Source organism: Coptis chinensis, chromosome 3 (assembly GCF_015680905.1).
Source record: "Coptis chinensis isolate HL-2020 chromosome 3, ASM1568090v1, whole genome shotgun sequence".
Classification (NCBI taxonomy): domain Eukaryota; kingdom Viridiplantae; phylum Streptophyta; class Magnoliopsida; order Ranunculales; family Ranunculaceae; genus Coptis; species Coptis chinensis.
In genome coordinates, this window is record NC_141458.1 from 62,376,130 (window position 1) to 62,448,218 (window position 72,089).

The 72,089-nt window shown below is 37.6% G+C and overlaps 2 protein-coding genes across 2 annotated transcripts; both read left to right on the forward strand.

The window, feature by feature from the left end:
* The first annotated feature begins 25,384 nt into the window (after positions 1-25,384).
* LOC147510328 (uncharacterized) lies at positions 25,385-55,037 on the forward strand. The gene is made up of 7 exons (XM_086598091.1): positions 25,385-25,697; positions 50,196-50,777; positions 52,312-52,658; positions 53,871-54,278; positions 54,397-54,498; positions 54,592-54,819; positions 54,894-55,037. The coding sequence occupies exons 1-7, from the start codon at positions 25,385-25,387 to the stop codon at positions 55,035-55,037; spliced, it is 2,124 nt and encodes a 707-aa protein (XP_086454217.1).
* A 12,333-nt stretch (positions 55,038-67,370) lies between these two features.
* On the forward strand, positions 67,371-69,296 carry LOC147510329 (Ran BP2/NZF zinc finger-like superfamily protein). The gene is made up of 3 exons (XM_086602320.1): positions 67,371-67,683; positions 68,147-68,514; positions 68,894-69,296. The coding sequence occupies exons 2-3, from the start codon at positions 68,156-68,158 to the stop codon at positions 68,988-68,990; spliced, it is 456 nt and encodes a 151-aa protein (XP_086458446.1). The 5' UTR covers positions 67,371-67,683; positions 68,147-68,155; the 3' UTR covers positions 68,991-69,296.
* Positions 69,297-72,089: the final 2,793 nt, after the last annotated feature.

Consider the following 72,089-nt stretch of genomic DNA (forward strand, 5'->3'; position numbering starts at 1 on the left):
AAAATACATGGACATCGAACTATCGCGGCAGTTTATGAGCGTATTAGCGGTTGCCAAAAAGGGTCGCCCTAAAATGATAGGAACATAGTCGTTAGCGGCTTCTGTGTCGAGGATAACTAAGTCGGCTGGGTAGTAAAAATCTTGAACTTTAATAAGCATGTTTTCAACAACACCATTAGGATACTTAATAGAATGGTCAGCTAATTACAACATCATTTTAGTTGGTTGCATCTCTTGTAGACCTATTTGTTTATATAGATAATAAGGGAGTATGTTAACACTCGCCCCCAGGTTTAATAGAGCAGTTGTCGTGTGAGTATCCCCTAAGGTGCATTGTACAGTAGGACGACTAGGGTCCTTGTACTTAAAGATTCCATTATGTTCAGATAGAGTGGGAAACTATTTAGTTAAAAAGGCATCTTTTGGAATGTTAGTTTTCCGCCTAGTGGTGTACAACCCTTTTGGAAACTTAGTATATTGTGGTAATTTTTTAATAGCTTCAAGAAAAGGTAGGTTTATTGTTAGATTTTTAAAAACTTCCTTAATCTCATTAAAATTTGGGTCCTTATTTAACATGGCTAGTATCTGGGGAAACCAGTGGTTTCTCTCTATCTTTACCATATGGGTCAATAGGAATTTTAACCTTGGCCTCTTTTTTCTTGGGTTGTAGTTTAACTGGTACCTCTACAGGGTTAGGATCTTCAGTTTCTATATCAGTATCTAGTAAATTTTCATTTTCAATGACCATTGGTGGTGTATCAATGGGTATAGTGATGGCGTTATCAACCACTCTGCTAGAACAGAGAGTGGTGATGGCATTTAACTTACCTATGTTTAAATTTCCGTTACTAGTATTACCGATTACTACGAAGGCTATGTTTGGCATTTTAGGATTAGGTATAGCTTGACCTAGAAGCACACCTTTTGGTTGGGCCTTCTCTTGGGTTAAATGTTGTATGGATTGTAGAATTTGTTGTTGAGCTTGCATGTAGGCATCGAAACGATCCGGTTGTGAAGCTGTAGTGGCCACAAGTGGTGTGACGGGAATTATCTCATGTTGATTATTAACGGGCGGGTTGTGATAGTTGTTATTAACCGGGATGATACCTCTATTATTATTATTATTATTATTATAATTACCTGGTCTTTGTCCTTGTCCTTGTCGTGGTGGAGCTGGGTTATAGTTGTTTGCTGGCATAACATTTTGATTATTAAACCCCGGAGGTGTAACTGGTTGATTATTTCACCAACTGAAGTTAGGATGTTGTCTCCAACGTGTGTTAGGAATAGGAAGGCTATTTAACGAGCAAGCATTTTCCAGCTGTGCGGGTGGTTGTTCATAGATGAGAGGACAATAGGAGTCGGTATGCTAAAGACTAAAATAGAAATTACATGGAAGAGAATTGATGTTCATGACAGGAGTAGGCTTATTTTGATATGGCTTCTAACTTTTTTGTGAGAGATTCGATTAGAGTTCTATGCTTGGGATCAAATTTAACCGCAAACATACTAGCAGCCTAGGCTATGGAAGAAAAAGAAGTAGCGGAGCGGGGGATGTCGTTACCCCCCAGTTATTATTACGCTTGGATTGATCTTCTAAAAACCTATAAGCCTCTGAGGCTCCTTTACAAAGGAAACTACCCCAATTCATTATATCAAGAACCTCCTTATGATGATGGGAAAGCCTCCTGAAAAAGGCACGAACAAGCGTGTCTTTCGCAAGGTTATGATGTGGACATTCTATAAGAAGATCAATGTACCGGTTCTAAGCCTCTGAAAAGGATTCATGAGGGTTCTGGCAGAAGAAATGAATTTTTTGAATCATTTCATCTGTCTTCAGTGGTGGGTAAAACTGTTCTATGAACATTTGAACAAGTTTGGCCCATGAGTCCACGAAATTAGGCGTTTGGGCAGTTAACCAAGACGTCGTCTTATCGGCTTTGGTGAAAGGAAACACCATCAGTTTAATTTGTTCAGAACCTATGTTAGGATGATGAAATATAGTGAGAACTTGTTCTATCCTATGCATATGCTGGTAAGGCTTTTCATGGTCTAAACCATGAAAAACGGGTAACAAATTAAAAATATTCGAGGGAATTCAAAAATCCCCCACTGGGTCTGCTAGAACGATGCATGACTTAGGGCCATCGTTTAGGGCTTTGTAAAAATCAGAGAGAGGAGTCTCTGCTTCTTTAGCCATTGATGCAAGTGTAGTGTATGATATTTTAGATAGGCGTGTGCATTGACGTTTACGATAGATGACGCTAGATGGTTTTCTCTTACCAGACCTTAATCTCATGCAAGGCTAAGTCCAATATGAAAGAAGACTAACAACAGTCAAACAAAACCTGATATACTAGAATTAAAACTCCTCTGACAGAAGAAACGAGGAGTGAAAGGAGGAGAACCTAAGTGCCTCCTTACTACACTTATGAATAACGTCTTTAATACGAACCTATGTATCCTGTGGAAGCTTGGAATACTGAATAAACAATAATTTCCAATGAAAAGAGGTACTGGAACTGACCTGTGTATATCGGGCTTTCTTCAGAGGGGCGCAGGCACGCTCAATTATAAGGCAACAAGGGCGCGTGCACACTCTGTCAAATTTTTTTAGAAACAGGCTTGTGTGCGGTTTCTTAATGGGTCAGGCCTGAAAATTAGAAAGGAAACACAAAATTAGCTTACTAGAAGGAAAGGCGCGTGCGCGCTCAGAGTACAATTTCAAAAAATTTCCAGTAGACTTCCAAAAGCAAAAATCCTATTTTTCGAGAAACAGAGTACATACTCAAATTCAAACAATAGGGTGGGTGGGTGAATTGGGATATTTGTAGAATTGAAAAAACTAAATAAATTTAATTCTAAAGACAACTAAGATGGCAGTGACGCCATTTGATAATCTTAAAAACACAACTTTACTCCTACTTAACTAATTATGCTAGGAAGAAGTCAAGCTAATTTTCAGTTCTTTTATATCAAAGCTCTACTCTCAATTATCATGTAATAAAACTACAGTAAGAATTCATTCCACTCCTAGTCTCTTACAAAATAACTAATTCAATTTGTGATTAACACTTCTACAATACAAGAGTAATGGTTTTAAATAAACTAATATGGTGAAAACTATGATTTAATGTATTCTAAATTGAACTATGACAATTATATAATAGTATGTGAATATGAAAAAGGAATTAGGGAGATTTGAAATCCACCTTGATTAATCCCTAACATGCTAGTATAGATTTTGTTGCAACCCTAATCTTTATGTTTTCACACAAGATTAAACATAAAGGTTAGGTCTTTTTATCTCTAATTATTCATGGCATCTCTAACCAACTAAAAATTAGTATGAGAGGAAGTTGAAACTCATTCTCATGGTGAATGAACTACCCTCTAGAATTGAAACTCTTAAATACAACTATTTTATACTAACACATCAAGTCTTCATCAAAGCTTTAATCAAACCCCTCTAATGGAGGTTTAGCTATGGATCATTACATTATATATCATTAAATAAATAATAAGAAGAAAAAGACATAATGAAAGAACTACTTGATTAAAAATAACTTGAATTGTATTAATGGTGGCTAGGTTAATAAAAGATAAAACTAGAGTTAAACTAAAGAGAAAAACTAAGAGACAAGAGGTAGGAGAGTTTCTAATATTAAACCCTAATTAAACTAAACTAAGTGGGAGAGAGAGAGCTAAATTATTCTAACTAATGGGAAGAGAGAGACTTTAGAGTTTTGCCTTAGTCCTCTTTATATATGAGAAGGCTAGGTTTATAATTTCATGCATGAGCTTCGAAGCTATGTTTTGGGCCACTAAATCATGCTCAAAACCTAATTATTTAAGTCCAAAAAGGGTTTTTCTGTTGAAAATTACTACAACAGCATTTTCGTCCCTTTCTGTTACTCTGATTGGATCAAGGCCAAAACCATTAGAAAGCTCTTTCTGAGCTGGTTGTTTTAACATATAATAGTCCCAATTCCGAGGTCTGGGTCCAAAGCTACGGCTTGCATAAATTTTGTTAACTTTTATGCTCTATTTCAACCCGCGTTGACTTTGACTTTTCAGCTTTGACTGGGTTTTAAAAATGTTTTTTCTCCTTGAAACTTGGGCTTTAACCATAGAACTTCTTAGCAACCAACCTTTGCTTCTTACTATTGCAAAAGTGACATATTTCTTCACATAATTGACTCCAAGACCTGAAATATACAAAAGTACATAAACAGTACTAACTCTTATTTATTATAAACATAATTGGTCTATATTTAATATTATTAAGGGATTAAAACTACAGTCTTGGGTTCTTATCAGTAACTTTTTGAGAAACCAACCTCCGTTTAGTTCTACTATCATTTTGTAGCTCTCTCTCTCTTGTCTTGGGAATTTGACATTAAAAGACCCACCTTGACAATTTCTACTTTCTTACGTGCGTGACACATATGAGTGGTCCGACAAAAGCACATGTCTCATATGGTTTTTCTCTATCCTTACCCACAAATTCCAAATCTTTCAACCCACTCACATCCTGATCCACGAATACTTACATCTTGTCTGCAAGACACATTATTATAGCCATCCTCATTTCACTTCATCATTACCCATCTTCCATTCCTCACTTTCCATTAGCTTAAAATAGAACAATTGTGCCTGAGTAAGATTTTTTACAAAATTTTCATTAAAGCCTATTTTGACACTGAAATCGTTCGTAGAGTTTGGTTACCTCTATTATATCATTTGGAGGCTACATATTCACGAGAATTAGTTCTAATGTTCTACAACCATGGCTAGTTCGACAACTGAAAATTCTTATTCCGTACTAATGAACGCCAGTGCAAATTGACTTGGGAATTCTTATCCAAGATCACTCAAATTTTCATGAAGAACCTTGAGCTGCATTTTTAGGAAACACCATACAATACCGCCAAACAATTGATGTCTGCAATGGTTCTTCACTGTGAATACAACCACAAAAACCACGTTGTTCATCAACACTCCTTGCAGCAAAACCAACTAGTTATAATCCACTGGTTGGCTCACAATATGGTTGGAACATCAAAAATATCTTAAGTAACCAAAGCCCTTCTACACCTACTATAGGTGTTGTAGACTAAAATGAATGATTTTTGCATAATCTAATACCTTTAGAACTCAATTGTACACGCCAGGAGAAAGTCATCACACTTGCCTACCATTGCCATGCAAATTATGTTGCGATGGAATTTTCAAGCTCTCTTTCCTGGGATCCATCTTAAAACGTCAAGAAACATCACCATTAACTCGGACTGCACTGCTGGTTTTTTGACTCCTAATGTTGTGAATGATATGGACGATGACCAACCTCCCTCCCTTGTAGATTTCTTCGCTGAGGATGCCCTAGCAAACATAGTTGATCCTATAGAGGGTATTCAATTTCTGGAATTACAAGAACATTAGACAGTGCATGACTTCATTAATGGAAACTTACTAGAATTACAAGAACGTTAAACAGTGCATGACAAGGAGCAAGAACAGTCCTTGGAGAACCACTCCTAGTTCTTAGAAAATCATGCTCTCATATTGGATAACCAAACCGAAATTTTTGAGAACCAGGGTGAGCTTCAACAACAAGTCATTAAGCAGATTGATCAACTTTACAATCTTGTCAATGATTAATAGTCTGTCAGGCTTAATTGCTATAAGTTACGTCATTCAGCACTTTACATTCTACTCCTTCTTCTTCCTTTATCTCCTCCAACATAAACAATCTTCATTCCAAATTGCAAACTACGCAACCCACTCTTCATCTTCAACTAAATTTCTATTCAATCTTTGTTCTCCAACTCCTTCTCTTATCCTTAACCTTTCAACATATGGCAACTCCAAAAATCATTCCTGAACAATCTTCCAAGCTATGTTCGACTTTCCTTCTTACGGAATTCAGTTCCATGACTGTATCGTAGACAACGGTTGGTCTTTACTCGTTTTTTAACCTGAGCAAACTTATTGTCTAAGTTTGGTTGCATATTTGTATACTCACATGGAAGACACAACTACATTCAACAATGCACATGGATTTTTCCTTGACGGATTCACAATCCGAATAGGTGATACACAACATATCTTTCCTGAGCCGATGATTTCTATGGCTTTGGTCCTCCCTTATCATGAGCCTACAACCACTCTACCCTGTATCACCCACAACAATTACAATTCCCTCTCATGGCTTCATTTTCACTACACATATGGTGATGGACTCAAACGAAAGGAAAAAGAAGATGTACCTGGACAATGGACATACAGAAACATTCCCTTAGAGAGCATGACTGAGGAATGCAATGTTGTTTGTTATCTGAACATCATGGGAGATTAGCACTTTTCTACTGTCAATGATTATGCCTGGAAAGTTTTCCATGCACTCGCCCAACGACATACCCTCTTTAACATCACGCATTGTATAGTTGATAATCTGAAAAGTGCTCGCGATTTTAGGCACTGTTATTTACTTTTACCTGTAACCGCTTGCCGAATTATGAGGTTATACTTCCCACATTTCGGCTAGTTTTAATGACTGGGTTAAAATAGACACCATGTGCCCTGTCAACAAAATCATTCGTTCATTAAGGTTTCGAGTCTGGCATGGACGCTTTGCAAGGTACCTGAAGAACGCCCATTGCTACCTTGACTACAGTAAAATGATGGCATGTTTGGACGAATCTAGAGGTACACAATGGTGCCACATGTGGCAAGCCATTATCAACTGGCGTGATGCTAAAAAGTGGTATTTTATACGTGATGAACCTCGATTGGATGCGCCATAAAATCTTCATTTTGGTCTATGTATATATGTATATGTTTGTATTTGTTTGTTTTCTTTGATTAGTGTGCTATTTTTCTTTTTTCTTTTGCATTGTGTATTTTGTGTGATTATAATCCATTTTTTTAGCTTTATTGTTAGCATTACTATAGTTTTCTATTGCAGAGTTTCAGTCGAATTTTTGCTCAAGGGTTCTCAGGCAATGTCTTTCCTTATCTCTCTTTACACTTTGAGGATAAAACTTCCTTCTATTTGGAGGTGGTTAGAATATTTTTGCAATAATTAGGTTGTATATAGGGTTTTTTTTTCTCTTCTAAATAAGTGGTTTTAGTGACAAAGTCTTGTTTCTTTTTCTGTGATTAAATCATCTAGAATTCTCACGCTAGCATTAGAATTATATTTGTTCTTAGAAACTTAGGCTTTTCATGAACATTCATGCACTGAGTATCATTGACTGTACATAGCAGTGAGTTACTGAGACCCATGATTAGACTACTTAACTTCCAAACCCTGTGAGAATCTAACCAAAAAGCTTCAACATAAGTGATATATGAGTGATGACACAAAGAAGCAACTTTTTCGAGTAGAGAAGATCATGCGTCTACTTACTTGATCACCATCCGAATCCTAGGCGAGAATATAGGACTTCTTTGGATCAACACAACCATATATATATATATAGCTGTTACAAATTTTACTGCTAGTCTCCCCACTGAACCTTTCGTCAACCTTTTCATTATTCATCAACATTTCCTTACCATCTATTAACCCTAAATATAATAAACCTACCTATTTGATGAGTATAAGAAATAGGATGAAATGTAGAAAAGTGAAGAGAAAGACTTGGCTAAATTAAAACTAAAATCAATTACTTGCTTCAGAAAGAAAAAGAAAAAGTAAAGAAAGACTCCCAAAAGTCAAATCAAAATGAGTCAAAAAATCAGAAAGTGATAAGTATGGAAACACATTTTACAAGCGGGAAAGAACAAAATGATTTCTCTAGTGTCAATATCTTAAAGACCCTATTCTCTCATACTTATCCTTTTTTATTTTCCATTCCATTTTCTTCTATAACACTACCTATGCCCCGCAAAACTTAATAAAGACCTCTAGCTCAACTAGGAGTAGGATAGTGTGATAATAAGTACTAGATGTGATCGATTGACCTCGAGTTCTCTGTTTGTCATTGAGATGTGAGGAAACGTGCACCCACTACACACTAGAGTAAGCAAAATCTGAGAGGAAAAGCTATGAGAGAATTTGTGTTTCGACACATACCTGTAAGAACCTAATTATGGATGCTCTCCAAAAGATCCAGAAATGGCCCTGCTTGTACAATTCATTGTAAAGTTCAATATATTCATGTTCATATGTAGATGTTTTAATTATTGTATGTATATTAAATTGAGTTTCAAAGGAATTAATTCTCCCCCACTTGTGAGATGTATAAATATCTGAGATTTATTAAGGGAACAAGCCTTTGTTACTGATACGTTGTTAGTATAAATGAAGTTTATGAGTATCTTTTCTAGAAAACTCTCACAAGGCTATAACTCGTCTATTAGGGAATTCCTAACGGTTTAAGGCCTTGTTACATACGATCAATACAACCGCACTCTACTAAACGAGAATTAGTTTAGGACTACACATTTTTAGCCATTTATCTATTCTAATGTATTTTTTTTTTTTGAGGACAAGCAAAGTGTTGTTTGGGGGAGTGATAAGCACCCAAAACTATGATATAAACTAGGAGTGGCAGTTTTGTACACGACCTGCTAACCTGACATGAAATTAATGGGTTTAGGTTGGAAAAAAAAAGGTTTTTGGGTCATTTAAGGGTTGATCTACCCAACCCGTCATATCACTGGGTTAGGTTAGGGTCACATATGTTAGCAACTCGGGTCTAATTAGTCGGTTCATCAACCCATGACCTGTATAACTTGTTTTAAGATAAGTTTCCTTATTTTTTAAGATCTCATCATCCCAACTACCTAAAATAAATGACTACAATGAGAAGGATTAGCCGTCATATATATATATATATATATATTTTGCGTGCAGGTTATATGTGAATCTAATCCAAAACTGATTTGAAAATTGACCTAGTGGCTTAACGGGTCTAACGCCACCTGTTGGGTAACCCATTATATAGGCATGGGTTGGGTTTCGGTTTGACAAACTCGACACGATTAGTAATTGGGTCAGGTTTGGGTTTGCTCTCCTAACACGTGACCCGATTATGATACGACACGAACGCGACCCATTGCCACCCCTAATATAAACCATGTAGAGACATTTCATTTTAGTTAATTACGTGTTTTAATAATCGTGAAATAATTATTATATTTTCGTGCTTTCTCAGATTTCGGCAATCAATGTTAAAAATGGCGATAAAACTAGTATTTTAGCATGGAATATTGCTTGAACCTGAAGTCTTCCATCTCAACCCATTTGAAGCTCAAAAAGGCACAAATAAAATCTCATAGACTCAAAACAATCATTACCAGGTCAAAATGGAATAATCATGGAGAAGAGTCAATGAACTTCCGATGACTATATCTGCTGATTCTGGACTCCGAATTTGGAAAAATAACCTGGTAAAACGATCAGTGCAATGTACTATATATGAAGACAAGACTTTGTAAAACTCAACATTCGGCACTAGTCAAAGCTAATGGAGCCCACCATGCGGGCCCAGTTTCTGAAGCTTTAGATAGTGGTAGTAACTTCAAAAGAGTTTGTTTTTAGAAGTGAGGTTCATCCTAAATTATTTAGAGTTTGAGTGAGGGAGATGTGAAGAATAAAGGTAGACTCTTGTATGGATTAGAATGGTTCTATGCTAGTTAAAACTTGAAAGCTTTGATTGTTTGTATTGAAATGACTTAAAAACATTGAAAGGATGATTGAAACAAACTTGAAATAAAAAAAAAAAAGATGAAAGGAAGATTGAAATAAGAACAAGTAAATAACAAGTTGATTGAAAGGAAATAAAATAACAAGAAAGTAAAAACATGAATTGAAAAACTAGACAAGAAATTAAACAAACCAAATGGTTTGGATCATAAGACAATGGCTGGTTTCTCTCTCCCTTGCTTTTAGATTATATACCCCTACTTTTGCAGATTTGACCATCTCTATTACAAATTAGACACCTCACACTTCACTTTTGCTTTTACTTTTTGGTTTCTTCTTGACCAAGGTAGGTTTAGGGAGAAAGTCATCATATTTTGAGATAAGGGCCTCTATCTCTGGTCTTCTGATTTGAGGGCTTTAACCTTTGACCTTGACTGTTGACTTTGAGTTTTTTAGCACTTTTCCATAACAGCTTCTGGTCTTCATAATAAGCATGATTAAGGCTCCTTTTGGTGTTAAGACGCAACTTTTATGATAAGTTGTATGAAATACTCCTTAACTTGAAAAAGGTAGTAAAAGCTGTGAGTTGTCTTTTTGATAAGTGTAAGAAAGACTATAATGCAGCAATATACGAGTAATAAAATACACATTTGGGAGTTGATCACCACCCCCAAATAGCATCTTGTTTGTCCTCAAGCAAGGATGAGAGAAAAAACTAAGATCACAAATAAGTGATTTATTATAGGTTATATTAATCTCGTTTCGTAGAGTGCGATTGCATTGCCAAATGCAACAAGGCCTTAAACCACTTGGAATTCCCTAGTAGACGAGCTTTAAGCCTCGTGAGAGTTTTCCAGTGAAGGTACTCACAAACTTCTTCTATTTAGTACAAAGGGTTTTGTTTCCTTATTTATTCTCAAAAGTTCATACATCTCATTAGTTGTGAATAAGGACAAGCTCCTTTGAACTTAGAATAACATATGTACAGTAATTAAATCATCTAAAGTTAAATGTACAAAACATGCGCAATGAAATGCAAAAGCAGAGTTGTTTTCGAGGCTTTTGGAGAGCTTCCTTAAGGTGGGTTCTCATAGGGGTGTGTTGCAATCACAACTCTCTGATAGATTCACTCAAGGTTCGTTCTCTTAAGTGCAGTGGGCACTTATATTATTCGCATACTCAAATGACGTCCAAAGAAACCGGGGTCGATTGATCACGCTTGCCACTTACTATCACACCAGACTATTCCTAACCGAGCTAGAGGTTTTTTATTAGGAGTTATGGGGCAAGTGTGATGGTTTAGAAAGAAAAAGGAAAGGAAAAAAAAATCTGATAAGTTAAGAAACTGGGTCTTCAAGATACTTGTAACCAGAGAAGAACCTCGTTTTGTTCTTTTGCTTCCGAATTGATTTACATTCTTTTAGCCCTTTGGCTTTGTGACTCCATATGATTTTGAATTTTGGAAGTTCTAACCTTGCTTTTGTTTCCTTTTTGTTTCTGATATCGTCTCCTTTCAATTTTGAACTTTTGGGGGATTCGATTTTTTTTTTACTCCTTCGATTTTTCTTTGAAGTTTTGGTTTTTTATAAGTCTTTCTTTTCTTCTCTTTTCTTTTTGAAGAAAATGACTATTTTGTTTTTTGTACAAGGTCTTCTTTTTTCTTTTTTTGATATCCATCCAGTTCTCAACTCATCAACTGGGTAAGCTTTTTATTGTGTGTTGTAACGGTTTAGGAATTTTTGGTGAAGAATAAAAAGGCTTATAGAAAGGGTGAAGGCTCAAGAGGGATAATTTAAGGAAAACTATCTTTTTAGATTTTTAATGTTTATTTGGCTATATCAATCCAAAAAGGGCCTAAATTCTCTCTTAGGATATGGCGTGGTGATCAAGGAAGTGCACGTGTGGTCTTTTTATCCGGACATCCTTTGTGTCATCACTCAATAATCATTCAAATGAGGCTTTTGGCTAGATTCTCACAGGATATAAAACTTAATTGTTCTAACTTTGGCTTCGGAAACTCACTGCTATATACAAACAAATGCTTATGCATGCCATTCATGAAAAGATGCATAAACTATTGTACGTATATTAGTCTAAGTACGAAGAACAAGTCCTTACTCTATTTCTATAATGAGACTTCTAAACTTTTTATTCATCATAGAAAAAGAAAACAAGACTTTTTAATACTAAATGGAAAAATATTTTTGGTTTTTTTCGAAAAGTTTTTTAGAAAGGAAGAAATATACTATTATATATACTATATAAAAAATGCATAGTTTTTGCAAAATGTTACTATACCACATAGAATTATGCTTATCCTCAAAGTATGAAGAGATAAGAAAAGAGATTACAATAGAAACATAAGCAAAAATGGCAATACACCAGTATTCTGTTCTTCATGATGAAAATACGCCACCTCCAAATAAGTTTGGGGCGTGGGTTGTTTGATATAGAATGAGAAATACATGGTTTATTATACTAGGGATATTTATTCTACTATAAAATCTTTTTGGGTTTTTGTATTTTTGAAAACATATATGAAATTCATGAAAAAAAAATGGAAAATTTTGGCATGATGTATCTGTTTTACCTTCTACTCATATACCAAATTCCATAAAAATAAAATAAAATAAAACAAGCAATTAATATTAAGCATAAAGTTAAACTTATACTATGTTATACATGTGAAAAAAGAAACAGAAAAATAAATAAATCCAACTATACAGACACTAGGAATCCTAGTCAGAATCCGTGCATGACTCGTTTCAACGTCTTGAAGATCCTTCTCCTTTCTGACGTCGAGACCTGGCATGTCTATCACTACGCGGGAGCGCGTCATTGATGCTCTACAGTGTTCTAGTAACACTGTGCTGAAAACGTCGATGCTCCTACTAGAAGGATTGATGCTCCTCTCTGAGGGTATGTTATTCTTCTCTGATAGTCTGTTGTTCCGCTATGATGTTCCCTTGGGTTTCCCTGAGCTGGTGGAGATACGAATACAGAATCCTCTAGCCTCTAAGGAGGAAGTGAATTCCGTCCATGGGCTGAGTGAACTGTCTAGTGGCATCTTCAGCGAAGTAATCCAACTTCTTGGTCGGGCGTGCTTGCTCAGCAGCTCTGGCGATAGGTGGAAGCCATAACTTCTGGATGCAGTGGGCATAGATAGGACTTGTGGTAGCGTCATTGACCTCCACTAGGGCGTCTGTGGCTTGGAACCCCCAGTGCTGCATGATCTTTTTGACCAGCACTGGCAGAGGGCCGGTGACTTCTTCTGTTTACAGAGTTGCTCAAAGATAAAGGAGACGATGCAGAAGCTATTATTTTGCTCTTGAAGAATCCATAAAAGATGAAGCATCACCTTACCTATATCCGAAGGCTTGGCCGAGCCTAGCAGGTTGTAGGCTGTCTACTGAGATACTGCTAGCTAGTTCTTTCATAGCGAACTCTGAAAAGCGCAATGAGACTTGGGGTTTTTAACCCCCTCGAGAAGTGTCTCTACCATCATCACGTCATTGGTCTTTCTGTCTGGGGACTATTTCGTCTAAACATAAGCCTTCAGAGGAATCCCCAGAACTCCAGTCACCACCTTCTTGGTGAGCTCCAGTGAGCGACCATCCTTGACAACCGTGATGCGGTCATCCTCCCCTCTAAGCATGCAGTTATAAAATGAAAGAGTAAGAGAGAGAATAACCCACACCTTCCAACAAAACCAAGGGTTCCCATACTCTTCTTCTAATCTCACCCCTGAATTGCACTTCAAATATATTGGAATAGAAGAGGTCTTGAAAATTTTGCTCCGGCATGATTTTAAGAACTCGAGCCATTTAGAGTAGGAATTGATGAAATTAGGTTTCTTGTTAGAATGGGGGTTGAAAATGGGGTAGGCTGTAAAATTTTTGAGTGGTGGTGTGTTGTCGCGAGCTTGAAGGGAGCAATCGCGAGCTAGCTTGTGGTGGCTAGGGTTTTGAGATTTGTGAGGAAGAAGATGGGAGGTTGGGCGGTTGCATGGGCTAAATAGGGTTGATGGCACATGCCTCTTTAGTGAATTTGAAATTTTGGCCCAAGCCCAAATGAAATCAGGAAATTTCGGTCTTGTCCTCAGTACCTTGCCGACTTCAAGAGCCGATCCGCGCTTCGTTACTCTTCCGATCTTGACCCGTGAGATACCAAAACGATCAACATTGAAAATGAAATATAACGGTATAAGGTACACTCGCATAGGTGAAAAATAGATGATAGAAAGAACTGTAGGGAAATATATACATATAACATAAAGAAAATTTTAATTAATTTTTTTTTGGGGTGTTGAATAAGTTTGAATGAAATTTTAACAAGGTGGGTCGTTTTAAGTCAAATCCCCAAGCTTTGGAAGTTCTCTCATAGCTCGTCTCTTACGTGCATATGAACTCTTACCTAAACAAGGAATGATTTTCAGTATATGTGTCCATATCTTTAGCTGCAGTTCTCTAGGAAGTGCTTGCATACGATCATTGAAACTGATCCATATAGTCTAGCTAGGTGGAGGGTTTTTGTTTGCTATAGAAGACATTTTTGAAAAAGTTTATCAGAAACGAGAGAGATTTAGAAGGGGAAAAGATTTAAACGAGAGGGGAAAGATTTTTAAAAAAGGAAAATTTTGAAATTTTGAAATTTTTTGGAAAAAATGACCGTTTAGTACTATGAACTTTGGTGGTTTTATCAATTTGGGCCACAAACTTTTTTTTTGAGCAAATTGGGCCATGACCTTTCTTTTTTGTATCAGTTTGGGCCACCGTTATTATTCCGTTACTTCACATGCTTATGTGGCATGCCGGATGTATATGTGTCCGACCAAATGCTTACGTGTCACCGTTGAAGTGCACACCTAATCACCAGTGATGTGGCATCGAAATTTCAAAGTGTTTCGAACCCAAAATTTCACATAAGTTTCACCGAAATTTCAAATTCACATAAGCCCACATATTGATTTCGGCCCAAGCCCAACAAAACCAAAAAAAAAATCACTGTTCATTTTCCTCACCAACGCCTCCACCACCACCACCGGATTATGAGGATTCCACACCTTCCATTTACTTGATACCTTAATCATGGGATTAAAATTTTATGTGGACAACAATTCAGTAGTCAACACTCAACAACACTATCGTCATCAACGTAGGCAATGGGGAAAAAAGAAGCGAAGCGAGCAGCAGGAGCTACTGGTGCGCACCCTGACACTTCCGGGAAGAAGAATGGAGGTCCAGTTGTGAAAGCACTCAACTGATGAGGAGAGGGCGCTACGCCACTGGTCTCAAAGAAAAAAAAATGTCCCTGTGGTGTAAGCACTCATTGATTTGAGGGTCCAGTAATAGATGCTGGTGGTGGTATCATCCAAAAAGTTGCGTTTGAAGGGACCATGTTAACGTTAACATTACCCCCAGTTCCTAAAGCCCACATAGGAACAAGCCCTTGATCTTTGGTGATATCTTTGTTGTTGAAACTGCACTTGCTTGAATAGGTGCTAAACCAAAAGAAACGAAACCCCCATCGTTAATAGGATCAAAGAAATCACTTTCGTAATGGGGCGTTTTCTTTTCTTCTTATTCATATCTGTTGTTGGTGTTTCTTGACTTGGAGATGTAGTTGGTATCTTTAAAGTTCCACCTACGCACATAGCTATAGCGAGGAATGGTTCAGTTCGATTCTTTGCAAATAATAGCTGGTTCAAAGATGTTCAAGTAACCATCTAATAGTTTCACCATCTAATTTAGGACCAAGTTCTCTGGTTAACTGAAATATTCTTGCTGCACATGTTGCTGGCATACGTATCCTTCTTCCTCTTCCTTCTACTTTTGAGTGTCTATCTTTTGTTGATGCTCTTTTTGTTATTGTTGGTTTTGTTATCTGCATCTGCATAGGTCTATCCCTCCTTTTCATAGAAGGATGAAAGAAAGGAGGGATGCTAAGCATATGAAGACTCTCTTATGACATCATCATGCCACATCAGATGTTTCTAGGTCAATTTCAAAATTCAAAGCGTGATTTTACGATGACGACATTATGACATCATCATGCCACATCAGTTGTTTCTAGGTGTTAATTGCAGCAGAGCCACATAAGTTTCTGTTAAGCCACATTTGCATTCGTTAGTACATATCAGCATTTGAAGTAACGGAAACACACCGGTGGCCTAACGTGATAGATTTTGCAAAGGTCATGGCCCAATTTGCTCAAAAAAAAAGTTCGTGGCCCAAATTGATAAAACCACCAAAGTTCATTGTACTAAACGGTCATTTTTTCAAAATTTTTGAGTCTTTTAACGTTAGATTCTAGAGACAAAATAGAGAGGTGGAGGCAAAATGTATAATTAAATAGAGAATAGTATCACTTTGGGTTACTCTATTTGTTTAATTCTCGTTTGGAGACGCCTCGTCTCTTTTCTTTTTTTCTTTTTTTTTTCTGTTGGTTTTCTCATTCAAAATATATCTCTATCCATATACAGGTTTTGCCAAGAAGATAAAATTATACGTTAATTCTGTATCATTTTGGTTACTCCGGTTGTATAACTTTCATTTTTATATCCTTTGGTTTTGAAAACTATGGAGAGATGTTTTAAGAAGCTCATACTCAAAAGCAGTGATTCTAGATGTTACTACTCGAAAACAAATCATAACAGATAATCTTAGGCAACTTTCGTGTCAGCTCTGTGGCGAACCCAATCTAGACAGACAGAGTTTTAGCTACGCGAGTTGGGGGATTTACTACGTAAGACATGGAATGTCCTGACCCGGGCAAATAGCTCGGTCATATAGGTGACCCTTAGTAAGCAAATATTATCTTAAACCGCCCCTAGATTGTGTTGTTCTAGGGGTTGGTCTGTGTAAAATCCATTGCCCGTTTTGAAAAAGTACTTAATTATTGATGTATCTAGAATCTATCATTAACAGCACAAAGAAAACAAACATTTTTTTTTTGAAAAAGAAGTGTAAAATAAAGAAAAGAAAAATTGTATACTCGTTTCGCAAGTTCACACTTACTCCAACGATGAGTAAAAAGTGTTTTACAAAGAATATGTGAGATATACTATAAACTAAGGCTCCGACACTTATAACCACACCCTCCAAGTGGAGAGGTCCGGTTATCTTATTGATGTATCCCATTTAAAGGAAAAGATGGAAAAGGAAAGGAATACATTGGAAAATAGGAGTCAATCCTCGTAGATGGGATGATTAAGAAAGAGTTTTTAGCGTTCCATCTTCGTTCACGTCACTTGTTGCTTCAAAGGCTGTGTTTGTTGGTTTAGGATTAGGAATAACTTAACCTAAGAACACACTTTTCTAGGTTTTATCTTGGGCTAACAAGTTCAAAGATTGTTACATGGATGCTAGGATTTGGGTTTGTTGTTGCATGACAGATAGCAATATTTTGGTGGGCTTATCTGTTTGGACACTAATTGATGGTATAAGGGGAACTAGGTCTTTTTAGTTGTTGACAGTTGTGGTTTGGAAGTTTTGGTTGAATTGGGATGGAGCCAATGCTCTATTTTGATTGTTATAGGTACCTTGTCCTTGTCCTTGTCTGAATGTATTTGTTGGTTTGTTGAAGCTTGGTGGTGTTTGGTTTTTTGGAATGTTGGTCCATGTGAAGTTTGGATGTTGTCTCCATGGTGCATTTGGTACATTGAAAGCACATACTTCTTCTGGCTGAAGTGATGATAGGTTTGTGATCAAGGGACATGTGGCATCTATATGATTTAAGCTTAGACAGAAAATGCATGGTGAGGTATTTATGTTCATAACAGGATGAGGGGGTTTGGACTTTTTTTTTAGTTATTAGGGCATCTTTTTTTCTTGTGAGGGTTTCTATTAGGGTTTTGATTTATGGATCTGATTTCACCTCAAAAATACCACTAGCCTTAGATGTACTGGGTTGGGCTGTTCTGGAATTGTTTATGTCGCCCCAATAGGTACTCTTTTCAACTTGGTTTTCAAGAAAAGTTAAGGTTTCAGTTGCACCTCTATCCAAAAATTTACCATTACTCATGATGTCAAGGGTTACTTTGTGTTCTGGGAGAAGGCCTTTGAAGAAATATTAGACAAGAGTGGATTTTTCTTGTTTATGGTGAGGACATAAATGGAGTAGGTTAGAGAATCTATCCCATGATTAAAAAAATGTCTCACTCAGACTCTGTCTAAAGAACTGTATCTTGCTTCTTATCTCTTCTATTTTCTTCGGCAGAAAGTACTTCTTCATGAAGGAGAAGATAACATTTTCCCATGTATCGAAAGAGTCAGCCTTCTGTGAGAGAAGGCAAACGTGACTCTTACCAGCTAGAGTGAAAGGAAGCACTTGTAGCTTAACCTGATCATCAGTGGCACCCGGATAATGAAAAGTATTACATACTTCGTGTGTCTTGCGTAGATGCTCGTACGGTAACTCGTGTTCTAACCCGTGGAAGATGGGTAGAAGATTGAGTACGTTCAGTGGAATCCTAAAATCGCTCGTAAGTGGTGTGAGTTGTATACAAGATGGAGGCCCATCTTGCAACGGTGTGTAGAAGTTGGAGAGAGGCTCTTCAGCTTACACTACTTCGTCAACCATCTTATGAGATGGAGGACTAGAAACAGGAGATTGTCTAGGGTGACGAGCTCTCCTATGTGTGTAAATTTTATTCTTGCTAATACTAGAAGTACCTGAACGCAGTATCATACACTTTTAGCAAGACCCCAAAACATCCTAACATGCTCAAACAGTGCAATGTATGCTCAAGAATTTGAAATTTGATTTTGCAAGTATGGAGTTTTGAAAACTTTGCTTTTGGTCTATATTTTATTATTCCCTGTTCAGAACAACAAATGGGCGCGAGACTAGGATGGCTCTACTACACGCCTCAGAAGAGTAGGCAGTCACTTCACCGAATGGTCTGCTACCAAGAATCTCACTCACGATGAATCTGGGGGAAGGGAGTGAGGAAGGTAGTTGGTCCACCGAAATCTGGTAACTGATTACTCTAAATCCTCGTGGCTATATTTTTGTCATTTTCTGGAGGAGCGTGACTACTTTGGCACTACTAAAAAAAGGGATTGTTGTGTCGGTTTTGGTGTGTCGGGTATGTGGGAAACCGACATATCAACTTTTTGTGTCGGTTTGAGGTTTGTTTGTATTAGGATTAGGTTGGTTGTGTCACTTCATCAAAAACCGACACTACAAGTTTTTCAATTGTGTCAGTTCTACTAAAACTAACACTACAACGCAAGTTGTTGTGTCGCTTGGCTAAAAATCAAATTTCGTGCTTCAGTGAAAAATTTCAAGTATCCCAAACTAATTTCGCACTTCACAATTAAAGAAACCTCATCTTTATTCTAACAAAGTTCTCCCCGATGCTCATCTCTGTCAAGTCTTCAAGCCTCCATGAAAACCTCGTCTCCTCTATCAAATGCTCGTCGTCGAAGAAAGAATTGACCAAGTACGCTTTCTCTCTCACTTCCTCCTTCTACCCAAACCTTAGCTAGCGAATTTCCAAGTTTTTTGTTTTAATTGTGCTCCTTGAACTGTTCAAGTTAAGTTTATTTGGTTATCTTTACTAACAAATTTTTGGGAATTAAGTTTTGTGTGGGAACTGTAACTTTGGGATATTTCGTTGGTTTGGGGTTTGGTTGGCTAATAAAAAATAATAATAATAAAAATCGGTATTAATTAAATTAGTTTCAGTCCTAAACTTCAGTTTCCCTTTGTTTTGTTTTATCAATTTGTTTTAGTTGTTTATGGGTTATGCTCTTAGCTTTGATAAGTTCAGGTTCATTTCTTGTTGAATGTAATTGATGGGTTTTATTGGAAACCCATAGTTATGATGGGGAAAATTTATATTGTTAGATTAAAATTTAGTCAGATAGTTAATCAGGTGTTTTCTGTGTTCTGATTGAAAAAGGTGTATTTATTTGTTCGTAGTCATTTTATAGGTGCTCATATTAGTCATATACTATTGTCTTTGTTCATATTCACAATTTCTGAATATGTTGTGAGTGAATTATTGTGATTCTGTAGGTATTGTAAAAATGTTCAACTAAGAGTATCGAAGTTTTTTGGGGAGCTTGGCTCCCACGTGTGTCAACTTCTATATGGATTTGTTGCCCTTCTTCGAAAACTTATGTTTCCAGGTCGGGGATGGGGACCCACCTATGGCTAAACCTTATGTACAGCAGGCTTAGTTTGTAAGCATTCTCATTCACTTATATCTTTGAAAAGGTTAACCTTAATAAGTGAAAGGACCTTGGCCGAAGTTTGCCAATCTTGCAGCTTAGTTTTGACTTTGGTTATTACTGCTTCATATAGGTTTATCATTGTGGATATATGTTATTTGCTTCTTCTTCTGTGTCGTGCTGGCTCGGACTAGTATATGATCTTATAGCCCTAGTGATGTCAAACCAGGTACTAGCTTTCTCTTAGACATACTATATGTTTCAATGTTAGCATTTTAATGTAGCAAACCTCTTAGTGCATTAATGAAGGATCTATCTGGTTCTTTAGAGCAGATGTTGTCAAGGTACAGAACTGTAGTTGCTTTAAGCACACATCATTATTCTAAAGTAGGATTTCAGTTACCTTATTTCTTTTGAGTCCAACTTGCATCACCCATGGGCAATAATAAGAAAATGAGGTATATATATACTCTCTCTCTCTCTCTCTCTCTCCCTCTTCAATATCTATTTTTATGATTTTTAACAGATATTGGTATGTAATTGGCACACTTTGTCAGATATTTGGTGAAACAAAGGGAGAATTGAAGGCAGTTGTAGAGATGCACTACTGGAAAGCAAATGCCCTATTGGCTTAAGCTATCGGGTTAGGTAAAACTTACTACAACAAAAATCTGTCGTACTCCTTAATTTTTTTATTATGTTTTGTTGGATTAGGTAGGTTTGAAGTACTTGCAAGTTAGGTTATATTTATCTAGTTGGATGTTTGTGGGTTCAGTAGAAGCCATGAATCTATAGTTCAGTTATCCATAAGTTTCAGATTTGTATGATTGTGCATTAGCTATATCATGAATGAATAATTGTTGTTGCTGCCTATTATCATTAGACGCGTTAAGCGTGCTTAAGTACATGTTATGTAGTTGCATATTAGAGTTTAGAAAAATATGTGCTGAGTTTCAATGGCTTGGTGATGGCCATGGTATGTAGCGGCATGTCAATGTCCTGTATCAACTTGGCAGTGTCCTGTAGCGACCTGTAGTGTGTCCTGCAGTAGTCTAGAGTGGCTTGCAGTGTGGACTTTAGAAACATACACCTGAAGCCCTACCTTGTAAGTGATAGGGTTATATACTAAAAGCATTACTTTTGTTTTAACTCTAATTCTTTGTATTTTGAATGAGAATCATATGGGCAAATGTTATGCATATTATATATGTTATTAGTTATATACATGTGTCTAATACTTTATGTTGTAGATGATATGGTGTGAACACACAGAAGATCATATCATCAGTACCTTATAAAGTATAAGTAATCATTCACAACCTAGATGGATTTGGACAAACTATTAGTACGGTTGTAGTATAATCTGGTATTAGTCTATCTTGACTATAGGATTACACTCGTACAATTTGTGTGTATTGAACAGGACCAAGTGAGGTTGTTTCTCCTTATACTGACTATATAAGAGAACAAACGCCTCTGTTATTATGGATGTTTGTCCTCCTAATCCGGATATAATAACGGGCACTTACATGCATTGTACATTGCTTTAAATTATCAATGAGTGAGATTCATATGTGAATCAACAAACTCGATGGATTGGGTAATGACATTATACATAAGGTGTGATGTTGATTATAGAAGGAATTCGTGTCCCACAAGAAGTCGAGTTGATGATGTCCCCTTGAAGAGCTTAAAAAGATTGTCATGTAAACCCTACAGGTGGATTTATTCTGACATGACAATGAGGTTGAGTGGTACTACTCAAGGACATAAGAAGTTGATTAATGTAGTTGTTAGTAACTTGACTTAATCAACGGACATTCGATATCTTAAACACGGAGAGATCAACGAGCATATAATATGGAGCTCATAAACGCTGACACATAATTTGGGATTAGGGCGGTAGTGCAACAATGGCCTTTAGTGGAATAAGCCATTTGTTGACGGACTTGGGACGTGTGTTCGGGGCGAACATGGGAAGCCCAAACCCGTCAGGAGGCCCAACCCTAATTTCTCCTCATGGTCCCTGTTGTAGCCTATAAATAAAATACTCTTTCTCTCTGGCCAAAATTGATTATTCACTGGTTCTGAAAAAGAAGCAAGAAAAGTAGATCTGAATTCATTTCTAATCTTGAGAGAAAGAAGGGGATTGGTAGATCGTTGCCCACACAATGTCCAATCTATTCTAAAGGAATACAATAGAAGATCAAGAGGTTGATTGTTGATTCGGATTCATAAAGCTTGGATTCTCAGAGTTATCAAAACCGGATCTAAAAGGTATGTTCTCTATCCAAATCATGAGAACCCATTAATTCCGTTGCGCGTGGTTCTTGCGGTTTGTAGAAATATTTGCATTCTGAATAACGGTTCCTACAGTAAGGTAGTGACGCATGCCATAGTGATCAAAACATGAGTTCTTATCGAGTTATGCTGACTCAAGCTAGAAAAACTTATTAACTAATTAGGATAATGAACTTATGGGTATGACAGGGTTTACGTATTTGAAATGTTGGATATATATCTTGGAAGGGTTGATCTATAGAGATTGTATTATTTTGATTTTTAGGTTATGACATGGTTTAGGTATTTGAAATGTTGAAAATACAAAGGAGACTATCAAAATTTTTGTAAAACTAAATTATGCTAACGTAATGGCTCGAGATATGTCTTCATGTCTTTGAGATGTGTGTTGGATCTGGAGGCGTTACAGCATTCAACGAAGTCCATTGGCTTTGCTTCTTGTCTCGCAATGTGCACCTTTAAATGTTATCAATGCTTGAGGAATATACTATATTCTATTTGTTGTTGTCATTTGGTCTACTGTATGAACCCTCGTTCTTCTATCATCCTAAGTTATCAATTTCAATGTTCAAGAATTGCGTGTGTTTGAGACTTATTTGCATTTCCTGTGTTTTAATTGTAGTTTCAGTTTGCTAATTCATTATCATGAGTTGATTCTAGGTTTAATAATTCTACATTTATTGTTTTTTTTTCTGAGGGGTTTTTTATTTTTTTGATTCTTCCCAGGCATTGTATTCGGCATAGAAGTTTTCCTTAAAAATCGTGGGTAAGTATTTATTGTCTACATCATTTTTACAAGTTTCTAGTTCTTGAATTTAATTTTGTTACCTTAGCTTGAATATAGATATTAGCAACGTAATAGGCCTTATTCATTTAGTTCACGAACATTTTTTTATAAGTTCATCGACTCTAGTATTTTACGTCTAAGGATTTATCTACTAGTGCATCACGACATAGAATCTTTTTGTATCCTTATCTTTGTAGGTGCACGAAGGTAAGAGTTCTTATAGTCTAGTTCAACCTTGATAATATTCTCATGGATGAATTTTTATCATGAGGAGTCTTCTAATCCTTATTGGTTTGTCGTAAACTCAATTGCTAAGAATTGATATGTCTATTCTTGAGGAGTCTTCTAATCGTTATTGGTTTCGTAGTTTTACTGTTACCAATTAACTAGTTCTTCTTGATGTACTATACTATATTTTGTCACTTTACGATATATTAAATCTAACTAGTTCTTTTGTTTTCTTTTTTTCGTTTTTGTAGATTGAACTTAATAGAACGAGGCTATGATGGCTGGATGGATGCATGGATAAGCTAGACGTGAAGTCATTTTCTCGCATGGTGTTAGGCTAGGTTGATTAGATTTTATTTTGTTGGTTTTATATGTAAACATTTGAAGTTGTATTTCGGTCGTTGGTTGGTTGTAAACTGATGTTGGATGATAATGGAATTATATTTAGTAATGAAAATGAGTTTGTTTTCCAGACTGTGGTGTTATATAAATGTGGATGGCAATGCTTTTATACATGTCAATTGTTATTGTTGTTCATGTGACACAAGAGACATAGGTGATCTACTAAAAGTGACATAAGAGCGGATCATATTGTGTGGGTTTGCATAAGAACTAACACAACAGTCTATTTATTGTGTCAGTTTCTGCTTTCCCAAGACAAATTTGTAGAGGTGTACTACTAAAAACCGATACAAGTAGTATACATGTTGTGTCAGTTTATACTTACAAACTGACACAAGTGCTATATCTGTTGTGTCGGTTTTACAAAAACTTGTTGTGTCACCACTACTTGTGTCACTTTGTAAATCTGAAAAACCCGACACATCAAGCTTGTTGTGTCGGTTAAAAAATGACATAACAAGCCTTTTATTTAGTATTGTGGGCTCTAGTTGATTGATTTTAATTTCTTTTTTTTTTTTTTTTTTTGGTCTAAGGCTTCAAGAATCAAGCAACGTCCAATTTACCTACATTGGGTAATGACTTCCCAATGGTTGTTATGTGGCTCGGGTTCAGCCTTATGCGTGAATGTAAATTGCTGTGTGGAAAGTAAATTTCAAACAATCACGTAAGAATTCTTGAACACACAAGTATCCTCTTACTTGGGCTTCGAGGAGGTTTAGAATTTACCTCTCAAGCCGTGCTTACACACTACTTAAGGAGAAGGCGATGTCGGTTACCGCGTGATCTGAGAGTCAGGCCCAACCTTTCAAGCTTTACCCTATTTTAAGTTACAATAAAGGCCCACTTAAAAAGCCCACAAGTTGGGTTTTTAACAATTTATACAACTTTTCCTTCAAGGGCCCAAACTTAAAACTAAACTAATATTATACTAATCTAATAGATTAACTAGTTTTAGATTAATAACCTAGATTAACAACAATCAAATGGACTTAGAGTGTTGATTACCAAGCTGATCCATAGTGTGTGAGCTATGATCCACAACTTCCCTCACACACTTAAACTTCTTAAGGCAATTAAAACTATAATCTCTTGGTAAGTATATAACTTAAACCAAGTTTAACTCATGCTCATCATAAGGAATCAATCAAAAACCAATTTTTCCTAATTTTTTTCGTTTTTCTTTTTATCTCTAACTATTACAGACAAGTTCCACTGACTTCTCCTACTCTAATACAAAATCTGGTCTCGTAGTACAGGTACACACTTCAAAACAACCAATACTGGAAAAAATCATGTACTCGTATGCTGACGTGGCTAGGCGGACGCCCGTCCGGTTCTAGCAACTTTCGCCGGTTTTTGTTTATGTGATGCAGTACAGATGCTTGCTGAAGAATACCTTGATGAATATGATAAGGTCGTCAAAGTTTGAAGTTGCTTTGAATGGTATGAGCACGGCACACGCTCAGTTTTGCCTTGATGCAAGTGCGGGGCGCACTCAAAGCTAGTGAATGTTACAGTAGAGCAAGCACAACACGCGCTCAGTTTTGCCTTGATGCAAGCGCGGGGCGCACTCTGGGCTTTATCGCGGGCTTTATGCGAATTATTGCTTGTTTTGTTTATTTTTGGTAGGATTGGTTCGGTGGATTCACCGCTTCTTTAGTTTAGGGTTAGGACGCCTATTTAAAGGCTTAGGAGGTTGTTGAAAAGGATTATTCATTGTTTTATAAAAGTTATTTCATCATTTCTTGGTTAAAGAGCAATTCATTGATTGTTTGTGACCTAACGCACTTAGTATTACATTAGTTGGTATCAGATTCAGTTACAATCTGCAATATGCCTCGTCAAACAGGAAGAGGACGTGGTAGACCTCAGAGAGAAGCTAATCTGGACGATGTGTATGCTCATGATCGAATGGCCAAACTTTCAAGGCAGGTAGCAGCGTTAACCCGCCAGGTCAAGGCCCTTAATCGGCAACCCGACCAACCGCGAGACCGTGAACCACAGCTGGTGGAGGACGATCTGGAGGTAGAGGATAATAACCCCTTTGCCGATTTGGAGGAGATGGATAATTTCCCGCGTGTTCCACAACACAGAGATCACAGACGCTGGGAATCTGGTTTGAAAATTAATCTACCTGAGTTTCATGGTAGCCTACTGATAAACATAAAAATGATAGTTTACCTACGAAATGAACGATAAAACTCAAAATGTAAATAAACTAAAACTTAAATACGTGCTTAATTTATCAAGTTTTCTACTCTCAATTCTATCGAAATAGAGTGGAGTAACAAATTTGTTCCACTCCTAGTTCTTTAGCATAGAATGATTTCTAGTCTAATTAATCGGTCTTAAGTCTAGTAAGAGATTTACAAAGGGAATTCTATACTACGAGGGGAAAACAATTAACAAGTTACGAATAACGAAATGAGAGAATGCTAAGGGTTTGAATCTAGATAAAGAATTAAAGGAAATTGAATCCACCTTAACTCGACTTAATCCTACTAACAAAGACTCGTCGTGATCCAAATTGAATGCTTTGCATATCAAAATAGTAATTATAATCCCTAATTATACATGGCATTTCTACCAATTCATAACTAGCATGTGAGCGATTAAACCCATTCTCATGGTGAATTAATCATTTCTAGAGTGGAATAATTATCACGACGATTCCTAAGTTTAACAAAGATCAAGCGTCATCAAGGCTTCTTCAACCCCTCTAATGGAGGTTTAGCCTTGATTCATCAAACCATTATTTCTCATTGAATTATAACTAAACATCATACCAAAATTCTAACTTGGCTAATCTAACTAACAATACTTCAATAATTTAACAACTCAGAAATGATACTCAACAAGAATTAAAATTAGATCTATAAATTGAAATGACAAAATCGAAATTGACAAACGAGCTATTTTATTTATCAAACTAATGAAGAACAATGATTCTAAAGATTAATCTAAAACAAGAATTGAAATGAACTAAACTTAATTTTATTTAATGAAAACTAGATCTAGAATTATCTATAGTTTTAGGTCTAACTAGCTACCATTAACAAAGAGCTAAGCTTTTGTTTTTATATGTTCAGATCCAAAAATCGTGCATGGGCTTGGAGCCATGTTTTGGGCCAGAGAATCAAGCCCAAAACCCAATTCTTTCAGTCTAAAAAGGCCTCTTCAGCTGCAGTTGGCTTCGACAGACTTTTCGTCCACTTTCGCTCCTCTGATTGGGCCAAGGCTTGGACCATTGGAAAGCTCTTTCCGAGCTGGTCGTTTTTCCATAAGGTAGACCCAATTCTGAGGTCTAAGTCCAAAGATACGACCTTCGGAAGTTCTGTTGACTTGTGTGTTGTTTCTGCCCGCGTTGACTTTGACTTTTCAGCTTTGGCCGGGCTTTAGAAAGGCTTTGTCTTCTTGAATCTTGGCCTTTAATCACAGAACTCCTTAGCAACCAACCATTGCTCCTTTATCTCATCAAAGTGGCACATTTCTGCACATAATTGACTTTGAAGCCCTGAAACGATAAAAAACACGTGTCGGTATTAACTCTTAATTATTACTCACATAATTTGTCTAAAAGTATGACTGTTACAAGGTTAAAACTACAGTTTTGGGCTCTTATCAAACCACCCCCAAACAGCATTTTGCTTGTCCTCAAGCAAATATGAGAAATTATAATAAGTGACCAAAAATGGAGTTCTAACTACTCGCGTTTACTTGAGTCGCGATTGCATTGACCATATGCAACAAGGCCTTTAAACCACTAGGAATTCCCTAGTGGACGAAGTTATAGCCTCGTGGAGAGTTTTCCATGAAGGTACTCACAAACTTCATCTATACTACAACGACTAAGAAATAAAACTATTGTTTCCTCATTCATGTCTCAACTATCTATTTTTCTCACTAGCAAATGAATAAGAATAACCAAGTCGAAAACCTAAGCTAATATATGCATAATAATCAATCATCTATGATACAAATATATATACTATGAGTAATACTATGAAATGCCTAGCAGGTTCGTTTCTCAAAACTTCGAATAAGCCCTTAAGTAGGTCCTCACATAAATGTCAAGACAAAAACCACTCTGATTTTTCCGCTCAAGTTTCGCTACTCCAGTGTGCATTGGGCACACTTTACCTTACAATCTCAATGACAAACAAGGAAGCCGAAGTCGATCAAACACATCTGCCACTTACTATCACACTAACCTATTCCTAATTAAGCTAGAGGTCTTTATTAGGTGTTCAAGGATTTAGAGATGGTTTAAGAAGGAAGGAAATGGATATTCAAAAGGACAAGTCCGAGATAATAGAGTCTTCATATTATGTAACTTAGAAAAACCTTGTTATTTTCTTTTGCTTCTATACTTTTGTTTCCATCCTTAGCCATATTTTTTTTTTTTCTTTTCTTTCTCTTTTGACTCCCTTTTATTCTATTTTTGGAGTTTTTATTTATTTCTATTTTTTTTTTCTTTTCCTTGGATGGAAACTTCTTTTCTTTTTCTGAAGCAACTAACTAATTTTTGTTTACACAGATTTTTCTCTTCTTCTTTCTTCACTCATTCTATTCTCAAACTTATTCTAAATTGGGTAAGTTGATTTTTTTTTTTTTATTTTGTTTTGTTTTTGTGATAGGGTAAAGGAATTGTGGTTTATGGAAGGCTAAAGAAAGGCTCAGAGGGGCGACTAGTTGAAAATAATTCATAGGTTTGAATTTCTGGCTATATCGATCCAAAAAGGGCCTAAATTATCGCTTAGGATATGGCATAGTGATCAAGCAAGTGGACGTGTGATTTCTCTATCCGGATTTTACTTCTCCCTTGTGTCATTTCTCCAATGTTTCGCTCATATAAGGCTTTAGGCTATATTCTCACAGGATTTGTAGAATAAGTACTCTAGCCTAGATTTCATAAACTTACTGCTAACAATCATAGATACTCATGTAATATATTTATAGATAGATGCAAAGTTTATTACCTACATATTAACCTAAGTTTCTAACAATTATTCTGATGCAAAAGCTATGTGAGACTTCTAGATTGTTAAGAGCATAGAGAAAGAAAACAATACCAATATTCCTAAGTGTATAACATAAACTTATTTATTTATTTATTTTTTGAAATTTTTTAACTTGAAAACAAATGCATATTATACATATTTATATCCTAACAGATGCCTTAATTACACGTGTTTCTATGCCCCCCCCCCCCCCAAACAAGAAGCATGCTCTGTCCTCAAAGCATTTAAATAAAGAGGGTAGAAAAATACCATGGAAACGCGTAAAATTCTGGAACATCTGCAAAACAAGGTAAGAACATACTAATATAGGAAAAAAAAAAAAAAATTGACGCAACTCTGTAATAGTTCCACCCATTATGGGGTTAACAGAATTAAATTGTTTGGGACATAAGCAGACAATAACAAAACTAAAAACTTACCTTATCTCCCGCTTAAGCATCCTCCTCCGCCAGGCCATTATAACTTGCCAAGCTTGCCGCCATTTATCATCTACTAATGCTAACCTGTTAAGTGTTATTATGTCTGATGGGATGTGCGTAAGGGCGTCCCAAATGAGGTCGCACTGCCATCCCTACCAAGTCATAATTCGCAATGAGCGAACTACCCAATTGGTGGGTCTTATGACTTCAACCCTTTTCCAATCGTGAATTGGGCACGTATCTGGTAAACAACTACGCATGATGCGGCTTACCAAAACAGGCATAAGAAGATACTTACGCCTCATGCTTTGGGCTCTCTTAAGACTAACGACTAAAACTTCGAATGTCATATCGGCGACGTCCCTCAGCTAAAGCGAGGAAAATGTCACCAGCAGCATCTTGTTTGCGAAGTGAACTGCCATTCCCCCAAAATATTCATCAGGATGAATAACATGGTGGTGCCTACGTTTAGGGACAGGCTACCGAGGGCAATGCTATATCGCCCCTGGTCACCCCTCCCCATAATACTCATGGAAATATGTATAATCATAAAGGTATGCATTATCGGTCATATATCCCCATGTGTGAACAGGATCAGGTATTGGTAATCCCGAAACTAAAGCTACCACATATTTATTGAATTCTAATGTCGTGTCATCGACTATGACGGAGAATTCTTGTTCTCCATCCTGATTACAATAGAAACTAACGTGGTCATAGAAATAAGCAGTAAGTTGTGCTGAATATGAATCGTCATCACTTACCAGTAGATGGCCATCCCTAATCGCCGCGATCCGCCGCGAACGATGCTCCATAGGTATCGGTTCCCAACACGTCTTCAAAAGACTGTTCAGGTACGACTATAGGAGATGTCATCTCAACTACTCTTTTGAACAGCTCCAAAAATCCTGGAATAACCCTCAGAAAATTGGAAATTTTCGTGGTCACGGAGGGCAGGGCGCGGGTGTGCTCCACTAGGGCGCAGGTACGCTTGGGTGTTTTTGGATTTACAGTGTTTAGGCGCGAGTCACGCTCAACTTGGGCGCGGGTGCGCTCTGAGTAAAATTTCTGACAGGGTCTAGGGCGCAGGTGCGCTCTACTGAGGCACAAGTGTGCTCGTAAGTGCTGAAACAGAAGTTTACAAGGAAAAAGAAGGAAAAGCTTGGAGTGAAAGGTGAGAGATGATGGTGGGGTGTAGAGTGGGTTGTGAGTGTAAAATGAAGGAAGTTTAAATAGGTTCTGAGCTTCCAAAACGAATCAGCAAGTTGCCAAATTGTTTAAGGCAATTTCTGGAAATAGAAAATTTCCAAACCCGAAAACGGAAACAAACCATATTTTTTATTTTATAACAACCCTGGTATCTTTTATACTGGATTTAGAATAGTAACTTCTAAACTCTCCTAGATTTCATGCTACCACCACACATAATCATAGATATGCCAATATCGGCCAAATTCTCAACCTTTACTCCAAGACAACTTACAAAAGATGATTATATAACGAATTATGTTCGGTATAAATATTACCACCCCCAAACAATTCAGGAAGGTGGGATTAATGATAAAAACACGCAGAATTCAAAAATAACCAATTATATTAAAACTAAAATTTAAATCCAAACAACATAAAACAAACACATTAATATTTAAATTTAACAACTGAATTAAAATCCAACTAATAAAATAATATAAACAATGAAATAACAGCGAACACAAACTGATGGTGAACACCTAGCCATGTGATGAAGATGGACCCTGAGATGGAGGTTGGTCCTGGGATGAAGAATGGCTTGAGCCATCTGTCCTTCGGCGACGACGCTCATGCCTCTCAGACTTGTCTGAGCCAGAATCCTCCAAGGTTGGTATGCGACGTAGCATCTCTATTTGAAGCAAACGCTGTGCTTCCATCTCAAACTTTCGTACTATATAGTGGTCCTCTTGGCGCTGGTGCATAGTCTCCATGATAAGAGCCCAAAACTGTAGTTTTAACCCCTTAACCATCATACTTTTAGACCAATTATGTGAGTAATAATTAAGAGTTAATACTGATTACGTGTTTTTATGCATTTCAGGCTTCAAAGTCCATTATGTGCATAAATGTGCCACTTTAGCGAGATAAAGGAGCAAAGGTCGGTTGCTAAGGAGTTCTGTGATTAAATGCCAAGATTCAAGAAGACAAAGCCTTTCTAAAGCCTGGTCAAAAGCTGAAAAGTCGACGCTGGCGTAAAACAAAGACACAAAGTCAAAGAGAACTTCCGGCGTCAGATCTTTGGACTCAGACCTCGGAATTGGGCCTACCTTATGTCAAAACGACCGGCTCGGAAAGAGCTTTCCAATGGTTTAAGCCTTGACCTAATCAGAAGAGCAAAAGTGGACGAAAAGTCTGTTGAAGCTAACTGCAGCTGAATAGGCCTTTTTGGACTGAAAGAATTGGGTTTTGGGCCTGATTCTCTGGCCCAAAACATGGCTCCAAGCCCATGCACGATTTTTGGATCTGAAAGTATAAAAACAAAAGCTTAGCTCTTTATTAATGGTAGATAGTTAGACCTAGATTAGAATTAGATTAGTTAGCCTCCATTAATGAGTTTTAGAACTTAGTTTTAGAATTTCATTTCTTGTTTTAGATTAATTTCTTGAATCATTGAATATCATTCATTAGATAAATAAAATAGTTATTATTCTTGTCATTTCGATTTTTGTTATTTCAATCTATTAGATCTAGTTTTAATTATTGTTGGTTACCATTTCTTAGTTGTTAATTAGAATTTAATTATTGTTTAATTTAAATTAGTAAATTTCGAATCTTGATATTATGTTTAGTTTAGATTCATATGGAAATGATTGTGGAATGATTCTCGGCTAAGCCTCCATTAGAGGGGGTTGAGAAGCCTTGATGAAAGCTTGATTCCGATTATCGTAGAGTCGTCGTAATTTCTATTCCACTCTAGAAACGATTAATTCCCATGAGAATGGGTTTAATCGTTCACATGCTAGTTATGAATTGGTAGAAATGTCATGTGTAATTAGGGATTAGGAAGAACCAATTGTTCTCGTAGCGATTCAATTCGGATTCTGACGATTAAATGGCGTTAGTGAGTTAAGTTGAGTTAAGGTGGAATCAATCCCCCCTAATTCTTTATTATATAATCAACGTAGTATTTCCGTAGTTGAATCAATTATAGTTTGTATCTTGTAGGTAGTTGCATCGTAGTATAATTCCCCCTCGTAAACCTCTCATTAGACTTAAGACCGATTAGTTAACTAGAAAACATCACATGCTAGAGAACTAGGAGTGGAACGAATTTGTTACTCCACTCTATTTCGATAGAATTGAGAGTAGAAACTTTGATAAATATAGGCTCATAAGAAAGTTTTAATTTACTTACGTTTTGAGTTCATCGTTCATTTCGTAGGTAGACTATTCAATTTTATCTTTTATCAAATGGCGCCGCTGCCATCTTAATTTCACTTTAGCATTGTTTTCATAGTATAATTAGTCATTTTTAAGTCCCATTTCACCCACCCACCCTTGTTTGATTCATACTGTGGTTGTTCATTTCAGCATTGAAAAGTTCTGCAAAAAATTACACGGAGCGCGATCGAGCCCAAAGCGAGCGCACCTGCGCCCAAACGCCTGGAACATAGAGCGCAACCCGCCCCCATACCGAGCGCGACCAGCGCTAAGTTACTGGAACATAGAGCGCGACCTGCCCTCATACCGAGCGTGACCCGCACTAAGTTACTGGAACATAGAGCGCGACCCGCGCTAAGTTACTGGAACACGGAGACGATCATCGCTTCAAAGCGAAGCATCTACGCCCTAAGCTGAAATTTGCCGGATTTCCATAGGTTTGTTTCAAATTTCGATTTTTCAAGTTTTTCAGTGTTTTAAGTTGTTATATACACTGAACACGCGTAAACAAGACGCTATTCATAAAGCGAAGCAAGGGCCTTGTCAGGTATCCCTTTCTTCCACACCTCGCATCTCCAGTTAGAGGTTTCTACTAGTATATCGAATTGTTTGGAGTGTTGCATGTTTAGTTAAGTTCGACTTAGTCTTGTATAAGATTAAGGTCCGCAGGTCAAGAAAAACAACTAACATAATTACACGGCAAACGTCAACAAACAAGTCTATCTAGTTTCCCACCCACTACACCTCTAGCTACTATTTCACATACACCACCTGATATTATGGATGAAGAAAGAGAGACTCCTCTCTCTGACTTTTATAAAGCCTTGGCGATAGCCCTAAATCTTGCATCGTTCTAGCGGACCCGATGGGGATTTCCGCATCCCCCAAATATATTTTATTTGTTACCCGTTTTTCATGGTTTAGACCATGAAAAACCTTATAAGCACATGCGTAGGATTGAACAAGTCCTTACAACATTCCACCATCCTACGGTTGGTGCGGAACAAATTAAATTGAGGGTATTCCCTTTCACCTTAGCTGATAAAGGCGTCTTGGTTAACGCCCAAGCGCTAATTCGTGGACTCGTGGGCCAAACTTGTTCAAATTGTTTATGGAACATTTTACCCACCCCTAAAGACGGATGAAATGCTTTCCAAGATTCACTTCACTTCTTTCGACGTAATCCTCATGAATCATTTTCGAGGCTTGGAATCGTTTCACCGATCTCCTTATAGAGTGTCCACACCATCACCTAGCAAAAGACACGTTAGTTCGTGCCTTTTTTTCAAAGGACTTCTACACCACCATAAAGAAGTCCTAGACATAATGAATGGGGTAGTTTCCTAAGTAAAGGACCCTCGAGGCATATAAATTTTTGGAAGATCGGACTAAAGCGTAATAATAATTGGGGGTAGTGGCGATTACTCCTGCTCCGCTAGTTCTTCTTCAATGATTAAAAGGCCAAGTATGTTTGAGGTTAAATCAGATCCTCGAGCTTAAAACTCTAATTGAATCCCTCACAAAAGGTAGAGGCCATTTCTGTACAACAAAAGCCTATCCCGTCATGAATGTAAATTCAAATCCATATAGTTTCTGTTGGAGTCCTGAGCATCCCGACTCCCACTGTCCTATAGCCTATAAACATTCTTGTTCCATTAATAGTGAACCTAACGCCCCTTGGAGACAAAATCCCAACTTCGGTTGGAGAAATAACCAACAAGTCACACCTACAGGGTACAATAATCAATATGTTAGGCGGTATACGGTTATAACCAAGCTTCACCACAACAAGGACAGGATCAGGGTAATTATAATAATTATAACAACCAAGCGCAACCTCGACAAAGTTAAGCACAAGGTCAATGTAGTTATAATAATTATAATGCTAATAGAGGTATCATTCCGGTAAATAATAACTATCACAATCCGCCCATAAATAATCAATGCGAGATAGTTCCAGTCACACCACCCGTGACTACTACACCCACACAACCGGATCGTCTTGACACCTTCATACAAGTGAGCCAACAACTTTTCCAAACCATGGCTCAATCTAACCAACACATTCTACAATCCATTAATAATTTAAACCAACAGTTAGCCCAAGAGAAAGCCCAACCAAAAGGAGTGTTTCTAGGCCAAGCGATACCCAACCCTAGAACAGTAAACACAGCCTTTGAGGTAAACGGTAATACTAGTACGGAAACTACAACCGTAGGTGAGCTAAATGCCATCACCACTCTCCGTTCTGGAAGAGTGATTGATAACAAAGTAACTATGCCTATAGTTACCCCATCAAGATACTCCTACACCGGATATCGAACTAGATACGAAATAGAAACCTGAAGAACCTACCACTATAGAGGTACCCGGTTAAACCACAACCTAAGAAACGAAAGCCAAGGTTACACATCAAGTCGAGCCATCACGCTAAATATAGAGCGAAACCACCGTTCCCTCATAAATTAGCCATGCTAACCAGGGATACTAACTTTGAGGAGATTAGAACGCGTTTTCAAAAATCTAATGATAAACCTTCCTTTTCTCGAAGCTATAAAAAGCTACCTAACCACGCTAAGTTTCTTAAGGAGTTGTGCACTACTAGGCGTAAGACCAACATACCTAAAGACGCCTTTCTAACTGAACAGTTCCCAACTTTATCCGAAAATAATGGAATTGTTAAGTACAAGGACCCTGGTCGTCCTACTGTACAATGCACCTTAGGAGATTATCACACAACGACCGCGCTACTAGACCTGGGGGCTAGTGTTAACTTACTCCCATTTTATTTGTATAAACAAATAGGTCTAGAGGAGATGCAACCTACTAAAATGACATTGCAATTAGCTGATCGGTCTATTAAGTATCCTAAGGGTGTGGTTGAAAACGTGCTAGTTAAAGTCCAAAATTTTTACTGCCCAGCCGACTTCGTTATCCTCGACCGCGAAAGTCACTAACGACTCTACCTATCATTTTAGGGCCCCTTCTTGGCTACCGCCAACGACTCATAAAGCTGCCGCTGATGGTTCGATGTCCTTGTCTTTTGGCCATCTTTACATTGAGGTAAATGTTTTCAAAACGAGGACCACGATATCCCGATTCATCTACAAATGGAGAGGTTAGCATGATCGAGCTTAGCTCAAGATTACTTCAAAAACATGTTTCCGGAGAAACAGATTAACAAATTCCTTTCCTTCGGAAATTCCGACTTTAACAATGACTCCCTGGTAGTAGACGAAATCGAAGAAGAATTCCTGCAACTCTTTTGCACCGCTTCTTTACCACTTCGCGAGTCCCCCCTTGCCAACAACCATTCATCCCTTGATGCTATGACGGAAGATGAATTTTTCAATCTCTATCCCAGTGATCCTTTTGACCCACCTATTGAGGAATGTCTTGCATATATCAAGATTTCTGATGATATGGACTTGAGAGCTCTAGCTGAGAATCATTCACCTTCCATCACCAATATTCCCCACCCTCCACCTTTTCAAAGGAACCTCGAGTTTGCACTCGATCCTTTAGTTTCTCCTGTGCTTCATGATTTTTGAAATCCACCTAGTAAACAAATACTTCCCAAGGATAAACCACTTGACACCCTCATTTTCAGACTTGAGACAGTCCCTAACTACACCATGAATGAGTTTTGTGCTAAACCCACATCCTCATTTTTTCCATGCTTTCCCTCTAAAACTTATCCCAATCCACCATATCTTCAACAATCATTCACTCTTCCACACTTATTCACTAGGACACCCTCTCGTTCAAAGATGAAACATAAGGTGCATGCTCGGTTATGTTATAGGTCTATCCGACTTCGCTTTCATTCCACTAGGTCGTGGAAATCTTGGTGCTTGATTGTGTTTGGATATGTTTTCTGTGATATTTATTTATGGAACGATCCACAACTATTTCGGTTGTTGATATATGATAAACTGCATATTCATACATATATTTAGATAAAGTCTCGAGTATCGACTATAAACGACTCAATTTTTGTGTTTGGTGCATTTCCTTTCATTTCCATATATTGGTGAATGCACCATTCAGGTAACCGGGGCCTTCCCTATGGAGTGTGTGGTTGTAAGTACGGATCCTAAGTCCACGGTTCACATAATTCCGTTTTCCACTCTTGCATGTTTTCTTGGTTTTTGAGTCATGTTTCTCTATGGTATGAATTACGTCTTTATTGCTTATTGTTTTCCTTTATATTAAACCTAATTCATAAAAAGTAAAAAAGTTTAAAGCTATAAAAATAGTAATCTAGCAAGTCTCAGGAATCTGACTTTAAAAGACCCACGTTCTAAAACAAATTTTTACAAACCTGTTTTCAAAAATTTGTTTGGGGGTGGGGTGTTAGTTTTTCCATTCTTGATCACACACGTAGGCTGGGAACCGCTTATGATTCTTGCTAGCATTTGTTCTTGGACTTGTCATGCCCGCTGAAATACAAGACCCATGGTGCTATTTGGTAGATAATATGCATGTCCGGGAGATAAGGTAAGTTTTAATTCCATTTAGTGTCTGCTTATGTCCCAAGCAATTTAATTATGTTAACCCCATAATGGGTGGAACTCTTATAGAGTTGCGTCAGTTTTTATATTAGTATGTTTTAACCTTGTTTTGCAGATGTTCCAGAATTTCACGCATTTCCATGGTATTTTTCTACCCTCTTTATTTAAATGCTTTGAGGACAAAGCATGCTTCTTGTTTGGGGGTGGGCATAGAAACACGTGTAATTAAGGCATCTGTTAGGATATAGATATGTATAATATGCACTTGTTCTCTAGTTAAAAATTTCAAAAATTCAAAAATATAAATAAATAAGTTATGCTATACACTTAGGAATATTGGTATTGTTTTCTTTCTCTATGCTCTTAACAATCTAGAAGTCTCACGTAGCTTTTGCATTAGAATAATTTTTAGAAACTTAGGTTAATATGAAGGTAATAATCTTTGCATCTATCTATAAATATATTACATGAGTATCTATGATTGTTAGTAGTAAGTTTCTGAAATCTAGGCTAGAGTACTTATTCTACAAATCCCGTGAGAATATAGCCTAAAGCCTTATAAGAGTGAAACATTTGAGAAATGACATAAGGGAGAAGTAAAATCCGGATAGAGAAATCACACGTCCACTTGCTTGATCACTAAACCATATCCTAAGCGAGAATTTAGGCCCTCTTTGGATCGATATAGCCAGAAATTCAAACCTATGAATTATTTTCCGTTAATTAAGCCCCTCTGAGCCTTTCTTTAGTCTTTCATAAACCACAAATCCTTTTACCCTATTACAAAAAAAAAAAAAAACTACCCAATTTAGAATAAGTCCGAGAATAGAATGAGGAAGAAAAGAAGAAGAGAAAAAACCTGTGTAAACAAAAATTAGTTAGTTGCTTCCGAAAATAAAGAAAAGAAGTTTCCATCCAAAGAAAATAAAAATAAAAATACAAATAAAATAAAAACTCCAAAAAATATAATAAAAGGAGTCAAAAGCCAAAGAAAAAAAAAAATGACTAAGGATGGAAATAAAGTGTAGAAACAAAAGTAAATAACAAGGTTTTCTTTAGTTACATAATATGAAGACTCTATTATCTCAGATTTGTCCTTTTTGAATATCCATTTCCTTCCTTCTTAAACCATTTCCTAATCCCCGCAACACCTAATAAAGACCTCTAGCTCAATTAGGAATAGGTTAGTGGGATAGTAAGTGGCAGATGTGTTTGATCGACTCCGGCTTCCTTGTGTGTCATTGAGATTATAAGGTAAAGTGTGCCCACTGCGCACTAGAGTAACGAAACTTGAGTGGAAAAATTAGAGTGTTGTATCTTGACTATTATGGTGAGAACCTACTTAAGGACGCTATTCCGAGTTTCAGAAACGGACCTGCTATTGCATTTCATAGTATTACTCATTGTATATGTATTTATTGTAGATGATTGATTATTATGCATATATTAGCTTAGGTTTTTGACTTGGTTATTCTTGTTCATAGCTAGTGAGATGTATAGATAATTTGGAGCATGAATAAGGAAACAATAGTTTTCTTTCTTAGTCGTTGTAGTATAGATGAAGTTTGTGAGTACCTTCACTGGAAAACTCTCACGACGCTATAACTCGTCCACTAGGGAATTCCTAGTGGTTTAAGGCCTTGTTGCATATGGTCAATGCAATCTTTCAAATAAAACGCAGAGTAGATAGAACTCCATTTTTGGTCACTTATTCTAATTTCTCATCTTTGCTTGAGGACAAGCAAAATGCTGTTTGGGGGTGGTTTGATAAGAGCCCAAAACTGTAGTTTTAACCCCTTAACCATTATACTTTTAGACCAATTATGTGAGTAATAATTAAGAGTTAATACTGATTACGTGTTTTTATGTATTTCAGGCTTCAAAGTCCATTTTGTGCAGAAATGTGCCACTTTAGCGAGATAAAGGAGCAAAGGTCGGTTGCTAAGGAGTTCTGTGATTAAAGGCCAAGATTCAAGAAGACAAAGCCTTTCTAAAGCCTGGTCAAAAGCTGAAAAGTCGACGTGGGCAGAAACAGCACACAAAGTCAGCAGAACTTTCGAAGGCCGTATCTTTGGACTCAGACCTCGGAATTGGACCTACCTTATGTCAAAACGACCGGCTCGGAAAGAGCTTTCCAATGGTCTAAGCCTTGACCCAATCAGAGGAGCAGAAGTGGACGAAAAGTCTGTTGAAGCCAACTGCAGCTGAAGAGACCTTTTTGGACTGAAAGAATTGGGTTTTGGGCCTGATTCTCTGGCCCAAAACATGGCTCCAAGCCCATGCACGATTTTTGGATCTGAAAGTATAAAAACAAAAGCTTAGCTCTTTGTTAATGGTAGATAGTTAGACCTAGATTAGAATTAGATTAGTTAGCCTCCATTAATGAGTTTTAGAACTTAGTTTTAGAATTTCATTTTTTGTTTTAGATTAATTTCTTGAATCATTGAATATCATTCATTAGATAAATAAAATAGTTATTATTCTTGTCATTTCGATTTTTGTTATTTCAATCTATTAGATCTAGTTTTAATTATTGTTGGTTACCATTTCTTAGTTGTTAATTAGAATTTAATTATTGTTTAATTTAAATTAGTAAATTTCGAATCTTGATATTATGTTTAGTTTAGATTCATATGGAAATGATTGCGGAATGATTCTCGGCTAAACCTCCATTAGAGGGGGTTGAGAAGCCTTGATGAAAGCTTGATTCCAATTATCGTAGAGTCGTCGTAATTTCTATTCCACTCTAGAAACGATTAATTCGCCATGAGAATGGGTTTAATCGTTCACATGCTAGTTATGAATTGGTATAAATGTCATGTGTAATTAGGGATTAGGAAGAACCAATTGTTCTGTGTAGCAGTTTAATTGGATTACTTAACGATTAAATGCCGTTAGTGAGTTAAGTTGAGTTAAGGTGGAATCAATCCCCCCTAATTCCTTATTATATAATCAACGTAGTATTTCTGTAGTTGAATCAATTATAGTTTGTATCTTGTGGGTAGTTGCATCGTAGTATAATTCCCCCTCGTAAACCTCTTATTAGACTTAAGACCGATTAGTTAACTAGAAAACATCACATGCTAGAGAACTAGGAGTGGAACGAATTTGTTACTCCACTTTATTTCGATAGACCTGAGAGTAGAAACTTTGATAAACATAGGCTCATAAGAAAGTTTTAGTTTACTTACGTTTTGAGAGTTCATCGTTCATTTCGTAGGTAAACTATTATTTTTATGGTTTTATCACTCCATGTTAGACAAGATATCTTCCTGCCCCCTTTCGAGCATTTCAACTCTCGTCTGAAGGTTCGTTTGTTTATTTCGAACTACAATCTGTCTATCTCGGATATCTTCACAAATACCATAAACGCAACGCAAGCCAGTTTGCAACACTTGCATGCGTTCTAAATTAGAATTACAACTATCTAATGCATTTTCATCCAGACATGTCATATCTTCCATTTCATCCACCAACTCAACTATATTTCCTTCAGACAACGGCCAAGTCTCTTGGATGCAATCCGTATAAATACTTGCATTAGAATGCAATTTGATCTTAATAGGAGCAGATTTTGCGACAGCTCTAAATGAGAGCATGATCTTAGTGATCAATCTTTGGAAGAGGCCCATGCTCTTTCCCACTCCTCTAATCACATTAAAAATTAAATCGAGGATGCAGAAATTATACTTATTCGCTTTGCAAAATCCGGAGAACGTCACGGACATTGCGGCACCGATATCGGCCGAACTTTGTCTTTTCCGAGGACGTTCCTACCAATCCACTGAGCCACAGTCAGTTGGTTGGTTCTCAGACTTGGCTGGCGGACGTAATGAGATCTCGGATTGTATTCACCCTCCACGACAGTATCTTTCATCAAAGCAGGAACTCCAGTATACTGGGATTCCTGAATGGTCGTTTCTAGGTTGCTTTCAGGCGTAATTCCTAACTGCTCAGCCAACAACTGTCTCGTTACTTCCCTCCTCGATCCTGCTACCTTAATGAAAATCCTATCCCCCTCCAATTCTCGCTTCTTATAAAATTGTTCTACCAAATCGTAGTGATAGAATTCCTCAGTCGAGTACCACAGTCCATTCCATTTTCTCCTATTCATCTCCGAGTCGTAAAATGGCGCGAAGCGGTCGGCCGCAAATGCGTGCTCCGGCAAAATTCTTCGTCGTAGCGCCATTGAAGTTTTTGAAACAAACAATGGTTTTGTAGACGGTGGCGGAGGCGAGTTTGATGAAAAACAACTAAAAACAACGGTGGTGGTGATGGTGGGTACGGTGGCAGGTTGAAGCTTGAATTGGTGGCTTGTTTTCGGAGTTTTAAAATTGTTGGGGTTGGTGGTGGTAATGGTTTGGAGAAGATTTCAGTTTGATTTAAATGCTTGGCGTGGATGTAGTTAGGTTTTCTTTTCTCTTCTTTTTTTTTATTTTTTATTTTTTTATTTTGGTGTTTAAGGTTTGTTTTAAACTTTGGTAACCGACGGGATTGGAAAAGGAAACAACTGTGCATTTTTGGGAAGGAAGGAGACGCACAGACGTGCGTGCGGCTTGGGCCCAAGCCCAATTCGAATTCCGAACTTTTCCGATATTTTGCGCAATTTCAAATTCAATTTGCCGCTTCGTTACTGGTCCGATTTTGGCGAATGAGTTATGGAAATCATCAGTAAAGAATTTCCAATCCAATGATCCATAAAACACTCAATTTCAACCATGGGTGACGTATAAGAAGGTGGAAAAATCCCTCAAAGTGCGTATGTGACGTAAGCTATGCGAACGAAGGAAATCTAAGTTTTAGATAACGTCAACCCAAATGAACTACAACTAATGGGCCTAAGCAACACCAATGGAAAGTTCGAGCAATCTGGATGGAAAGACCGACTGCCCACCCCCAAACAATTTTTTAAACACAAAATTTGTTTTAAACGTGGGTCGTTTAAAGTCAGATTCCCAAGACTTGTTGGATTGCTATTTTTATGATTTTAGAATATTTATTATATATATATATATTTTTTATTATTTTTATATTTTTTTTATTAATTTATTATAAGAAACACGAAAAACAATAAATACATAATTCACCCCATAGAGGAACATGACTCAAAAACCGAGAAAACATGCAAAAGTGGAAACCGTGAATTATGTGAAACGTGGACTTAGGATCCGGTACTTACAGCCACACACTCCATAGGGAGGGCCCGGTTACCTGAATGGTGCACTTACCACTATATGGAAGTGAAAGGAAGTACACCAATTGACAAGGGTCAATCCTCATAGAGGTGGTCCCGTAAAAGGACTTCCTCTACATCGAGGGGGCCAGAAGTTAAGTGAAAATGTTTTAAACGCTGACCATTAACTTGAAAGGTACCGTTGTCCTTGGGATTTACCAAGGTGATTGCCCGTCACGGGTGACTTCAAGAAACGAAAAGGACCGGACCACTAACGGGTTTTTAGTTTCCACAGGAAAATATGTAGGCGGAGTTATAAAGCAAAACCTTTTGACCGACCACAAACTCTTTTTTTGCAAGATTTGCTTATCATGAACACGCTTTCATGTTAGCTTTATAATCCTTCATGCGAGATCGTAAGAATCGCTACTGATTTCTTCAAGCTCATTTAATTGCAACTTTGCGTTTGACACCCGCCTCATCAATATTGAAGTTAAGGCTTTTATAGCCCACGAGCAGCGGTGCTCTCTCTAATTCAACAGCAAATGACAAGGTTTCCCAAATACAAGTCTAAAGGGAGACATACCTATAGGAGTTTTGAAAGCAGTTCTATAACCATAACGCATCCGATAGGCACGCTTGACCGATCTTTCCTATCGGGATTTACTGATTGTTTCTAAAATCTTTTGATTTCCTATTAGAAACTTCTACTTGTCCGCTAGTTTGTGGATGATAAGGAGTTGCTACTTTGTGTGTAACTCCATACTTTTTCACTAGGGATGCAACAACTATGTTGCAAAAATGTGTTCCACCATCACTAATGATGGCTTTAGGACTGCCAAAATGACAGAAAATATACTCCTTAATAAAAAATACAACTGTCTTATGGTCATTGCTACGGCAAGCCATGGCCTCTATCGATTTAGACACGTAGTCCACGGCAACTAGAATATAAATGAAACCGTGGAAAACAGGGAAGGGACCCATGAAATCAATGCCACAAATGTCAAAAATTTCTACTATCAAGATTGGATTTAATGGCATCATATTACGCTTCGTGATTCGCCCAAGTTGTTGGCAACGAATACACGTCTTGCAATGCACTTGGGCATCCTTAAAAAGGGTTGGCCAATAAAATCCACATTGAAGAACTTTAGCGGCTGTTTTCATTCCACTAAAATGGCCACCACACTCTTTGTCATGGCAGAACGATAGAACTTCATTATATTCCCACTGGGGAATGCAACGACGAATAATCTAATCCGCACAATACTTAAAAAGGTAGGGCTCATCCCAGTAGTATAACTTAACTCTGGTCAAGAACTTCTTACGTTCATTTCTTGACCAATTATAAGGCATAACATCAGCCGCTAAATAATTTACAATGTCAGCATACCATGGTGCTGAAAAAATAGCATACAGATGCTCATCAGGAAAAGAGTCCGATATGGACTCAGAATCACTATTATCGTCGTTTGTAAGTCTAGATAAGTGGTCGGCAACTACATTTTCGACCCCTCTTTTGTCCTTTATTTCTAATGTGAACTCTTGCAGGAGAAGAATCCATCGGATTAATCTCTGCTTAGCATCCTTCTTTGCAAGAAGGTACCTAAAATTTGCATGGTCCGTGTAAACTAAAGTTTTAGAACCAACCAAATAAGGATCTAAACTTATCTAAAGCATAAATGACAAACTAAAAATTCTTTTTCAGTAGTTGTATAATTCCGTTGAGCATCGTTTAAGGTTTTACTAGCATAATAAATAACATGGACTTATTATCTAGTTTACGTCCCCAAGACAAAGCACCAACCGCATAATCACTAGCATCACACATGAGTTCGAAATGTTTAGACCAATCGGGAGGTATAATTGGTGCGAGAGGGTTAGGGTGGCTTTTAAAGTTTCAAAAGCCTGCTTACAGTTAAAATTAAAATCAAAGATTGCATCCTTCAAAAGCAGATTAGTTAAAGGCCTAGCTATTTTCGAGAAATCTTTAATAAAAGGCCTATAAAAACCTGCATGGCCTAGAAAGGCTCTAATATCACGGACGGTTAAAATGGTTTTATGTAGAGTCGCTATCTTATCTAGTTTGGCCTTATCTACTTCGATGCCATCACTAGATACAATGTGACCTAGTACTATGCCCTTTTTCACCATGAAATGACACTTTTCCCAGTTTAAAACGAGGCTCTTTTCTTCACACCGTGTCAAAACCTTAGACAGGTTAGACAAGCAGCCTGTGAAGGAGTCTCCATAGATAGAAAAATCATCCATGAAAACTTCCATAAAGCGCTCTACCATGTCACTAAATATATGAAGAATACATCGCTGGAAGGTACCAGGAGCATTACAAAGGCCAAAAGGCATTCGTTTATAGGCATACGTTCCAAAGGGACATGTGAAGGTAGTCTTTTCATGGTCATCAATATCAATAATAATCTGAAAATAGCCTGAGTAGCCATCCAGAAAACAGTAAAAAGCATGACCAGCTAGGCGTTCGAGCATCTGATCTATAAAAGGTAAAAGAAAGTGATCCTTTCATGTCATAGCATTTAAACGTCTGTAATCAATACAGATTCTCCATTTCATAGGACCTTGTGTGACAACATAGTCACCCTTTCCGTTACGTACCATGGTAACTCCCGATTTCTTAGGAATTACATGAATGGGGCTTACCCATTCGCTATCAGATATTGGGTATATGATACCCGCATCGAGTAATCGTAAGACTTCTTCCCTAACCACCTCTTTCATGGCAGGGTTCAAACGACGCTGAGGTTCGCAAGAAGGCTTCGCGTTATCCTCCAAATGGATGCGATGAGTGCAAACATTAGGGTCAATTCCCTTAATGTCGGCTAGGGACCAACCAATCACAGACCGATGTTCCCTAATCATCCTGATTAAACGTGTCTCTTCATCCTTAGTTAACTGAAAAGATATAATTACCGGATGACTACCATCCGGATCAAGTTGAATATATTTTAACTCCGGGGGAAGAGGTTTAAGCACTGGGGTGGAAGGAATGTCAATAGATGTTTCATCAGGGTCCCCATTTTGCATAATGAATACTTGCTTAGGTAGCAAGTCTTCATACTCAGTATATGGAGCAACCGGCGGGTTTACAATTGGTGTGGACTCAAGGATGGTGTTGACTTCCTCTAAGTAGGAGTCATTTACAAAATCTGAAGTTCCAAAAGAAAGGAATTTGTACATATTGTTTTCGGGAAAAGTGTTGTTAAAATAATCTTGAGCTAAGCTCTCGATCATGCTAACCTCCCCATCTATAGACGATTCTGGTAACTGTTTCATCATTTTAAAAACATTTACCTCAATAGAAAGATGGCCAAAAGATAAGGACATCTTACCATCGCGGCAATTTATAAGCGCGTTGGCAGTTGCCAAGAAGGGGCGCCCTAAGATGATCGGTACAGAGTCGTTAGCGACTTCTGTATCAAGGATAACAAAATCAGCAGGATAGTAGAAATCCTGAACCTTAACAAGCACGTTTTCCACTACACCCTAGGATACTTAATTGACCTTTCCGCTAACTGCAACGTTATTCTTGTAGGTTGCATTTCCTGTAGACCTATTTGTTTATACAAATAATACGGGAGTAAGTTAACACTCGCCCCCAGGTCTAATAAAGCGGTCGTCGTGTGGGAATCTCCTAAGGTGCATTTTACAGTAGGACGACTAGGGTCCTTGTACTTAACAATTCCATTATTTTCGGATAAAGTTGGGAACTGTTCAGTTAGAAAGGCGTCTTTAGGTATGTTGGTCTTACGCCTAGTAGTGCACAACTCCTTAAGAAACTTAGCGTGGTTAGGTAGCTTTTAATAGCTTCGAGAAAAGGAAGGTTTATCGTTAGATTTTTGAAAACGTTCCTAATCTCCTCAAAGTTTGTATCCCTGGTTAGCATGGCTAATTTCTAAGGGAACGGTGGTTTCGCTCTATATTTAGCGTATGGCTCGACTTGATGTGTAACCTTGGCTTTCTGTTTCTTAGGATGTGGTTTAAATGGTACCTCTACAGTGGTAGGCTCTTCAGTTTCTATTTCAGTATCTAGTTGGATATCCGGTGTAGGGAGTACTGATGGGGTAACTATAGGCATAGTTACTGTGTTATCAACCACTCTTCCAGAACGGAGAGTGGTGATGGCATTTAGGTCACCTACGATTGTAGTTTCCGTACTAGTATTACCGTTTACTTCAAAGCTGTGTTTTGCTTGTTTTAGGGTTTGGTATCGCTTGTCCTGGAAACACGCCTTTTGGTTGGGCTTTCTCTTGGGCTAATTGTTGTATGCCCTGATTTATGGATTGTATGATCTGTTGGTTTGATTGAGTCATTGTTTGGAAAAGTTGTTGGGTAACCTGTATAAAGGTGTCGATATGATCTGGTTATGTAGGTGTAGTAGTCACAGGTGGTGCGACTGGAACTATCTCACGTTGATTATTTATGGGCGGGGTGTGATAGTTAATATTGTTAACCGGAACGATACCTCTATTGGTATTATAACTATTATAATTACCCTGACCTTGTGCTTGACCTTGTCGTGGTTGCGCTTGGTTGTTATAATTATTATAATTCCCCTGACCTTGTCCTTGTCTAAGTGGAGCTTGGTTATAGTTGTTTGCTTGCCTAACATTTTGGTTATTAAACCCTGGAGGTGTAACTTGTTGATTGTTTCGCCAACTAAAGTTGGGATGTTGTCTCCATGGGGCATTAGGAATAGGATAGCTATTAATGGAGCAAACATTATCTTGCTCTAATTGTTGTTGTTCATAGGCGAGAGGACAATAGGAGTTAGGGTACTCAGGACTCAAACATAAATTACATGGGTTGGAGTTTACATTCATGACGGGGATAGGCTTTTGTTGAACAGAAATAGCCTCAACCTTTTTAGTTAGAGATTCGATTAAATTTTTAAGTTCTGGATCGGGTTTCATCTCAAACATACCGACAGCCTTAACTATTGAAGAAGAACTAGCGAGGCGAGGGATATCATCACTACCCCCCATTATTATTAAGGTTTAGTTTGATCTTCTAAAATTTGTAAGCCTCCGAGGCTCCTTTACTTAGGAAACTACCCCATTCATTATGTCAAGGACTTCTTTATGGTGATGTAGAAGTCCTTTGAAAAAACACGAACTAATGTGTCTTTTGCTAGGTTATGGTGTGGACACTCTATAAGCAGATCGGTGAAACGATTCCAAGCCTCGAAAAATGATTCATGAGGATTTTGTCGAAAAAAAATGAATCTTGGAAAGCATCTCATCCGTCTTTAGGGGGGGTAAAATGTTCCATAAACAGGTGAACAAGCTTAGCCCACGAGTCCACAGAGTTAGGCGCCTTGGGCGCTTAACCAAGACGCTGCCTTATCGGGCTAAGGTGAAGGGAAATACCACCGGTTTAATTTGTTCCGCACCAACCGTAGGATGATGGAATGTTGTAAGGACTTGTTCAATCCTACGCATGTGTTGATAAGGTTTTCATGGTCTAAACCATGGAAAATGGGTAACAAATTAAATATGTTTGGGGAATTCAAAATCCCCACCGGGTCCGCTAGAACGATGCAAGATTTAGGGCTATCGCCAAGGCTTTGTAAAAGTCGAGAGAGAGTCTCTCTTTCTTCACCATTATGTCGGTGTGGTGGGTGGGATAGTAGCTAGAGGTGTAGTGATTGGTATACTCGATAGATTTGTTTGTTGACATTGACGGTTAATTACGTTCGGTGTTTTCTCCAACCGCACCTTTAATCTCATGCAAGTCTAAGTCTAAACACGACAACACTCCAAACAATCTTGATATATTAGTATAAACCTCTAACTGGAGATGCGAGGTATGGAAGAAAGGAATACCTGATTGCGTCCTTGCTTCGCTTATGAATAGCGTCTTGTTTACACGTGTTCAGTGTATATAACAAGTTAGAACACTGAAAAACTTAAAAAAATGAAGTTCGAAACAAACTTGTGGACATCCGGCAAAATTCAGCTTAGGGCACGGGAGCGCTCACTTTGGGCGCAGGTGCGCTCCGTGTAACTTCAAGTTACAGTGTTTGAGAGCGGGTGGCGCTCGCTTTGGGCGCGGGTCGCGCTCAAGGTTCCAGGCGTTTGGCGCGCAAGTGCGCTCCGTTTGGACGCAGGTGCGCTCCGTGTAATTTTTCGCGAAACTTTTCAATGCTGAAACGGACAACCACAGTATGAATCAAACAAGGGTGGGTGGGTTTAATGGGACTTAAAAATGACTAATTATACTATGAAACCAATGCTAAAGGTAACTAAGATGGCAGCGGCGCCATTTGATAAACATAAAAATGATAGTTTACCTATGAAATGAACGATAAAACTCAAAACATAAGTAAACTAAAACTTAAATACGTGCTTAATTTATCAAGTTTTCTACTCTCAATTCTATCGAAATAGAGTGGAGTAAAAAATTCGTTCCACTCCTTGTTCTTTAGCATGGAATGATTTCTAGTCTAATTAATCGGTCTTAAGTCTAGTGAGAGATTTACGAAGGGAATTCTATATTACGAGGGGAAAACAATTAACAAGTTATGAATAACAAAATGAGAGAATGCTAAGGGTTTGAATCTAGATAAAGAAATAAAGGGAATTGAATCCACCTTAACTCGACTTAATCCTACTAACAAAGACTCGTCGTGATCCAAATTGAATGCTTTGCATATCAAAATAGTAATTATAATCCCTAATTTTACATGGCATTTCTACCAATTCGTAACTAGCATGTGAGCGATTAAACCCATTCTCATGGTGAATTAATCGTTTCTAGAGTGGAATAATTATCACGACGATTCCTAAGTTTAACAAAGAGCAAGCGTCATCAAGGCTTCTTCAACCCCTCTAATGGAGGTTTAGCCTTGATTCATCAAACCATTATTTCTCATTGAATTATAACTAAACATCATACCAAAATTCTAACTTGGCTAATCTAACTAACAATACTTCAATAATTTAACAACTCAGAAATGATACTCAACAAGAATTAAAATTAGATCTATAAATTGAAATGACAAAATCGAAATTGACAAACGAGCTATTTTATTTATCAAACTAATGAAGAACAATGATTCTAAAGATTAATCTAAAACAAGAATTGAAATGAACTAAACTTAATTTTATTTAATGAAAACTAGATCTAGAATTATCTATAGTTTTAGGTCTAACTAGCTACCATTAACAAAGAGCTAAGCTTTTGTTTTTATATGTTTAGATCCAAAAATCGTGCATGGGCTTGGAGCCATGTTTTGGGCTAGAGAATCAGGCCCAAAACCCAATTCTTTCAGTCCAAAAAGGCCTCTTCAGCTGCAGTTGGCTTTGAAAGACTTTTCGTCCACTTCCGCTCCTCTGATTGGGCAAAGGCTTGGACCATTGGAAAGCTCTTTCTGGGCCGGTCGTTTTGACATAAGGTAGACCCAATTCCAAGGTCTGAGTCCAAAGATACAGCCTTCGAAAGTTCTGTTGACTTGTGTGTTGTTTCTGCCCTCGTTGACTTTGACTTTTCAGCTTTGACCGGCCTTTAGAAAGGCTTTGTCTTCTTGAATCTTGACCTTTAATCACAGAACTCCTTAGCAACCAACCATTGCTCCTTTATCTCATCAAAGTGGCACATTTCTGCACATAATTGACTTTGAAGCCTGAAACGCATAAAAACACGTAATCAGTATTAACTCTTAATTATTACTCACATAATTGGTCTAAAAGTATGACTGTTACAAGGTTAAAACTACAGTTTTGGGCTCTTATCACCTACAACCAGACGAACTGATTGATTGGCTCGGGACTGTGGAAGAAGTTATGGAGTTCAAAGAAGTGCGAGACGACAAACAGGTGGCGCTTGTTGCAACTCATTTTCGTGGTCGCGCTATGGCTTGGTGGTAACAGTTGAAGGCAACTCGTCACAGACAAGGTAAGTCTAAAATCATGGATTAGGGTAAACTTAAAAAATATCTCCATGCCGATTTTTTACCATTCAATTATACGCGTGAATTATATCAACGCTTTCAGAATTTGCGTCAAGGTGCCAAATATGTAGATGATTATACCTAGGACTTTTCTCAGTTATTGTCTCGTGTCGAATTGACAGAGTCTGATGATCAGTTGGTGGCCCATTATATTGGGGGGTTTCGTTCTAACCTGCAGGATGCCTTGACCCTATTTGATGTTTTTTCAGTCTTTGAGGCTCAGCAACATGCCTTAATTCTGGAAAAACAACAGAATCGCAGGGTTAGTGGTCTTGTTCCCCGCACTCCCAATGTTCCTATCACTAGGCCGCAGGGTCCAGAAGCTCTTGGTCGTGGCACTAATTCGGTTAAGTTTTTTCGTTGTGGTGAGATTGGTCACTATGCTAACAAATGTCCAAAACCGCCTGCTCCTGGTAAGATTTTGTTTGCTGAGAATGAGGATATTAATGAGGATCCCGTGGTTGGTTTTCTGGGGACTCCCATTTTTTATGTGGGCTCGGATGACACTCAAGAGGAACTAGTCACTGGTGACAGGGGTGAACTTCTGGTGGTGCGCCGATTATGTTTTACTCCTAAGGAGACTAAGGGTGATAGTTGGCTCCACAATCATATTTTCCAGTCAACTTGTACCATTCTGGGGAAGGTCTGTAAGCTGATTATTGATTCAGGTAGCTGTGAGAATGTCATCTCTTCTGAAGCTGTTCGTAAGCTTTGTAGGAACCGTTATTTCAGAATGACTATTTCTACAAACCGCGAACACCACGCACAGCGGAATTAATGGGTGTCCACGATTTGTGATTGGAAAACATACATTTGAATCCGATTTAGATAACTCTGAGAATCCAAGCTTTATCAAATCTGAAATCAACAATCAACTCCTTAATCTTCTGTTGTATTCATTTAGAATAGATTGGACGTTGTGTGGACAACGATCTACCAATCCCCTTCTTTCTCTCAAGATCATAAACGAATTCAAATCTACTTTTCTTGCCTCTTTTTCAGAACCAGTGAATTTCGGCCAGAGAGAAAGAGTATTCTATTTATAGGCTACAACAGGGACCATGAGGAGAAATTAGGGTTGGGCCTCCTAACGGGCTTGGGCTTCCCATGTTCTCCCCGAACACAGGGCCCAAGTCCGTCAACAAATGGCTTATTCCACTAAAAGCCATTGTTGCACTACCACCCTAATCCCAAATTACGTGTCAGCGTTTATGGGCTCCATATTATATGCTCGTTAATCTCCCTGTGTTTAAGATATCGAATATCCGTTGATTAAGTCAAGTTATTGACAACTACATTAATCAACTTCTTATGTCCTTAAGTAGTACCACTCAACCTCATTATCATGTCAGAATAAATCCACCTGCAGGGTTTACATGACAATCTTTTTGAGCTCCTCAAGGGGACATCATCAACCCGACTTCTTGCGGGACACGGATTTCTTCTATAATAACAGCACACCTTACATACAATGTCATTACCCAATCCATCGAGTTTGTTGATTCACAAATGAATCTCACTCATTGATGATTTAAAGCAATGTACAATGCATGTAAGTGCCCGTTATTATATCCGGATTAGGAGGACAAACATCCATAATAACAGAGGCGTTTGTTCTCTTATATAGTCAATATAAGGAGAAACAACCTCACTTGTTCCTGTTCAATACACACAAAGTGTACTAGTGTAATCTTATAGTCAAGATAGACTAATAATACCAGATTATACTACAACCGTACCAATGGTTTGTCCAAATCCATCTAGGTTGTGAACGATCACTTATACTTTATAAGGTACTGATGATATGATCTTCTGTGTGTTCACACCATATCATCTACAACATAAAGTATTAGACACATGCATATAACTAATAACATATATAATATGCATAATATTTGCCCATATGATTCTCATTCAAAATATAAAGAATTAGAGTTAATACAAAAGTAATGCTTTTAGTATACAACCCTATCAATCTTAACTTGGCCACTGAGAAACATCTGACGCCTTATTCTCTCTCTTGGCTGAAGAAAGGCACAGAGGTAACAGTGACTAAGCGTTGTTTGGTTTCTTTTTCTATTGGTTCTAAGTATGTTGATAAGGTGTGGTGTGATGCTGTTACTATGGATGCTTGTCATTTGTTATTGGGTCGCCCCTAGAAATTTGATCGATGGATTTCTCATGATGGTTGGAAGAATACTCATAGTTTTCAATTTGAGGGCATTAAAATTGTGTTAGTACCAACTCAGGAACCTATGCCCATAGCCTCAGCCGAGCCAAAGTCTTCTTGTTTGGCTTTACGCAGTTTTGAGACCGAAATGCTTGGTGTTAGTCACGTGTTTATTTTAATGTGTGAACCTAACACCCCAAAGATTGCAGTGCCAGCGTGTGTGCAGGGATTATTACAGGAGTTCTCGGACCTTTTTCCGGATGAGTTACCGGCTGGGTTGCCTCCTATGAGGGATATACAGCACCAAATTGATTTGGTTCCTGGTTCTAAAATCCCAAATTGTCCGCATTATCAGATGAATCCGAAAGAGCATGATGAGTTACAGAGACAGGATGGGTCTTGGCGTTCCTACTTTGTTAGTTCCCAAGAAGGATGGGTCTTGGCGTATGTGTGTTGACAATCGGGCTATTAATAAGATCACTACCAAATACATATTTCCTATTCTAAGGTTAGATGACCTTCTCGATTAGTTACATGGTGTTGTCATCTTTACCAAGATTGACTTAAAATCCGGTTATTATCATATTCGCATCCGAATTGGTGATGAGTGGAAGACCGCCTTTAAGACAAAAGAGGGCCTATATGAGTGGTTGGTCATGCCATTCGGCCTCTCTAATGCACCCAGTACTTTCATGCGAGTTATGAACTAGGTGTTGAAGGCATTTTTGGGCAAGTGTGTGGTAGTTTACTTCGATGACATCTTAATTTACATCAAGGATACTGTGTCTCATCTCCAGGATCTCCAAGCGGTGTTGTCTGTCTTACGCCAAGCTCGACTCTTTTCTTCTTTGTTGCCAAATCGCGTTTTCATCGACTCGGTTACGTTTTACGGGTTATGTGGTTTCGGTAGAAGGTATCTCTGTGGATATGTCTAAAGTCGAGGCGGTTCGCTCCTGGCTTAGCCCGACGACCTTAACTGAAGCCCGTAGTTTTCATGGGTTTGCTTCTTTTTATCGCCACTTTGTTCCTCATTTTAGTACTATCACTACTCCTATTACTGACTGTTTGCATGGTAGTAAGTTTCTTTGGTCTCACGCAGCTGAAGAGAGTTTTCAGTTTCTCAATACTAAACTTATTTCGGCACCAATTCTGAAACTGCCGGATTTTTCATCTCCCTTTAAAGTGTGTACTGATGCTTCTAAAGTGGGTATTAGGGCTATTCTTAGTCAAAGATACTCACCTCATCACTTTTTCGATGAAAACTCTCAGCGGAAAACGTAACTACAATGCTTATGAGTTAGAATTTTATGTCGTTGTTCAAACCCTTAAACATTGGCACCATTATTTGATTCACTCCGAATTTCTCCTTTATACTGACCATGAAGCACTTAAGCATATTGGTAACCAAGATAACGTCAGTGCCCGACAACTGCGTTGGTCTAGTTATTTGCAGGATTTTACCATTGTCTTGTGCCACAAATATGGGGTTCAAAATTGTGTGGCGGATGCTCTTAGCAGGCGTTCTTTGTTGTTGGTGTCTTTGCGTACTTTGGTTTTTGGGTTTGACTCTTTTCCTGAGATGTACACTAGTGATCCCTATTTTTCACTTGTTCTGACTGATATACAGGAGGACCAGTTATCTGAATTTTCTCTACAGGAGGGGTTTTTGTTTAAGGGTAAGCGTCTCTGTGTTCCTGCCTGCAGCCTCCATCTCTGCCTCATCACTAAATTGCATAATGAGGGCCATTTTGGGCGTGACAAGACACTCAAGCTTGTCTCTGAGTCTTATTTTTGGCCGGGTCTTAGCACGGATGTTCACAAATTTGTTGCTCGTTGTCATATTTACCAAGTCTCAAAGGACCATGTTACTAATGCAGGGTTATATATACTTTTACCTGTTTCGAGTCGTCCATGGTGTGATATCAGTATGGACTTTGTTCTTGGTCTTCCTCGTACTCATGACTCTATTTTTGTGGTGGTAGATCGGTTCTCTAAGATGGCGCATTTCATTGCGTGTAAGAAAACTACCGATACTGTCAGTGTTGCATAGTTGTTCTTTCACGATGTTTACTGGTTACATGGTTTGCCTACCTCTATTGGTTCTGATCGGGATACTCGTTTCCTTTAGTCATTTTTGGCATTGTTTATGGAAGATGATGCACACTGAGTTGAAATTTAGTATTGTATATCATCCACAGATGGATGACCAGAATGAGGTTGTTAATCGATCCTTGGGTAATCTGTTACGTTCTTTGGTGGGTACTAAGATCAAGCAGTGGGATTCTCATCTTGCCTAAGCCGAGTTTGCCTTTAACGCGACTGATCTTGCGCCTATTCCTGGTTTACAGCCTATTCATTCTACTGCTTTTGAGATTGCTCAACACCTTCAGAATACTCATGCTACTGTTCGTCAGAAGTTATTAGAGTCCAATGTAAAGTACAAGGATACTGTTGATCGCCACCGTCGTGATGTTCATTTTGAGGTGGGTGATTTTGTTTGGGTTGTCCTTACTAAATACCGTTTTTCCATTGATGACTATAATAAATTGAAACATCGCAAGATTGGTCCTGTGGAGGTGATTGAAAATATTAACACGAATGCCTATCGCCTGTGTCTGCCTAGTCATATCCAGTCTTCAATGTTCGACAGCTCATTCCATTCTGTGGTGACTCATCTGACGATGAGAATGCTTTAAATTCGAGGTCGAATTCCTTCCAATTAGGGGGGAATGATGCAGTACAGATGCTTGCTGTAGAATACCTTGATGAATATGATAGGGTCATCAAAGTCTGAAGTTGCTTTGAATGGTACGAGTGCGGCACGCGCTCAGTTTTGCCTTGATGCAAGCGCGGGGCGCACCCTGGGCTTTATCGCGGTCTTTATGCGAATTATTGCTTGTTTTTTTTATTTTTGGTAGGATTGGTTCGGTGGATTCACCGCTTGTTTAGTTTAGGGTTAGGACCCCTATTTAAAGGCTTAGGAGGTTGTTGAAAAGGATTATTCATTGATTTTATAAAAGTTATTTCATCGTTTCTTGGTTAAAGAGCAATTCATTGATTGTTTGTGAGCTAATGCACTTAGTATTACATTACTATGTCTTCAGCTCCTCTCTAGGTTGTTGGTTCTACACCCTGATTTGCAAGAAAGTGGATCAGTACTGAAAAACAATAAAATAAAATGACAAAAAATTGAAAAACAATAGAAATGGAGAGATGAGAATGATGTTCCCTTCTTAGATTCTCAACCAATCACTCTCACTCCTTCAATCCATGACGGCGGCACCATTTGAAGCTTTAGATAGTGGTAGTAACTTCAAAAGAGTTTGTTTTTAGAAGTGAGGTTTTTCTTAAATTGTTTAGAGTTTGAGTGAGGGAGATGTGAAGAAGAATGGTAGACTCTTGTATGGATTAGAATGGTTTTAAGCTAATAAAAACTTGAAAGCTTTGATTGTTTGTATTGAAATGACTTGAAAACATTGAAAGGAAGATTGAAACAAACTTGAAATAAGAAGAACAAGATGAAAGGAAGATTGAAATAAGAACAAGTAAATAACAAGTTGATTGAAAAGAAATAAAACAACAAGAAAGTAAAAATATGAATTGAAAAACTAGACAAGAAATTAAACAAACCAAATGGTTTGGATCCTAAGACAATGGATGGTTTCTCTCTCCCTTGCTTTTAGATTATATACCCCTATTTTTGCTTTTTACAGATTTGCCCTTCTCCATTACAAATTAGATACCTCACACTTGACTTTTGCTTTTTCTTTTTGGTTTCTTCTTGACCAAGGTAGGTTTAGGGAGAAAGTCACCATATTTTGAGATAAGGGCCTCCATCTCTGGTCTTCTGATTTGAAGGCTTTGACCTTTGACCTTGACCTTTGACTTTGACTGTTGAATTTGACTTTTTCAACACTTTTCTATAGCAGCTTCTGGTCTTCATAATAAGCATGATTAAGGCTCCTTTTGGTGTTAAGACGCAGTTTTTATGATAAGTGGTATAAAATACTCTTTAACCTGAAAAAGACAGTAAAAACTATGAGTTGTCTTTTCGTTAAGCGTAAGAAAGATTGTAATGCAGCAATATACGGATAATAAAACGCACATTTGGGAGCTGATCAATTTCTCCATTATCAAATCCATAAAAAAAATCAAGAAATAATGGTACCACAAATCATGGTACCTAACATGTTAAAAATTAGAGGATTAGGTGTTGAAAAATTGGCAAATAATAGAGAAGAAGTCTCCATTATAATAGTACATGAAGAATTTGTATTAATATATATTCATTTTACATTTTCATTTTCATTAATTCATATTTTAGTTTTATTTTTGTAAGAAAACTTAGTCTTTAATATAATGGAGTTTTCTCCACATATGTAATAAAACTTCTCTTCAATTTAGTTTAGTTTATTTCTTTTGATCTTCTTCTTTTTCTTTTAGCTCAAGACTTCCAATGATCATGAGCTAAACCCTCCCTTGGGGGGGAGGGATTAATGAAGTTCATGTGAGGATAGACCCAATTTCTGATTACAGTAGTCACTAGCGTAGCATAAACAGACCATAGTTTGTTTCCTGCCACAAAATGGCAGTACTCGTACAAATATGGGGACCTGTTCTCTGTACAGTCACACGCGCTACCAATATAGTGGCAAGGTGCGACCTGGTTGTGAAGACAGGCTTCCAAATTTGGATGGTTGATGTAAAGAAAGGTCAGGAGTTGAAAGGTACTCTTAGAGATAAAGTATTGGTTAAACTCCTCATGTGAACAAAGTGTTCTCAGAGATGAGTTAATCGTGTTAGGGATCGTGACTTGATGCTCGACTTTGATTTGTCTATAAATCAAATGAGAGATTAGAGATGCAATGACAAGCTAAAAAGCAATGGAGGTTGATCCTTCATGAGTTGATTTAACTCTCCACCTCTCTCTCTCTCTCTCTCTCTCTCTCTCTCTCTCTCAATTTCTTTTAGTTCTAAATAATTAAATCTTGTATTTTTACATAATTTGTAATTTAAGTACAGTCAAGTAGTGTAAAACCACCACATAAAAAATTTATCACCACTTGATTCTCTAGTGAAGTAATTCCAACAGTTATGCATATGCTCAAGTGTTTAGGTATGGGAATGAATCCTTACTCAATTTATGTGTGAAATGATTTCGTGAGTAGGGTATTGTATTAACTGTAGATTTAGTGTCACGTGCCTTGAGTCTTGGATTCATTGCATCAACATCAAATTTACACTTATGAGACAGTGTCTAACATGCCTTGGTAGTTCGTGTCTGTTCAGTCCTTACTCCTTTTCTGTTTCCTAACCCCATATTTAATATAGGTACCTAAGCGTTTACCACCTATTAACATATGGGATTTACTCCCTGTGGAACTTCAAAGGAAGATCATTTCTATCGCTCGAGTTGGTTTATGGAAGAATTCAAACGTAAAATGCGTAGACTAGGTTGGTGTACGTAAGAATTATCATTATGAAACTTGTCTAGAGTAAGAATTACCATTATGAAACTTGGCTAGAGTCACAGCCTTTAAGAGACAACTGTTGTTATAAGGTATACTTTTGTCAATCACCTGTTGAGAGAGATCGAAAGAATTCCTACAAAGTGGAACCTAGCGGATGAGAATATATAGTCTTGGGGATCTGACGTAAAAAGATTTAACTTTTAATCTATCATTCTCTTTTGAAGAATATTCACATTCCAAAAATTTCCTAGTCATTTCATATTCAAAAAGTATTTTCCACTTTGCGTTGAATCCTCAAATTTTGATTTGGAAGCATGCATCACTGTCGAATTTTTTTGAAAAGAATCTCAAAATTCTACTTTATCCCGCCAAAAGTTTAAAAATAGTCTCTAGTAAATAAGATTGGATAGATGTGTGAACTAAAGCTTTCCCAGGCATGCATGCCGGGGCGAACCGTTGTCGTTAGTTGCCGCATGTGACAGATAAGCTCCCATGCCCCTTCTTTTAGCCCCCAATTAATGTTGTTTAAAATCCCGTTGCCCTCTTATGTGAAAGACTTGACCTTTGCTCTAGCAGTTGCAGAGCAACCCAAGTTAATACTATGGGCATCTCCAATGGGGGGTGTAAACCGTATAGAGTGAAAATTTTACACTCCAAATGTCAAAAAACTCTTTCCAATGGGGGTGTTATACCATAGGTAATAGAGTATTAGTTGATAGAGAGGGTGGGGAATTCCCCCTCTCGCTATCAGCTAATAAAAAGCACGGGCGACACTCGAACCGACGTCTGAGTAAAAACAAATTCAGACGTCACTTGGAGTGTTGTCTCTATCTGTTTCTAAAGTCACAATTTAAAATTTTAAAACTCGGACGTCACTTGAAGTGACGTCCCACTTTAATTTAAAGAGGGACGTCACTTGAAGTGACGTCCGAGTTTAAAATTGAATTTTTTTACACTTTTCCATTGGGAACAATAGAGAGTGGATATTTAAGGACTCTACAATAATTTACAATTGGAGTATTAAAATCCTAATGGCACCTAGGTGGGGCCTATGTGGAGGTGTAATTTTACACCCCCTATTGGAGATACCCTTACACTTCATTTCTGCATGACAACAAAGAGTATGAAGGAAAGTTTAAAAGTTGAAACACATAGGGCATCTCCAATGGGGAGTGAATATATACACCTCCACAGAAGCACCAAATAGGTGTCACTAGGATTTTATGACCCATATTACACACTAATAGTTTCCACACCCAAAATGGTATCGAATGCATGGAAGTGAATGAGTTTGTAAAATTGAAAAAAATTGGAAAAGAACGACAGTTAAAGTCCGTCGCAAATAGATTTAACTATAAAGAAAATTAAAAGTCATTTCACTCCGAGTAACATCCGTGGTTGGTTAAAATAGACAGCCCACAAACGACGGTCTTTGGAAGTCGCAAACGTTAAAAATCTTAAAAAACTAAAACATACGTGAGTTAATGTGACGTGTAAGATGAACTTAAGTTCGGACATGTGTTCGAGTGTCGCCCGGGATATATATCAACTAATAGCGAAATAGAGAATTCCCCACATCTTCTATCAACTAATAGTCTATTATTTATTGTATATCACTCCATTAGAAAGAATTTTTTGGCACTTGGACTGTAAACTTTCCACTCTATACAGTTTACACCTCATACTAAAAGATGGGTTAGTTCGGTCTTAGTTAAGTTAAAGTTAATGTCTGCCCTCTATAGCGGAATAAAATAAAAATATTTTGAATGTTATAATTAATAATGTGGACAAATATATTTAGCAATGGAGGCTTACGCACTCGCTATTGAGGCGTACATTTCAGGAACGCGGAACTTCTTTACGCATCAGGTTCGTCTCACACACTGTTTCGTAAGCTTACTCCCCCACTGAAAGCTTCTAGGTGTTTGCCTCATCCTCTCGATAGTAAAATTGCTTTTTTAAAACATTGGTTTTGACTTGTATTTGATTTGACACTGAATTTGCTTAAAACTGTAGTAACATTAATTAGCTGGCTTGTTGCCTTATTGCCGTTATTGGCATTATGCACCATGTAAAAATTAAAGCACTACATATTACACAATACACACAACCCTATAAGCTAGTGAGGGAGGAGTTGATTGAAAGCTTGGTGTACTGTTGGAGTTTGGTCATGCATGGAAGCATTTCCCTAGGAGAATCGAATCAATTAAGGGAAGCCCCAAGCTTCTTTTTGTTATTGCTCTTTTACAGTTTGCCACCAACTCCCTTTAACGACCCCCAAGAAAATGTAAGGCAGATCTTTCCTTGGCTTTGAATGAAAATTTCCATTAAAAAAGAATAGTACTGATAAAACTACTGCAATTGATTCTTCTATACTTTATTTTTACAGAGACGAAAAGCAAAAGGTAAATATGAGTCATTTGAAAAAGAAGGTTTTAAAGGTGCATGGAAAATGAGAGTGACGAAGTAACTAAATACATGAAATGAGATGATGAGATAAGTAGTGAAGGGAAAAGAGAAAGAAAGAAGAAAGATGGTCAAATCTAATCTCGAAGACTTCTTTCTTCATCATCAGCTCCAACCATCTTTATCGAAATTCACCATTATTTCCTTTATTTTCTTTTCAAGTTTGAGAAGTTGATTTGATTTTGAACCTGTTAACTTCATCATCTCCCTATCAAAAAATATATATATGAAAATCAAAAGAAAAGATGCTTGCTCATTCACTTTAGATGCTCTTCTCTTTCTTTCAACATTGTGTACGTATCTCAATTTTGTCTTGACAAGCATGAAACGAAATCTATAGAAGCAACGGATATCAGCAATGTTTGCACCTTGTCAAAAGTTGTTCACCGGCACAAACCAATATGATGTCTAGTATGGAGCGTGATCAGCATGTGGTTAGTTTCCAAATTGGAATTGGAAATATGGACCCACCAGCACTACTTCTCCTAAACGGTGATGAACAAGTAAATTGGTTTTGGAAACCAATTACTACTTTGGTTCCTCATGTTCTCTATAAATACCCCACGGTATTTGAGAATTAGGTAGACACAACTAAGAGAGCTCATTGTGTACGGAGCGCGTAGCGAGTATATTATTGGAGCAATAATTAGTGCATTATGATAGTGTAATAGCATAAATTTGTGAGTGCCAAAAGTGTGTGCGTGTGAGAGAGAGATTGGTGTTTGTGTGAGGCTCGTGACATTGTAAACAACTCTTTGATTATAGTGGATTTTGGTGCGTTTGTGGATGTAGGCAATTGCCAAACCACTTAAGTTCCTTGTGTTCATTTATTCTTTGTTATTTCATTATTGCTTTAGTGCTTGTATTGGTGTTCTTGTTTTGTCATTGATTTTAAGATCTTGAGGATAATTGCCGTTAGTCGGGATTACAGTGATCTCTAATTCCTAACAATTAGTGTCGGAGCATGGTTTGTAAATCGAATTACTAAAGGTGTTTGAAGAAATTCTTGAGTGGTGAACTCCGCCGTTGTTTGAGACAAGGTGTTTGAAGAAATTTTTTTGAGTGAAGATTACTCCACCGTAGTTTAGTTCAAGTGGGAGCAATGACAGCCGAGAAGACGACAACCATGGTTGAGAGGTTCGATGGTAGAAACTTCGGCTTTTGGAAGATGCAAATAGAGGATTATCTTTATCAGAAAGATCTCTATGAACCGTTGGTAGGAAATAAGTCTGCAGCGATGGAACAAGGAGCATGGGATTTGCTTGATAGAAAAGCATTGGTGACAATCCGATTGAGTTTGTCTAAGTCCGTAGCCTTCAACATCAAGAACGAGAAGACGGCATTATCTCTCATGAAAGCTATCTCAAGTATGTATGAACAACCCTCTGCAGCAAATAAGGTACATCTTATAACGAAGCTCTTTACATTGAGAATGTTTGAGAGAGATTCTTTCAGAGAACATCTTAATTTGTTCAATGAGACCAAAGACCAACTTGAGTCAGTTGAGATCACTTTTAGTGATGAGGTGATGGCTTGCGCAATTGTTGGGCAGATGCCACCGAGTTGGAAAGCCACAGTTTCTATAATTAGTGGTTCTTCTGGTAAATCTAAGTTAAAACATGATGAAGTTGTTAGTATGATATTAACCCAGGAGATCTGAAGGCAGTCGGATAATGTCTCCACTTCAGAGTATGCATTGAGCACAGAGAGTAGAGGAATAAGTTCATACAAAGGCCGACATCGGTCAGAACATAGAAAGGGGAGATGGAAATCTCATAGCCTTGATGATGTTGAACAGGAACCTAGAGATACAAGTGATGATTTGTGTTACAATTGTGGCATGCCAGGCCATTACAATTATGAATGTAAAGCTCCAAGAAATAACAACAAGAACAAGAATGAAGATGTTAATGTTGTTGAAGTGGATGATGACGCATTGATATGTTCTATGGAGAAGAACAATTGGGAGTCTTGGGTCATAGATTCCGGCGCATCGTTCCATGCTTCTTCAAATCGGAAGTTCTTTGAGAACTACATCAAAGGTGACCTAGGCAAGGTATTCCTTGGTGATGATCAACCTTGTAACATTGTTGACAAGGGTGATGTGTAGATCAATTTGAAAGGGTTTGCATGGAAATTGAGGGATGTGAGACATGTCCCTTATTTGAAGAAGAACTTGATTTCTATGGGGCAGTTGGCGGATGAAAGTTATGTGACAACCTTTATTGGTAATGCTTGGAAAATCTCTAAGGGTTCTATGATGGTGGTAAAAGGAAAAAGGAGTGGTACTCTCTATAGGACCATTAATGCATGTGGTTCATTTGCTATTGTGTATAGCAAAGAAGATCTGGATGTGTGGCACCGCAGACTTGGTCACGTGAGTGAGAAAGAAATGCAAGTCCTTCACTCAGTTGGAAAACTACCCATGTTAAAGTCGACTGAGTTTGGCTTCTATGAGAACTGCGTTGGAGAATGAAAGCGGGTGAGTTTTCAGAATGTAGGCAAAACTCTGAAAGCAGAAAAGCTTGAGTTAGTCCATAATGTCTGGCGGCCAGCTACAGTCTCCTCCCATGTCAGAAAGTCATATGTTGTGACTTTTATTGATGACCACACGAGAAAGGTGTGGGCATATTTCTTGAGACATGAATCTGAGGATTATGGAGTCTTCAGGAAGTGGTATGCCAAGGTTGAAAATGAGACAAACTTGAAAGTAAAAGAGTTGAGATCCAGTAATAGAGGAGAGTACATACATTGATACAGGTTTGAGGAATGATTGTACAGATAATGGAATGGAGATGAAATATACTTTGTGAGGGATGCTTCAACTGAACGAGGTGGCAGAGTGTATGAATAGATCACTGACAGAAAGAGCTAAGTGTATGCGTATACTAGCAGGGATGCCCAAGCAGTTCTGGGCAGAGACCATTAGCACGACATCTTACCTGATCAACAGAAGACTGCCAGTATCATTGCCACGTACTGATGGCGGTGTGCCCCAGTGCTATTGTAAAGCATTGGAGTTGATGATGCGAGCGAGTGCGAACTTGCAATGAAGAATGAGATGAAGTCCTTCATCTCTGAATATACAGTGATATTCTCTCCAATTGTGAAACTAAATACTACGATGTCAGTGTTGGGTATTGTTGCAGTAGAAGATTTACACCTTGAGCAGTTAGATGTGAAAACTGTCTTCCTTCATGGTGACCAAGAGGAAGAGATGTGCAGCAATGTGAGTGTTTCATTGAATTGGGTAGAGAGAATATGGTATGCAAGCTAAGAAAGAGCTTATATAGTTTGACACAAGCTCCTAGGCAATGGTATATGGTTAGCACGCGGCCAGATATTTCCCGTGCAATGGGAGCTATTAGCAGGTTGATGACAAATTGTGGAAGCAGTACTGGGAAGCAGTGAAGTGGATACTGCAGTATCTAAGAGGTACTACTGATGAATGCATATATTATGTGAGGGGTGATGTGTACTTGCAAGGGTATATTGATACAAACTTTGCAGGTGAAGTTGATAGCAGGAAAGGCACTACTGATTATGTCTTTACAGTGGGAGCTACTGCAGTGAGTTGGGACTCACAATAGACAAAGACATTAACTATTGAGAAGTTAAAGCTATGTCTAGCTTTAGTTGGTCTTCTAGTTTGAAGATCATAGATGGAGCGCACTATTATGCATTGGAAATGCATGGAGTTTATTTACTTTGGTTATCAGTCTCCAAGTGGGAGATTGTTAAGCCTAGAGAATGATCACCACGTGGTTAGTTTCTAAATTGGAATTGGAAACATAGACCCACCAACACTATTTCTCCTAAACGGTGATGAACAAGTAAATTAGTTTTGGAAACCAATTACTACTTTGGTTCCTCATGTTCTCCATAAATACCCCCCACGGTATTTGAGAATTGGGTAGACACAACTAAGAGAGCTCATAGTGTACGAGGCGCGTAGCGAGTATATTATTGGAGTAATAATTAGTGTAAGGCAATAGCCAAATTTGTGAGTGCATTATGATAGTGTAATAACATAAATTTGTGAGTGCCAAAAGTGTGTGCGTGTGAGAGAGAGATTGGTGTTTGTGTGAGGCTCGTGACATTGTAAACAACTCTTTGATTATAGTGGATTTTAGTGCGTTTGTGGATGTAGGCAATTGCCAAGCCACGTAAGTTCCTTTTGTTCGTTTATTCTTTGTTCTTTCATTATTGCTTTAGTGGTTGTATTGGTGTTCTTTTTTTGTCATTGATTCCAAGATCTTTAGGATAATTGTCATTAGTTGGGATTACTATGATCTCTAATTCCTAACAACTGGTATTGGAGCGTGGTTTGTGAATTGAATTACTGAAGGTGTTTGAAGAAATTCTTGAGTGGTAAACTCCGCCGTTGTTTGAGACAAGGTGTTTGAGTGAAGAATACTCCACCGTAGTTTGGTTCAAGTGGGAGCAATGACAACCGAGAAGACGACAACTATGGTTGAGAGGTTTGATGGTAGAAACTTCTGCTTTTGGAAGATGCAAATAGAGGATTATCTTTATCAGAAAAATCTCTATGAACCGTTGGTACGAAAGAAATATGCAACGATGGAACAAGGAGCATGGGATTTGCTTGATAGAAAAACATTGGCGACAATCCGATTAAGTTTGTTTAAGTCTGTAGCCTTCAATATCAAGAACGAGAAGATGATAGCGTCTCTCATGAAAGCTCTCTCAAGTATGTATGAACAACCCTCTGCGGCGAATAAAGTACATCATATAACGAAACTCTTTATATTTAGAATGTCTGAGAGAGATTCTTTCAGAGAACATCTTAATTTGTTCAATGAGACCAAAGACCAACTTGAGTCAGTTGAGATCACTTTTAGATTTGAGTAAATAACTCTTTGATTATAGTGGATTTTGGTGTGTTTGTGGATGTAGGCAATTGCCAAACCACGTAAGCTTCTTCTATTCGTTTATTCTTTGTTTTTTCATTATTGCTTTTGTGGTTGTATTGGTGTTTTTGTTGTCATTAATTCTAAGATCTTGAAGATAATTGTAGTTAGTCGGGATTAGTGTGATCTCTAATTCCTAACCTATAAAACTCACAAGCTAACACTATTTTTAGCAGCCACCCTCTGTAGTTCTAATTTGAAATGGAATTGGCTCGGCTTGTTTGCATATATAGACACAAGTGGCGGCATAATGCACCACTGGCTAGTGTCGTGTGGTAACGTAGGACCATGACGAGGAACGAGATAATCCCCTCCAAATTTAATACAACTCAGATGCGGTACACTGATTTACTAGCTTGTCAATTAACCATATATGGTATATATATGAAGGCTGGTGTTGATTCACCAGCAACTTGTGCAGGTCCTATGGCAAGTACGTGATCATCCTAGATAATGGTCTTAAAATTAAAACTCTGTATTTAGATGGAGTACCACGATAGAAAGTCAATGTAGTCAACTAAATTCGCAATAGTTTTGAATTATTATTTCGTTACCTACTACATATACAAGATTAGTTAGCGAAAAAAAAACAATACACATACAAGATTGCATATGGACTGCTGCTACTACCAAATAGATTTAAAACAGATAAAAAATTGTCAATCACAATCATCAGGAGTATTATATATGATTGCCTTATCTTGATGATCTTTTGACTATATCTTTTATGGCTTGACCTCAGTGGTTTCTACTTAAGATATTATTTAGAGAAACTAATACTCAAAAGATAATTAAGAATTGGAAAAGAACACCAATATTACCATGCATTAACTTGATTTTTTTTATTTTGGTAAATGCATTAACTTGATTAAGTGATGAAGCTGTTTGAAGTTACTTAAAATGTTTTGCCTTGCACTTTAAGTTGCCGCCAGCACATGATTTTTGAATGCTGGTTTCCTTGAGGTTGTAGTTTCCATAATAGCAACAAGTCACAAATTAAAAAGAAACAAGAAAAATGATAGAACAATACTAAAGTTAAATTAGAATATTGGTCAAGTCTTTAAGCTGTAAACTTGAGTTTAAAGTAAAGGGGAATATTCAAACTTGAAAAGCACAAACTATTAATTGTTCTTAATGACCGTTAGGATGTGGTCTGTGAACGTTTAAATGAAAAGAGATAATTGACATAACTTGAAAACTATGAAGATAAGAATTAAGGAGTAGTCGACCTTTGTCTAAGGTTTTAGATTTGGTATATTCATTTTGTCTGGTAAGGAATGGTGATTGGGTTCCTACTTATCCAACCAGGGTCAACATGGAAAGCAATATGCCACATTGTGCTTATGTGTACACCGATGCTATTCGCCATGTCAGCAAATATGGCCCCTAAATGCCTTAGTCAAAGGGGTATTGATTGGGGATGAGGTCTGTTGTGCTCTAAGGCTACAATTTTCCCTGTTTCGCTTTATGTGAGGACCTGGGATGTTTGCATAGTTTGTCTAATTACAGGTTATGACCTTGATTTTGTTCCACAAAATTTTCAGAGTATAATGTGCATATAGGTGTATAATTTACCAAATTTATAATTTTATTTGCTATATCTATTTCGATATGCATCAATCGTCTTCTCCAACTTATTACTTTATTACTGAAGCGTGGCATACTGGCATTCAATTGGATGCCAATCCACAAATGAGTTGGACTATGCTGACAAGGAACAGACTCGAAGTTCACTTATGGATTTGTATGAAGGGGAACAGATTCTAGTGGAATCTATAGTGTCCCATGCCATGACATTCTATGGGAATCTATAGTGCCCCTCAAGTATGTAGCAATCATCTGATCCTAATAATTTATGAATCAAAACCCCAAAGGAATATTTGCAAACAACAAGCATATAGATTGTGAAGAAGTGTGTGCTTATAGTTGCACTTGAGTTTTATCTAACATTAATTACGAATTCAACAATTCCTAATCTTCACTTGGTGAACTTCCTAAAACTCTGCAATACATGCACAATATATGTTCTTATCTGCCTCCATGCCCAAAAGAAGTAACGACCCACGGCGAACAGGAGTTGAGGAAGCACTGGTAGCCACAACTCAAAAATACTGCTCACGTACTCTAAGAATATATTCTATAATATGCATTATGTAAAGAGGGGGTAGTAATGGAAGTTTAAGATGGGAAGTGTGTCAGTGTGTGTGTCTTTGTGTGTGCATGCACTTCTTATTGCTACATCCTTCTCTCAAAAGTAGTATAGGAGCTTTTCCGAATTTCCTAACAATCTATTTTGGAATCCATTTCAATTCTTTTCTTTATCTATATCTTTTTCTTCTTTTAGATTTTCTTCTTTTTCATTCCATTGTTCAAGAATGGCTGATGAAGAACAAGAAAAAGATCACCCACGATCCTCCACAGCCAACCTCGAATTTCGATTCTTGAGACTCAAACAAGTATATATATACCACCACAACCCACACAACCAAAACACACCCTCCCTCATAAATCTTTCAACTACTAGTATAGTACTGCTCAGCCTTTTCTCTGTTCTTACCTTAGTTTCATTAAGGTAGGTTCTTCAATATCTGTCCATTCTTATCATTGCAATATTTTCTAAGACTTGCATTCCAAGTTTCCTGTGAAACTTCATGCAGTTAGGAACTTCGGTTTGTTCTTATATTGATTTTTTTCCTTATAGTAGAATACAAGTTCTCATGAGCTGCCGCCAGCGTAGCTCATTAGAGTCACGTATAACTTAATAATTCATTACTATATTCTGTTTTTACAGGTTACGTAGTGAGTTAGTGTTACTCTTTTCTTGCTTTTTCATATTAGCTCTAGTCCAAGAAAAGAAAAATTATTCAGTTTCTAATAACAATTCCCTAGGTTAGGTTTCGTTGTGAGTTCTTCTGCAACATTATCATTATTAATTTTTTCTTACTGATAGAGCTAGACGTAGCATAAACAACATACATGGCTCAGTTTCTTTTCTCTATTGTAATGTTTCTTTTGCTTTAATTATATTTGTACAGACGGCAAATATGAATATGAATAGACCAGGAGACTGGAACTGCAGGTCATGCCAGCATCACAACTTCAGCCGCAGAGATTCATGCCAACGATGTGGTGACCAGAGGTCTGGGGGAGGTGACTTTGGAAGTTTTGGAGGAAGGGGTAGCTCCTCTTACGGATTTAGTGGGTCAGATGTCAGGCCTGGTGACTGGTACTGTGCTGCTGGGAACTGTGGTGCCCACAACTTTGCAAGCCGCTCGAGTTGCTTCAAGTGTGGTGCATTCAAAGATGAGTCAACTGGTGGATTTGATGGGGACATGCCACGCTCTAGAGGCAGCTTCGGTGCAGGTCGATCTGGATGGAAATCTGGTGACTGGATTTGCTCCAGGCAAGTTGATATCCTTCTAGAAATCTGATTTTTGTATGCAAATTAAAGGGTATAAAGAGAGCAGTTTCTTATGCAAAGTGTGAACTGATGATATTCTATTATTACCAGCTAGTGGCCTGGTGTAATATGCAAAATCTTCATGGCCTTGGCTTTCAATGTCCTTGGAATAAACAGAAAACAGTATTTATTAATTCTCCTCTGTTTTGGCCTGTTCATCTGTTAGAAAAAGCACACACACACACACAACTAATTAGGTTTACATATCCTCAAACCATGCTACCATATGAGTATGTCTGCTTCATTACAGTGCATTGAGTTTAAGTGGGTAGGCTTGAATTGTTTAGAAACTTAAGTTTGTCTTTCTATTGGACTTTCACAGGTCTGGTTGCAATGAGCACAATTTTGCTAGCAGAATGGAATGTTTCAGATGCAATGCACCTAGGGACTCCGGTAGCAAATCTCCGTATGCAACATAGAGTGTCCATTTGGATACTGCAGTAGTCAATGAAGAAACAAAGAAAATCACATCATATAATATCCCAAGTTACTCATTCATGCCTACCATCTTTCCCTTTTCTTCTTTTTTCCTTTTTCTCTTTTGTTTTTGTTACTTTTGATGCTAGGGTTATCTGAATGAACATTTTGTTAGCTTTGTCATAAGAAGTATAACCATGGTGGTTTAATGTACTCTCCAGTGTCTTTGTATGTGTAAGAGAGGGTTTCCTAGTTTGTTGAACGGTGCGTGTTCCGACAAGAAGAATATGAAACCCCGGCCCTTCTCATCTTCTCTCCTTAATTAGATATGTTTAACATTATCTATCTATATATCTCTCCCTCGCTCTTTCTCTATGTTATGCCGCCCATTGCTTAATACTTAACTCAGGATAGCTTTTAGTCAGATACTTTAAATCCAAATGTGGAGTTTGAATGCTTTTTCAGAATCTAAGTCAAGCACAGATACATACATCTCCAAAGCTCTAAAAAGAACTAGAAGCATGAGATTGACGATTCAAGGCATATATATACTTTACCTGTAGGCTAGTACTCTAAAAAGAGCTTGCCAAAGATTGATCAGATAAAACCAGTTTCGAATTCTTGAAAATTATATGATTCATACTAAATTCAAACTTGACAGAATCCACATGCTACCCTTCTCACACATCTTTTCTCCTGTAATAACAACTACACCGTCAACAAAATCTTCTGCATGCATGTATCATTGTATTGCCTTGTTAGGCAGCTTGAAACGAAGCAAGACTTTCTAAATAACTGACCAGACATAGCTGCAATAAATTAAATCTTTATATATAACACATGCATTTTCGTCTAGAAGCCCCATTTCAAGGATTATTTAATTTAAATGGATTTCTGTGTCAAATATTCAAATGTGTGCAAATCATAGAATAACTGATTAAGCCATTTACTTATGAGAAACGTTGTTAATTACTTGTAGTACAATTTTAGCTGTAGACTTACATTTTTCAAGTTCTTGCTGAAAAATGAGTCTTTAATCATTGTTAGGACTTCTAGTAATGAAGAGTTCACTTAGAATATGTTAATGATATATATAATTCAATTCGCATAGGATTCTGCATCTTTTCAGATTACATCTTTTCATAGGTTCCCTCATTGACCTCCTGGCTGTGTTAACTTTGTAGATTATTAACTAGAAAGCAGTTATAGATTCATTATGTTTCCTGTAACACTCTCTAATCAGCTTTTAGCAAGATTCTTGTCTCTTTTTTTTTAAGTTACCTTTATGTAACATCAATTCATATGCTTTGATGACATTCAGTCAAGGAGTTAGCTAAAATACGTACACAAGTTTTGATGAACAACACCTGGGGTCCAACCATGTCTTGGTTTGATACAGTAAGGTTAATGTGAATTAATTAAAAAGGAAAATATGTTGATCATTATATTGATTAGTTTAGCATCCAGGTGTGTAAAATCAGCTGTGAAATTAAATGTGCATGTTACTACCTCAGCTCAAAGCAATAGTAGTGAATTATTAAGTCTTTTAGCTGGCCTGTCGATTATGAGGATATTGCTAGACAATCAAGATATATCGAAGCCAATATAACAAGGAGTAGTGATGTGGTGGCCTATCGTTCTATTAATCCTAGGAACTAAATCCACTCATACCCCAAACTAAAAAGTAAAAACCTCTTGCAACATCAGCCATTGCTACCGAGAGACAAATAGAGCAGCTGATTACCTTGCTAAATTTAGTGATGTTGATCCTGTTTTCTATTTTTTCCCTCCATTAGATGTTTCTCTTGAAGCAATTGTAAGTGAGGATGCACTTGGAATATGTAAGATTTTGATTTTAATACAGGTAAACCCATAACTGTTTTTTTTTAAAAAAAAACAAACCTCTTCATATGTATCTCAGCTAACAACATAATGAAACAGAAAAAACCCTGCGCCTGGCTTCTACAGACAGTACTTTTTCTTCTATTTTTATATTATTTTTTTTCTTTATCGGCGGGCCGGGAGAGTGTAGAGCGGTCCCTGACCACTTTTTATTAGAAATAATAAGGAAACATGGTTACAATCTCACATATGTAAGTCTTGCTATTGCCAATTTTATAAACAATCTTCCTAATGTACTAGAAACTAGGTATTGGAATATGATTTCTGCAATTCAACAAGAACAAACAGTGAATATAAAGAAGGCTGGCTAAGGCACGGATCGGTACTCTCTCTTTAAGGTTGTTGCGTTGCTCCTCTTTATTTATGCATTGCATTCACGCCAACTCCCGGATATACAAATGACCCGGTTATTACTCTCCTTTGTTTACTACAGATAAACCAAAAAAGAAAAGGAAGAATCACGATACTAATTTTATGATTGCCCAAAACGTAGTTTAATTAGTTTTTTTCTTTTTCTATAGGCTGCTGGTAGATGAGTATTTATAGAGGAAAAAACGTGGAGCACTTAGTAGATCCGAATTGTAGGGAACTGCTTCAATTTCTTCTGGAAACAGCTTACCAAAAAGAAGATAAGAGATTAAAGAGAGCCCAAGCCATAAGCCCGAGCCCGGTTCGGCGCGTGTGTGGCTTTGTGTGAATCCTCCCTCCTAACCGAAAAGCCTTCGTACTCTAAGGGCACGCCCTTAGTATGGGACTTTCACTTTTAAACATTACTCACTAGTATTTCCTCTCCAATGTGGGACTAAAGTTCTCTACTTAAACAACTATCTCACAAAGAGGTCAAGGGATCAAACCACCACAAAGTCACTCCAAACATTACCACTTGTTTTATTGAAAATAACTCAACAATCCCCCACTTATTTTTGATAAAAAAACAAAATATAAAATAAACTTAAGGGCAATCAATATCAATTTCAACATGTTATGCATAGATGAAGGTGTCCAAGACTTAAACATTTACGTAGTGAAAATTACTCAAAGTATAATAGCCATAAGTGAATAAGTCTTAAACTTAGGTCTTGAGTATACAATAAGTTATAATCACGTACAACATATCCAATGTTCTCCTTTGATGTTCTGCACATTAAATTCCCTGTGCTCTCTTCCTGGATTCGTGAATGATCTAGAGAATCAACCCT

Bases quoted from the DNA above. Each gene is read 5' to 3' on its own strand.
- LOC147510329 (XM_086602320.1), top strand. From the start codon at position 68,156: ATGAATATGAATAGACCAGGAGACTGGAACTGCAGGTCATGCCAGCAT. The intron at 68,515-68,893 runs GCAAGTTGATAT...GGACTTTCACAG, and splicing joins GGTGACTGGATTTGCTCCAG to GTCTGGTTGCAATGAGCACA.
- LOC147510328 (XM_086598091.1), top strand. From the start codon at position 25,385: ATGCCTCGTCAAACAGGAAGAGGACGTGGTAGACCTCAGAGAGAAGCT. The intron at 25,698-50,195 runs GTAGCCTACTGA...TCGAATTGACAG, and splicing joins TAATCTACCTGAGTTTCATG to AGTCTGATGATCAGTTGGTG. The intron at 52,659-53,870 runs GTTAGTTCCCAA...ACTGATATACAG, and splicing joins GGTCTTGGCGTTCCTACTTT to GAGGACCAGTTATCTGAATT.